Source organism: Schistocerca serialis, chromosome 2, assembly GCF_023864345.2.
Source record: "Schistocerca serialis cubense isolate TAMUIC-IGC-003099 chromosome 2, iqSchSeri2.2, whole genome shotgun sequence".
NCBI classification, from domain to species: domain Eukaryota; kingdom Metazoa; phylum Arthropoda; class Insecta; order Orthoptera; family Acrididae; genus Schistocerca; species Schistocerca serialis.
In genome coordinates, this window is record NC_064639.1 from 839,015,818 (window position 1) to 839,087,906 (window position 72,089).

At 41.3% G+C, this 72,089-nt stretch overlaps 1 protein-coding gene across 1 annotated transcript; it reads right to left on the minus strand.

Annotated features, from left to right (window-relative positions):
* Positions 1–10,249: 10,249 nt before the first annotated feature.
* Positions 10,250–38,285, minus strand: LOC126458108 (eukaryotic translation initiation factor 4E-binding protein). Its single transcript, XM_050094937.1, has 3 exons — positions 37,807–38,285; positions 22,891–23,031; positions 10,250–10,942 (listed from the first exon to the last, which is right to left on the minus strand). The coding sequence occupies exons 1-3, from the start codon at positions 37,946–37,948 to the stop codon at positions 10,890–10,892; spliced, it is 336 nt and encodes a 111-aa protein (XP_049950894.1). The 5' UTR covers positions 37,949–38,285; the 3' UTR covers positions 10,250–10,889.
* Between the last annotated feature and the right edge of the window lie 33,804 nt (positions 38,286–72,089).

Here is a 72,089-nt window from a genome sequence, read left to right on the forward strand (position 1 = left end):
TCCAGAGGCAGCAACACTAGCCACTAAACCACGAGCTGCAGAAATAATATTCAAGATAGCAGATGTTCCTGCAGGGAGCGGCACACTGCCCTATGTGCTGTGCATCCACAAAGCTCTGTAGATGATGGTGTCACTGTTGATCTCAGCTGGCCTTTGACAGTGTATGATAACACTTCTCACTAGCAACACAAATGTAGCTTCTCCAAAATGATGAGATATCTTACTTTTGGAAGAGGTGTGCAAAATCTTCAAATTATTTGTTATATTTGTTATGTCCGTTATTGTGTGTTTTTGATTTTTAAAATGATCTCCATAAGTCGTTTTATTGGAGGTATGTAAGTGTTCTTTAAATCTTGTTTCAAAGGTCTGTCCAATGTAAAGCAATGCAGTTATCATATGTAATTTTGGAAATGCCTGACTGAAAAAATTACTGTGATTCTCGCCAGTCTTATGGCGAAGACACATTTGCAAATGGTTTTAGTTTGGAAGCCTAATTAGACATAAGATTTATGAAAATCATTTTCAACTTTTTGAGACACCTTACCCTGATATTCCATTCCGAAATATTTTGCTTTCCTGCTGTCATTTTCTGACATTTATTTCAAAGCGATGTCATTTGCTTTTTGATCTTGTAATAAATATTCATTACGTCTTTACTTTTATAGCCATTAGCACATGCTATCTGTTTTGAAATATTGAGTTCTTTATCTATTTCTTCTTGCGACAAAGAGAGCCATGTCATACAAGGCATTATTGAATGATACGGCTCCTCTGTCACAAGAAGAAATATATAAAGAACTCAACATCCTGAAACAGACAACCTGTGATAACGGGTGTAAAAGTAAAGATGTAATAAATATTTGTTAGATGACCAAAAAACAAATGGCATTGCTAGGAAACAAACATTGGAACAATGACAGCATGAAAACAAAATGTGTCGCAACGGAATATCAGGGCAAGGAGTCTCAAACAAAATGAAAATTGTTTTCGCAAATCAATGTCAAATTAGACTTCCAACTAAAATCACTTTTCAAATGTTTCTTTGCACTGGCGGTTCGTTCTACGGTGCAACGCGGCAATAAACCTCAATAGAAATATTCACATCAGAGAAAATTTTACAGTATGTAACAATTTTAAAGTTATTATAATAAATTTTCCTGCCTCCATGGTGGATAATTGTATACTGACATCTACAGTCACATTTAAAACTGGTCATCAGCTCTTGCGTGCTCAGTTCTACCCAGGTGTAAAATTCTGTTCTGCACCCTGAAGACCAAATTAAAGTCTGACTTCATTAGCGAGGGGTGCAGGATGTTACAGGGGCAGCAGGTCACTCCAAGTCTGAGCACTAGAGCAATGTTCTGCCGTGTATCCACTTTTCCTCCTGTTGTTGTGGTTCTACTTCCTCCCAACCGTGACAAATAGCAGATTTTGAATCTAATTCATATGTACAGTATTCTGTGCATTATATCTAATGTGTTCTTTATCCTTGTGAGCAGTCATATTTCTGAAACTGAAATAATAAATGTCTACTTAGCAACAGTTGACAGGAATTTTCTCTTATTTATTGTAGTGAAGTTACCAATACTGAGACCAGCCTTTACAGTTTGTCACACAGAAGGATTCAATAAGCAGTTGTGAGATTGAATACTGAGTGCTCAGGCATATAGTCTCTGCAGTGTGAAATTAATGTGTGTGATAATTCAGTGCAGAGATTTAGGGGAAACTAATTTCTCTTCCCCCATCTCTTGAAGATAAGCTGCGTATCAAGGATGTAGCAAAAGGGACACCAGATATCAAGTCAGTCATGAAAAATAATAATAAAAGTAAAGAAATTGTAAGGATGTTCAGACCAGACATTTAGGGGAAAGTAGACTGCATATTTGGTTGTGATATTATGAACAAACTGTACTGTTCTCCGTGCTTTTTGTTTGAGAACGAAAACACTGGGTTTGGAATGACTTGGATGCTAAGAGGCATTCAGAATCTGCGAAATTTATCACAGAAGGTAACAAAACATAAGCAGTCTAAAATGACATAAGATCGTATAGCTAGAGCACAATCTTTTAGGGAAACACAATATTAGACAACAGTTCGACAGAGCTTATAGACAATCAACTGAAATACACAATGCTCATATTCATTAAAACCATTACGTACTCTCTAAAATTGTGTACAGTATTAAATTTTGTGGTCCTTTTGAGCTCGTTCTTCATGAACATGATGAATGAGTGATTCATCAGCTCCAGGAATTACACATGGTGTTGTAAATTTGACTGCTGAACTAAATGTGCTTAGCAACCATCTTTCGAAGGCTCCTATTTTCGAAGGCACTTCGAAACATGTTAAAAATGATTTACTTTCTTATATGCTGGAGGTATGTCATGACCGAGTAAGGAAGGAAATTGCTGCTGCTGATTTTGCTGTTATTGCAGATGAGACAACTGATATTTCAACAATTTCACAGTTTGTCATTATCTTTGTCTCAGGGTAGACCTGTAGACAGGTTTAGGACTTCCGTCACTTCTCATGAACAAGATGTAGAAATGTTAGGCGATCACTTAAAGAAATTTTACTGGATATTGTGGATGATTCACACAGTTATTTTTCAGAGCTGCAGTGGTACAGCTCTTGTGAGTGGTCATTGTTCAGTCATACAAACTTTTCTACAAGAGCATTTTAAACATGCCTATTTTGTTCATTGTTATGCCTACAAGTTGAAATGGATTTTAGCCCAAACTACAAGGGTTTTTTTTTCTCTCTCCACACCAGCATACAGTGATGCTAACTGACACAGTGAATGGGAAAGTGCCTCATGTATCCAGCATGAGATGGAATTTTAAATCAAGTACTGTGGAAGTTGTGTACAACAATGGACTCGCTTCTAAATGCCTAGAGATAATTGAGCTTACACCTCAGGAAACTATTACTCAAGAGAGAGAGCTTCGCCTAAAATTAGATGACCGAACATTTCAATTTTGGTTATCTGCATTCAATCATGTTATGCCACACGCTGACACATTGTACAGTCAATTATAAAAATGGGCAGATGGCCCACTGACTGTACAACAAAGATAAAACATTTGAAAAGAGCCATACAGGATATCTGAGGTAGCAACATTGACACTATTCTCACGTGCAAAGAGTTGCTGTATCTTGTGAAGAGATGGAGACAGGAAGACAAAGTTCCAAAAAATGTTGCCGCAAAAGAAGTATGTGATACAATTATCACTCAAGTTGCTGAATGCTTTGAAAGTTGCTGAACGCTTTGACTTCACAGGGCATCTCAATGCTGTAATTTTAACTAATTCTGAAAAGTTTGTTTCATATTTATTTACACGTCAAGTTCCATAGGACCAAATTGGGGAGCAAATCTCCAAGGTTATGGAACATGTCAGTACATGAAATAACAACGTAAAAGGAATAACAGACAAAAATAAAGTGTTTATGAACCCAAAAAAAGTCAAGCCCTAAGTTTCAGTAAACACAATCAACAATATAACATAAGAATCAGCTCGATTTTTCAAGGAACTCCTCAACATTACAGAAGGAGTGACCTATGAGGAAACTCTTCAGTTCTGATTTGAAAGCGTGTGGATTACTGCTGACATTTTTGAATTCTTGTAGTAGTTTATTGAAAATGGATGCAGCAGTATACTGCACACCTTTCTGCACAAGAGTTAAGAAATTATGATCCAAATGCAGGTTGGATTTCTGACGAGTATTAACTGTGTGAAAGCTGCTCATTCTTGGGAATAAGCTAATATTGTTAATAAGAAATGACGCTAAAGAATATATGTATAGAGAAGCCAATGTCAAAATACCCAGGCTCGTGAACAGGGGGCGACAAGAGGTTTGCGAACTTACACCACCTATTGCCCCCGAACTGCCCATTTCTGAGCCAAAAATATCCTTTCAGAATGGGAAGAGTTACCCCAAAATATAATACCATGTGACATAATCAAATGAAAATAAGCAAAGAAGACTAATTTTCATGTCAATCACTCACTTCAGACACCATTCGAATAGTAAAAATGGCAGCATTAAGTCTTCGAACAAGATCGTGAACGTGGACTTTCCACAACAGTTTACTATCTATCTGAACACCTAGAAATTTGAATTGTTCAGCTTCAGTAATCACATGCCCATTCTCTGAAATTAAAACACTGGGTTTTGTTGAATTATGAACTGAGTCTTACCGTGTTTAGCGTTAGTTTATTTCCTACAAACCATGAACTTGTGTCATGAACTACACTGTTCGAAACCGGGCCAATATTGCGCACAACATCCTTTACTACCAAGCTAGTGTCATCTACATCTACATTTATACTCCGCAAGCCACCCACCGGTGTGGCGGAGGGCTCTTTACGTGCCACTGTCATTACCTCCCTTTTCTGTTCCAGTCGCGTATGGTTCGCGGGAAGGACTGTCTGAAAGCCTCCGTGCGTGCTCGAATCTCTCTAATTTTACATTCATGATCTCCTTGGGAGGTATAAGTAGGGGGAAGCAATATAGTCGATACCTCATCCAGAAACGCACCCTCTCGAAACCTGGCGAGCAAGCTACACCACGATGCAGAGCGCCTCTCTTGCAGAGTCTGCCACTTGAGTTTGCTAAAAATCTCCGTAATGCTATCACGGTTACCAAATAACCCTGTGACGAAACGCGCCGCTCTTCTTTGGATTTTCTCTATTTCCTCCGTCAACCCGATCTGGTACGGATCCCACACTGATGAGCAATACTCAAGTATAGGTCGAACGAGTGTTTTGTAAGCCACCTCCTTTGTTGACGGACTACATTTTCTAAGGACTCTCCCAATGAATCTCAACCTGGTACCCGCCTTACCAACAATTAATTTTACATGATCATTCCACTTCAAATCGTTCCGCACGCATACTCCCAGATATTTTACAGAAGTAACTGCTACCAGTGTTTGTTCCGCTATCATATAATCATACAATAAAGGATCCTTCTTTCTATGTATTCGCAATACATTACATTTGTCTATGTTAAGGGTCAGTTGCCACTCCCTGCACCAAGTGCCTATCCGCTGCAGATCTTCCTGCATTTTGCGACAATTTTCTAATGCTGCAACTTCTCTGTATACTACAGCATCATCCGCGAAAAGCCGCATGGAACTTCCGACACTATCTACTATGTCATTTATATATATTGTGAAAAGCAATGGTCCCATAACACTCCCCTGTGGCACACCAGAGTTACTTTAATGTCTCTCCATTGATAACAACATGCTGTGTTCTGTTTGCTAAAAACTCTTCAATCCAGCCACACAGCTGGTCTGATATTCCGTAGGCTCTTACTTTGTTTATCAGGCGACAGTGCGGAACTGTATCGAATGCCTTCTGGAAGTCAAGGAAAATAGCATCTACCTGGGAGCCTGTATCTAATATTTTCTGGGTCTCATGAACAAATAAAGCGAGTTGGGTCCCACACAATCGCTGTTTCCGGAATCCATGTTGATTCCTACAGAGTAGATTTTGGGTTTCCAAAAACGACATGATACGCGAGCAAAAAACATGTTCTAAAATTCTACAACAGATCGACATCAGAGATATAGGTCTATAGTTTTGCGCATCTGCTCGACGACCCTTCTTGAAGACTGGGACTACCTGTGCTCTTTTCCAATCATTTGGAACCTTCCGTTCCTCTAGAGACTTGCGGTACACGGCTGTTAGAAGGGGGGCAAACAGAAATATTTTAGAGTTACCCATAATACTAGAGGGCATATCATTTACATAAATAAACAGGTGTGGAACCAACACTGATCCCTGGAGCACCCCCCTATTTGACTCTACCCCACTCAGACCTGCGGGCTTTCACTTAACAATAAATGAAATGATAGTTGGTGTGGTGGCCCTCAACTACATCCCCTCCGACTCAACATTGAAATATTAAAAGTTTTGGCTGAGTTCATTATCTAGTGGCTGGGATACATAGTTGCCACTTTACAGGCCAAATACTGCTGAGTCTACAGTATACGATAAGAATACACACATGAATCAGCAATTGTGAATTAGGAATGTAACATATAAATTTATAAATGAAAGATTGCAGTTAAATAAAATCTGCTGGTACTATCTTAACAACTTGAAATGATGAGTACGATAGTAGAAGTACTTTTGAAAATGTGGTATATTTCTGCAAAAGGCTTATTGGTGTTGATGGTCCAGCAATTAAATAAAATATAAGTTGAATAGCAGGGAAACAATAGATTGGTACTGCACGTAATTAGCTATGAACAACAACATAGCTAGTGAGATATTCATTTCTAAATGCAAACTACGTCTTCACTGTAGAAGCTACGGAAATCTCACAAGTGCACAAATCCTCACTCCGAAGTATTTCTATCTCTCGCGACCACGCGCAAACGACTCCACACTCTCCAAGTCTCCCTCGTGACCATGCTTCTGTCGCGCCGTCGCGTCCAGCACCGTACTGCCCCGTGCCGCACTCTCCCAAACTACCTCGTGTCCTCTCCGAAAAACCATGCTCCTCCCCAACCTCCATACATCTTTCTTAGTAACAAGTGCTGTGATTGGCTAGAGCGCTCCCTCCATGTCTCCAAGCTAACGTGCACTCACAAACATATTGAAAAACATACCAAATACTGGATTTACACTTAAATACTAGAAATTAAATAACTATTCCTACGGCTGGACCATAAACATGCTCTAACACACATTATTAAACACATAAACCAATTAAATAAACATATATCAAAGGAATAGCAACAAAAGGTAGGCGAGCCATTTTTTCATGTAATTGTGGAGTACTTATGGCCTGACACAATTGATAGTAATCAGCCATTTTGACCTCAAATAACTCATGTACTATTCAAGTTACATGCCTGTAATTTACACCAATTTACGTTTACACTAATAACTTTTTAAAGACACATCTATCGATAAAATTAGATGAAGCGTTTATAATTTGGAAATTCATTGCTGGGCATTACTTGTATAATTTACCGTCAGATCCTAAACTTCAAACTAATAAAGATATTGAAAATCTGATTACACGATCAGAATCATTGTGCAAATAATAGTAATGTACATGTTTCTTTTTGAGGTATCATGATTCATCTGACTACTATTAATTTCTATACGAACTGTGAAATGTCTGCCATTAATGTTTCACAAGTCCGCCATCTTTGGCACTCCCAGCGACACAATGGAATTCCCAGCCACACGGCTGGACCATGTGCTGGGGCTACCCCTCTCATCCAGCTGATGTTTGATATCACGTGTTTGCTGCCGGCCCCGGCTGGCCGAACAGCCTGTGCGGTCACGCCAACTTAGAATATTTTCAGGGCGCCACAATTCGCCTGTTACCTCACAGACCCCACATCACAGCCATTCTCAACACTGTGAATAATGACCTTTTGCTGTCTGTTATGAAAGGAAGACGTGAACCAATTGTGAGCTACTCCCCGTATTCCGTAATGGTCCAACTTCTGGAGCAATATTTTGTGATCAACACAAACACCTTAGTTAAATCAAAAAACATGCCTAGCGTTCAAAATCTTTTGTTTAACCCATCCAGTACCTCACAGAGAGAATAGAATATGACATTTTCAGTTGTTAAACGACTTCTAAAGCCGATCTGTACAGTTCATAGCGAAGATGAGTTATCCTTACATACACAGCCTTTTCAATAACTTTAGCAAATGCTGATGGCTTAGAAATAGGTCTAAAATTTTCTACATTATCCCTTTCTCCCTTCTGATAAAGTGGCTTTTCTACTGAGTACTTTAATCATTAAGGAAACTGACTATTCCTAAAGGAAAAATTACAAATATGGCTAAGTACAGTACTAACATGTGCAGCACAGTACAAGCCAGTTTCCACAAAAGTTGCTGCAGAGGTCTTGGGGAATATGTATTTTTCTTTAATGCAATAAGCTGAAAATGGAGCTTCAGATACCATACGGGAAGAATAAGTTTAGGACTTTCACAGGCACTGTTCCAGTTCTGCAATTACTGCTCGAAATTCAGCCTTTTAGATGAACAATGAAACTCCTGAAAGTGATCGTTACCATACTGGTGACAATGTCTAAAGCGGAGTGATCTTTCTCTACCCAGAAGAGAATAAAAACTTTTCTGCTAAGTAACGAGTCAAGATAGGCTGATAGCATTCTCCAACAAGGACTTCATTCACAGCATTGACGATTTTTGTGAATGCGTTGTTGACAGATTCTCTGCTTCTAAGGAGAGAGAATGGGGTTTTCTTACAAACATTCACTGTAAGATAAGCATCTTTCCTCTAGCAACTATTTTGTTATTCAGTTTTCGCCTTTTTATGTTAGTTAGATGGATCTTTGTTGTTCATCTTCCTGTGAACCCCCACGAAAAAAAATCCATGAACTGTCACTGTGTCTTTGCCATAAGATTGGCCAGGATCACAGTAAATTTTTACAGTCAGGCATTTATAAAATTACTTGTAATGGTCGCAGTTGCTTTCATGTTGGACACATGGAAAGTGCCTTTGAAACAAGATCTGAAGAACACACAAATACCTGCGTTTTTGGTGAGTATTTAAAAATTAAAACAGAATAAGAGGTATAGTAAATAATTTGCACAATTGCATACTGCTTCTAAAAGTAGATACCTCAACATTTTGGAGGAACTAGAACTGTTTTCTAATGAGACACAGCATCCTGACCATGTTCTTTACAAGCAAAGTGTCTTCAACCAAATCTCTGAGGAACTCATTTCCTGACATTTGTGTTGCTAGTGAGAAGTAATGCCAGGTACCATTGAAGATTTGGAAAGATCAACAGTATTGCTATCATCTATGCATCTATTGTGAATGCACAGCATATGGAGCAGTGCACTACTCCCTGGAAGAAAGCCTTTTACTTTGAATAGCATAAGAACTGCAGCAAAGTTGAAGTAACTTCTCAAGTAACTACTCAAAGTATGAGTAACTTGCGCCATTTAGCAACGACTGCTGCACTTCACTATCTTCTCACTATAAATTATGAAATCTGCTATTTTATTTAAGTATTTCCAAAAATTTGCTTCTTTTCATTACTCTATGTCCATCCCCATTTCACTTTTGTTACTAACTGTCCCAATCAAAATATAAACTGGGATATGAGAATCTGGACAATTGCATGTTCTCCAAGTTTATGCCATCTTCTGCCTTTATAAGGTCTGTTTTTCTAACCCTCATAATATATTCAATTTTAAAATGATTTCTGTAATCCTTTCTCTTTTTTAAGAAAATTTTGTTAAATTTTGACCACTCTGAACTGTCAGAAAATGAATACAACTGAGAATTTTTTTCTAAGAGTTGTACTTTTAAATGAAATTCATTTTAATTTTTTTTCTTTTTTTACATTGGTTTGCATGTTACGTCTGCATGAACGACTCTTAAATTGCTATGCATCCTATATATGATCAGTTAAAGCAGGCATTGCAGTTTTGGCTCTGGTTATTTTTACATGTTTTGACTTTTTGCAGTGCACCAGAATGGGAGGTATATTGTGTTTTTGTTACAACTTCTGTCACTCGTTTTTAATTTCATCTAGTAACTTACTTCCTTTTACTTCTATTGTAGAGTCTGAAGATAGCTCATGCATAGCTGAAACCGGTAATTCTATTCAAAAAGCTGTGTGATTGTGGACATTATTTAATGCCCTTTTAACTTAAGTTAATGCAAAATTAGCAATGATGGGAAATCTGTTTCCTTGGGAGTACGATACATGGTGGTACGATAAGAAAGTGATGCAAGAACAGGAATATAAAATTATATTACTTCCACCTATTTTATGATGTCACGTCCATCTTAAAAATGAGATTTGTCACCCTTAATGTTGAATCTGAAACAGTAAACAATTTGTAAGCTGCAACTAACAGGCTCTCGTCTGTGCAGTAGTAATGAACGAAGGCCGTCCAATTACTTATCTGCCTGTTTCTGGTCCTGATCTAATGGCTTCAATTTATTATGACAACAGATATTTACTTTCTCTTGTGTAAGAAATTAATTTACATTTATCACGACAGTACATAGCTTCTTTTTGAAATAGTATACAGGAATGTTCCTCATGCCATGTTGATAACATTTCTTGTTCTCTTTTCTTTGTTTTTTGCATCTTACATCACCTGAACAATTTGCGCACATTTTGGGATATAAAATAAAATGAGGGTCTAGATGGGCAGGGCAAGAAGAACATGTACAATGCTAATGAGATTTAGGTAATAATAATTCAATAAGGCATTTACATGTTCTGTTAAAAATTGCTTTATTGAGATCTGGCTGAGCCTACAATCTCAATTATCACACAATTTGTATTTAAATGCACCCAGTGCACCAAATATTTTACAACCTCCAAATTTGAAGGGCAAGATGGAACATGTGCACACACTTAGGGACTAGTTCCCAGGATGGAGAAAGATTGCAGTCTTACAATAGTGACATTCTCCAACTGGCAGTTCATATCATAACATGGCACTCACATATAACTGCAATACAAACATCCATTAGCCAGATAATTCCTGCTACCAAACAAGCTTCACAATTAATATACCTATTTTGCACTTATATCATTTTTATGTTTTTTCTTGGTGCTTTCTTTAAAGTAGACGTAAAAGTAAGTAAACAGATTAAACAGTAAGGTATTACAAAATTCTGTAATAAAAAGCCACACACTGTAACCCAACTATAAACTGACTTAAGCAGGGCACTCCACATGAACAATACTTTCCATCAGAATACCAGTACCAATCCCTGATCGTGAAAGTTGATTGCAAAGTAGCAAGATGACAGTGCTATAGACAGACAGGGAGAAAACTGTTTCAGTGCAAATAGCATATGGCACTTGGCAGGATGTTGCCTGTCATGTTCTTCCACTATGTCCACAGAGCACTACAACTCAATGGCAAACTGGTCCTGGGGTTCCTCCAGAATGGGTTCCACCTCTGAAACAATATAACAAAAATTCCAAGTTCACATATTTGTAATTACGCTCATTGTTAATACTGAAAGCACTTGTGAGGAATATTATAAACATGAGAATGACCAAATATGGAATGAATAAATTTACATTTAAGTATTATTTCAATTAGTAGCGACAGGAAAATATTGCAAAAATAATAAAGCAAAAAATACAGGTTTTTTAGTGAAATAACATGAAACTGGCAAATTTTTTAATATAATTTTTCAAAAATCTGTTACTTTCCCAATAAAAATCTTATACTGAGGATGGCAGTTGTTTAATATTTGTAAACAGTAGTTAATGAATGCTGAAATGGTTTCTAATCGCAAGGATGATGTTCATCTTAAAAAAATAGTTCTTTTCATATGTAAAGAACTTTGACATGATGATGAAAATATCACCAAATTTGGCCAAAAATTCAGCACCAAATTTAGCCAAAAAACAACACATATTTTGGCAAGACACCAATACCAAATTCAGAAAAAAAACTAACAACAAATTAGACACCAACCATGGAATGTGGGGGGAGGGAGGGGCTCAAACGCAATTTGGGGGGGGGGGGGGGGGGGCAACCCAGCACAAAATCTGACAAAAGCCAACATCTGATTACATGCTTTTGTGCAATGAATAAGCTTTCTCTTAATGATAAATTACTCCAAAATATTATTTCATATGAAAGCAGTGAACAAAAATAGGCATAGTAGGCTAATTTACTGATATATGTTTACCACCAAAATTTGCAATAACCCTAATAGCCTATGTAGCCGAAGTCAAATGTTTCAGCAGGTCATCAATATGTTTCTTCCAGTTCGGTTACTCATCAAAGCACACACACCCAGATATCTTGAATATTCTGCCTTAGTAACAGACTTTTGTTCAAAGGCTATATTTATCAAAGGTGTTATGCCATATACTCTTGTTTTCTCAAAAGTTAGTGAGAGACCATTTGCAGAGAACCTCTTGAAATTTACTGAAAGACTTTATTTACAATTTCCTCAGCTAATTCTTGATTGTTGGATGTGATTACTATACTTATATCATCATCAGAAAAAACAACTAGCTTTTTATCTTCATGAAGATAAGAGTGGCAAGTCATTAACATACAGGGTGATTCAAAAAGGATACCACAACTTCGAAAATCTGTATTTAATCAAAGAAACATGATGGAACGATGGACAATTAATCGTTGTGCAGACATTCGAGTGACATCAACCTGATACTCAATCTCGTTACACACTCTCTGGTAGCATTTCCGGAGTAACAGCTCGGATAGCTGCAGTTACTCTTTCACTAAGTGGGTATTACACGACGGTCTGCTGTGAACAGCACTAGTCTAGCGCAACGGCCATCTAGTGGTAGAACAGGTGAAACTACGAAAATTAGCAAACACATTATCCGTGCACCAGAACAGACAGCAGTTCTAAACTGCCGTCAATCCGCGTATGCACACCAGGTAGTGATAACTCGCACATGCACAGAAGGGAGTATGGTAGTGCTTTCTGCTTGTTGTTGGCTTATTTTTAGGTGGCTAGTGGCTAATTTCAGATTTTCGGGTTGGGGATGTTCCGCATTTTTTCAGTAAGTAGATTTTCATAAATGCAGAATTTTTATTTTATTATTTTTTTATTTATTTATTTTTTTTCAACAGCAGACTTTTTTTATACTGGCTGTTTATAATGATAAATGGTGATTTTTGATTTGTATTGTACTGCCTTAGCTTATGAAGGTTCATGTTGGACTTGATTTCATCTGTTGCTTTATTTTAGCATGCCGGAAAGAGAAACTGGCAGTGATACGTGAGAAAGTCTGTGCAGTTACGCCCAGTGCGGCAGATAAGAACTGCAAAATTCTGAGTAGCACATACACAATTTCCAAACCCTGAAAAATAACACAAATGCACCTTTAAGTACTGAGCATTTAAAGTTTTGCAAATTGCATGGCACACATCAACAACAACTTTTGAACTGGTGGACTGTGCTATTCTGTGGCTAAAAGCCAAACACTTAAAAGATTCCCCAGTCACCAGGAAACATAATGTTATAACCAGTCTGCAACATAACAGGGTGTGTACCGGTATTTTATTGGTGTGGTCACAAAACATATAAACATACGATTTAATTCCCACTTTCGAGAAGGTGAGAGAGCCTCCCTCATGAATGTGTCACACTTGCTAATTCCATCTTCTATTATAGACAGCAGATTCCCGAAACAGGCCATGTCCATCCTCACAGAATTCCAAAATTCTTGTGGATCTTCGGGCTTCAGTTCTTTTACAAGCAGTGAATACATTCTCCTGTCTTCATTCCTTCTTTCCAGCCAGGGTCGAACCCAGCAATGTCTGGCTTTTCGTTTTTGTCGTCGTTCTGCCCTAATCCGAAGATTTACTGTCACTGTCTGGGTAAAATCTCCAAAAACAAGTGGGTCCTCCATGTGCAAAATGTTGTATAAATGAAAATTTAGATACATATATACCTGTGTAACCAAGTACCGTAATATAAAATTAACTGCTGAGTCTGTAATTCAGAATAGTAATAACTCAAATAAGAGAATAACAATTACTTAATAAATGATGATCAAAGACAATTTCTTATTAAATAAGAACATTGAGCTCACAGAAATAATTTGAAGGAATGATGTTCCAATACATCATACGGTCCCCCTAGATTTTCGCATGGTAGAACGAACAACTTTATAAGAGATCAGACAGTTCTGTTTGCGTTTCGCATGTTATTACCGTCTACTGCACATGTGCGCCAGGTATATCCCAAGTGGATGGTGTGATGGGTCTAAGTGAGCCAGTATGTAGTTACAGATATGCCCACTTGGGGCGCTGGTGCAGAAGTGTGCGGTTTTGGCGCATCGTGTAACACGGGCATTAGTTCTTCCATGTTAGCTGGTAGAGGTGGTCGAAACACCATATCTTTAACATGCCCGCCCTCCCCACTCCGGATTGGGGGGGGGGGGGGGGGGGAAGAAACATCACACAGGACATAGGTCAGGGCTTCTTGGAGATCAGTAGTGAAGTATTCTGTCATGAGCTGCCTGGTGGCAAAGCCACTGCTGTGGGTACCTTTCATTCAGATAGGCACGGACAGATAAGTGCCAATGGGTTGGTGCCTCATCCTGTCGCAATATGAATTGGCATGCTTCTTCGAGTTGAGGGAAAAGCCAATTCTGCAACATTCACAAACAGGTACCTTCAAAGAAAAAGGGACCAAAAACTTTACTGGCTGAAATGGTGCAGAAAACATTCACCTTAGGTGAATGATATTCATGTTGGCTTCTTTCCCGTGGGCTGTCAGTGCCTCATGTACAGACACTGTGCCGACTGACTTTCCCTGATGTGTGAAATGTTGTTTCACCATTAAGCACAAGCTTTGAAATGAACTGGTCATCTGTTTCCATTTGCTCAAGGACAAACTCACAGAACTCTATTCTTTCCACCTTATCAGCTTTGGAAAAGGCTTGAACCAATTGTAGACAATAAGGTTTCATTACTAATCTTTTCCTTAGGACCCTCCGAATGGTTGGTTGCAGAATTTTCAGTTCTCTGCTAGCTCGGTGGGTTGATTTTCCTGGACTGCAAGCAAATGCTTTCTGAATACAGCCAACATTTTCTTCACTCATGCATGGCTGTCCAGAACTTTTCCCTTTGCACAAACACCCTTTCTTTGTGAATTGTTTAGACCAACATACAATGCAGTACCTATCAGGAGGTTGAACACCATACTTGGTTCACAATGCATGCTGAACAAATGTAATTGATTCACTTCTGCCATACTGAATAACACAAAAAGCTTTTTGTTGAGCAGTTGCCATCCTTGCACTAACGACATAAATGAAGGTTATGTGGCTAACAGTGCTCCTAGTGAGCAAATGAGCAACCAAATGAAACTTCAGAGCCTCCCTCAATTGACAACAGAAAGTGTGCAGCTCCCCTTTTCTTCTTCGCAGAGTTTTCGATTTTCAAAGTTGCGGCGTTCTTTTTGAATCACCCTGTGTATTAAGAATACAGGACACCATTCTTGATACCTTCCCAGTTAGAGGACTCTGCCCATTTTTACATGTTACATGTACTGTTAATTTCAACCTTCTGCATTCTTTCAGTTAAATATGATCTGAACATTTATGCACGGTCCCACTCATACAATATTTAAGCTTATCCAAAAGAATTTCATGATCCACACAGACAAAAACCTCTGAGAGATCACTAAAAATCCCAATGGGTGATGCTCAGTTATTAACAACATTTAATATTTGAACAGTGAAACCATATATAGCATTTTCTGTTGAAAAGCCTATCTGAAAACCAAATTGACATTTTGTTAGTAATTAATTTTTACAAATATGGAAGCTACTCTTGAATATGTTACTATTTCAAAAATTTTGAATAAAGCTGTCAGAAGTAAGATTGGGGAAGTAGTTTTTAGCATCAGACTTACCTCCCTTTCTGTGCAATGGTTGAACAGTCTATCCGGAAAAGTGTCCTGTTTCAGTGAACTGCTACATACAGGGTCCCAATTACTGAACTATATGAAATAAAATCGTCATAAGTTGTGAACGGTTTGCGTTAGGACATTCAAAATGGGCTGTTGGTCATGGGGCACAATGGGAATTAGTATGCTTACAGTTGTTTGGTTTTGTGATCAAGCCCACTTTCATTTGGATGGGTTCGTCAATAAGCAAAATTGGTGCATTTGGGGGATTAAGAAACCGCATTTCGCAATCAAGAAGTCTCCTCACCCTCAACTGGCGACTGTGTGGTGTGCAATATCCAGTCAAGGAATAAGATGATTTCATTCCCACTTTCCAAAATGACTCTTGATTTCGACAACATGTGGTTCACGCAAAACGGAGCTCTACCCCATGAAAGCAGCTGAATGTTTGGTATTCTGGAGGAGCACTTTAGGGACCGCATTCTGGCTCTGGGGTACCCATAGGCCACTGGCATGGGCCTCAATTGACCAGCATATTCTCCAGATCTGAACACATGCGACTCCTTTTTGTGGGCTACATTAAATACAAGGTATACAGCAATAACCCCAAAAGAGCTGAAAACAGCCATTCAGATGGTTATCGACAGCATCAATGTTCAGACATTTCAGCAGGTCAGTTCAATAATTGTCACCCTGTATGTGGCTGAGAATCGTACTTATCTGTTGGGAACAAACTTTTAGTACTCTGTTGGAAATGCAATCAATTCCACACGAGCTGAAACAACTACTCCACCCAAAGCAGAATGTAGGTCACAAAGCAAAAAGGTGAAAAACTGACATGCTCTACATCATTACAAAATGTCATAGTCATGAACTATGGAACAAGTATTAATGTAATGTAATGTACTCTATCTGAATGTGGCTTCTTATCAAAACAGATTTTGCATGAACAATATTTGTGAAGAGAAGAGACTATCGCCATTATGAAATGTTCTGGCCAGCCGACTAGTCGATTCTTACCCGCAGCTGTAGGGGCGAGTTCAAATGGCTCCGACACGCGCGCGCGCGCACACACACTATCAATATATGCATACATGGAAACAGAGGTGGAATAGGTTCAAGAAAGACAAATTTAAACATACGATTGATCTTTCAGTTTCCACGAAAAGAAAAATGTAAAAGGCTATGTCGTGCATAATATGGAATGGGAAAAGACATTTAAACACTGTATCAGGAAACCTCAGGGAGTCACACCTAGTGATACGTGGCTGGCGACCACGGGGCCCCGAGCTGAGTCCTGGCATTGCTTCCACTTACTTATGCCAGGCTCCTCACTCTTATCTTTCCTATCTGGCCACCCTCGGCCAGCTCTTGTTCTTTTCCGACCCTGACGCTATTAGGTTTCGAGGGCTAGGGGTCTTTCATTTTCCAACCTATACTTCTCATGCAGCGTCTGACCCGGAGCGGGCGGCTGCAAAAGGCGTCTGTATCCCATGTTAGGGGCGGCCTCCAGAACTGCGGAAGGCAATGGAATACCACCGCAGATTATCTTCCCTTCATAATGCAGTCTCCATTTTATGCACAAAAAATGGCTTCCTCTCATGTTAAATCAGTGTCCGGAGGTAAAATAGTCCCCCATTCGGATCTCCGGGGGGGACAACTTGAAAGGAGGCAAAAAATCAAAACGAGAATTGGTACCTGGAATGTCAGAACTCTGCTACAAGCAGGAAAACTAGAAAACCTTAAAAGAGAGATGGAAAAGAATCATATGGACCTCGTAGGAGTTGCTGAAGTAAGATGGAATGGACATGGAGAGTTGCAGTCAGATGAATATGTATTCTACTACTCAGGAGGAGAAGTAAAAGGAATTAATGGAGTAGGAATGATTATGACAAAGGAATTGGCTAAATGTGTGGAATATGTAGACTATGCAAATGACCGGGTTATTGGTGTAAGGCTGAAAGGAGCACAAAAAGATTTACTGATTGTCCAGGTGTATATGCCAACTTCAGAACATGATGACCAAATTGTAGAGGAAACGTACAATGTAATAGAGAGAATAATGGACGAAAATAAAAAATGCTGCAAAATAGTAATGGGAGACTGGAACGCCATTGTGGGAGAAGGGAAAGAGGGAAACATAGTAGGCAGTCATGGTCTTGGAAAGAGAAATGACAGAGGTGAATGGTTAATTGACTTCTGCAGGGAAAGGCAGCTGATAGTGGCAAACACATGGTTCAAGAACCATAAGAGGAGGCTCTACACTTGGAAATCACCAGGGGATAAATATAGAAACCAAATCGATTTTATACTGGTAGAAGAAAGATACAGGAATGGAATCAAGAAGGTGCACACATTACCAGGTGCAGATATTAATAGTGACCACAACTTACTTATGGCAGAAATAGAAATAAGAATGAAAAAACTGAAAAAGGCGACAATGGTGAAGAAATGGGATCTAGAGAAGATAAGGTCCAACAAAGAACAAATTACAGAAATGCTGTCTCGGGACTTTCTAAACACATTACGAGACAAAGAAGCACCTGATAATGCCAACGAGTACTGGAATATGCTGAAAGAAGGAATCATTAAAGCAGGACAGCAAAATATAGGATATGTAAAAGGGAAAAGGTCAAAAAAACCATGGGTCACACAAGAAATGATTTCCAAGATGGAGGAGAGAAGAACATTGAAAATCAAGAACACTGAAGATGCAAGAAAGATATACCGAAGGTTAAATAACGAACTGCGAAGAGAAACAGAGCAGGCTAGGAAAAAATGGCTAAAAGAGGAATGTGATGAAATTGAAGAACTGGACAGGAAAGGAAGATACGACTTACTATACAACAGAGTAAAGACTATGACATGGGAACAAAACAGAGCAGGAAGTGCTACTATGGAAATTTTGAGTAAAGACGAAGAGGTAGTGTATAAAGATCGTGACGATGTCCTCCAGAGATGGGAAGAATATATAAAAGAGCTATGTGACACAAATAGCAAACCAGAAACTCTGGAACTTGAATCACACAACAGTGTAAGTGATGAAGAGAAAGGACCGACCATCATAATGGAAGAAGTAAAGTCTGCTATTGCTGCAATGAAAAATGGCAAAGCAGTAGGTACAGATACAATACCGGGAGAAATACTAAAATGCTTGAACCACAATGGAATAAGAGAAATATTGAGGTTATGTAATAAAATATATGACAGTGGTGAATGGCCTGAGGACTTTTTGACAACAGTAATGATTCCATTGCCGAAAAAAACAAGGAACCAAGAAATGCAGCGAGCACAGGACAATCAGCCTCATTTCACATGCAGCCAAAGTGATGTTAAGAATAATTAATAAAAGACTTGAAAAAGTAATAGAGGAGAATCTCGGCGAGGAGCAGTTTGGCTTTAGACGGAATACGGGCACCAGAGATGCAATAGGGCTCCTACGAATCTTAGGAGAAAGGTTTATTGAAAAAGGAAGAGACCTATATATGTGCTTCATCGATTTAGAAAAGGCATTTGACAATGTGGTTTGGGACAAGCTGGCGACTATTATGAGGGAAAAGAGAGTGGACTGGAAAACCAGAAGACTTATAAACTCATTGTACCTTAATCAAAAAGTTTCAGTTAAAGTGAGAGGAGAAAGTACGAACTGGATCAGACTAGGGAAAGGAGTAAGACAAGGATGCTGTTTATCACCTACTCTTTTCAACCTGTACTTGGAAAATATGATTGACCAATGCTCATTAGATGACAAAGGAGTAGAAATTGGAGGAAGAAGAGTAGGGTGCTTGAGATTTGCTGATGACATGGTCCTTCTAGCCACAGGGGAAAAAGAATTACAGGATTTGGTGGACACCATTGCAACTAACTGAAAAAAATATGGAATGAAAATTAACACAAATAAAACAAAAGTATTGGCAATAGGAGGAAATAAGGAACTAAAAATTGTGCTGAATGGAGAAAAACTAGAACAGGTGCAAAATTTTAAGTATCTTGGAAGCAGGATAGACACCGACTGGAAGTGCACCACAGAAATTAAAACAAGGATAGCAATGGCAAAAGAGGCGTTTTATAAGAAAAGGAGAATCTTCTGCAGCGGTATGGACAGAAAACTCAGAAAGAGACTCATAAAATGTCTTGTATGGAGTGTTCTTCTATATGGCGCTGAAACATGGACTATGAGGAAAAAAGACAGAGAAAGGCTGGAGGCTTTTGAGATCTGGACATGGTGGAAGATGGAAGGAATAAGTTGGATGGACAGAGTAAAAAATGAAGAGGTACTGAGAAGAGTGGGAGAGAAAAGGCAGTTACTAGATGTAATAAAGAGAAGAAAAAGAAATTGGATTGGGCATATATTAAGAAAGAATGACGGACTGATAAAAACAGTTTTAGAAGGTTATGTAGAAGGGAAAAGAAAGCGAGGAAGGAAGAGATTCCAGATACTGGATGACATGATGGACGGTACAACATACAGCAGCCTTAAGAAGGAAGCAATGGATCGCAGAAAATGGAGAGGCAAAGGACCTGCTAATATAGCAGATAACTGATGATGATGATCAGGAAACAGAGAAACGTGTAGTTCCAAATTTTTGTGAAGTGGTAGGAGAGAATGTCATAAGCAACATACTAAAAATCCTGTCCAGTGGGATGTGAGCATGCATGTGGGAGGTTGTTTGAAGGTAATTTTTTATCATTTTCTTTAATATTTCAAAAACCACTGATTGTAACAAAAATGTTTCCCAATAGAAAATTTAACTGCATTAACTATCTTAGAAAAAAAGGTCCTCTTTATTTTTTCTCAAGTAGGAACTACAGGGTGTTTCACAAAGTTATACTGATCCTCCGCAGCGAACCTTGATCCTCTGCAGCGGGCCTTAGGAATTACTGGCAACATATTGTGCAGACACGCCCTGGGGGTATTTATTTTACACAAAATGCATTAACACTAAATGGAACACAGATACTAATGCATAAGGACAGACTCTTTGTATATTTATGCACACTGTTGTACACTGCTGTAGAGGAAACTGATTCTTAGTTATCCAGTGCGGCAGCTGTAGCAACTTCCCCCAACACAAGTGCTGCTGACCGTTTGTTTTGCACACAGACTATACCTCCCCAAAATTTACTGTGCAGATCTTTCAGCTGATTGGATAAAAATAACTTCACTAAGCTTGTGTTTGTATAGTGGAGTTACTTTCAGTTTATTAGTACTTATTTGCCGTTGTTAAATGAGCTGTTATGTAAAAAAGGACAATAGCTGGAGCTGTCAACTGTCTACCATACTGAAGAGCCTGTCACAAGTGTAACGTGCTGTTGGTTTCATTGTCTCCAGTAACACTGGCTGGAATACTTTCACAGCACTCCCTGACATCTGAAGAGGCCCAGAGGCTTAAATTGTCTCCCTCTTCAGCAGATATAGGTCACCTAGGTGTTATTGAACTTCAGCTATATCATTGTAAGTCATGGCAATGCTTTACATCAGTTTATTGTTCTAGACGCGAACATAATCAGTCCCATTCCACCAGACATACTCACACCCATCTTGGAAGATATACTGTGGATGTGTAATAAGTGACTCCACTCATTGCAGCCATATTTAAAGTGCAAACAACTACTGAATGGAAGAGATTTATACAGTCTACCAGTAACACAATTAATGGTGAGAGAAGTGCAGTATCTTCCTGATCAAACATTAATTCACTATCAAGCAACAAAAACATTAGATGACTTCACAAAATGCTCTCAATGATAGACAGCAGTGAGGTGCTACAATTACCAATCCACTCCTTTTCCCACCAACACAACATGATCCTCACAAATTACACACTTCTCTCAGCCATTGTTTACAGGAACACATTTTGCATAAAAGCTGACTTACCAGCTGCAAATAAGTATTTATTTAATAGACTGAAAATAACTCCACTAGATTAACAGTAGCTCAGTGGTGTTATTTTATCTACTCACATAATAGAACTGGACAGGAAATGCTTGGTAGTTAAGAGTGTCTGCAAAATGAAAAGCAAGCAGCACTTACGGCAAGAGAATTTGCTTTCCTGAAAGAAAGCTACAGTTGTTGTATGGGATGACTATGAATCGATTTCCCCTCTAGCAGTGTAGAACAGTGTTTATAGATTCTGTCCATCATATGTGTGTCTTGTGTTAGTATCTGTACACCATGTAGTCCTAATGCATTTTTTGGAAAGTAAACATCCCCAGGTATGTCTGCGTACTGCATTGCCAGTGATTTGTAAGGCACACAATGGAGAATCGGTATAACTCTGTTAAGCAGCCTGTAGTTGCTTCTTGTGACATAGTGGGGTAGATAAGAGTAGGAAATCATGTGCTTGCTCTTCCAGTTGCACACCTATGAGGAGGCAAGTACACCAAATGACCACAATCAAGTGGCCCATCTTCCTCCACACTTCTATCCTCCAAAAAATTATGAAACTGACCTATAACATACCATCCCCCCCCCCCCCCCGGAAGAAACGTTCACATCCCACTGGCCAGGATTTCTCCCTACACCTATTCAAAAACCTGCGACTACGTCAATTTTTCACTAATTTTCTTTCATTGACTGGACTACTACACTAACAGCTCCAGAGTGGAAGAAGCATGAAAATAAATAAGAAAGAGGAAAAACAGGAGTTGTCATTATGAAGGCTTTCCCAGCATAATAATTGACAATATTCTTCTATGGTGTGCAGTCAGATCATAACGTCACCTTGACACAATATTTCAACGGTCCACCTGGCCGCCATCTTTAGGTGAGAGTGCTGGTACACGATCTCACCGGAGGATTCATACAGTTCGGGCGAGATTGTGTACCAGCACACTCACCTGAAGATGGCAGCCAGGTGGACCGCTGAAATATTGTGTCAAGGTGATGTTATGATCTGGCTGCACACCCTAGAAGAATATTATCAAAAACAAGAGTTGTTTATAAGACATTACCTTGGAATAATACTCAGAATGGGTAGTGGGGGCAAAGGAAGGGAATTTATAGCAGTTAGCATTAACAATGGATCTCAAATGTGCCTGGGTCAAGGTATCTCACACAATGATATGTTTAACTCCTGTGAATTTACTAGGAAAATTCCGAAAATCTGAAAAGACAATCACTGACAAAGAACTACTGTAATATTAATTTCATTAGAAAAAAATATTTACAGGCTTACAAGAAATCGTTTGCAGTGAGAAATCTTGTGCTATACTGAAGTGTCCTTCATACAGTTCATGCACAATTCATTGGGATAAAACTATGAGTTACAGCACACAGAGGGCTATATAAATGGAAATTGTGACCACACTGTAGATGTGATATGAACTGAAAGAACCGTTGGCAGTATACTTTAGTATCGTTTTCCATGTGTTCCACAACACTATGCAACTTAAATCTATAGATGAAAATGTTTAAACACTTCTTACATGAAAGCATAATTCAACCATTCATGCTACACACTCATATGCACATAAATCTGAGATTATCACGAACCTGATTTGATGTCATCCTTAGGGACATTAGCTCCCTTGATGAGGTCACTTGGAATACTTGAGAGGTTCTTTGGTGGTGTGCGTGCCAATGGGGAGTTCCTCAGCTGCATCAGGAATGCCCTGTCGTACACAATTCTTGTGCCTGAAACAAACAGCAGATATAATAGATATGATTTTCTTTTACTCTGCACTTTCAAACTATATGAAGGGCATCATGAACTACGCGATTATCAGATGCTTTAAGAGTATTATGGCTAAAATGTGATTTAAAGGTTGGTTGGCTATTCTGGGTGAAGTAGTTTCATGTATGTGCAAAGGTGACTAAATGTATCACACAGCTTGTCTCCAAAGACTTTCCCTAGATTACAAACACAATACACTTCTAAAACTTTACTGAATCTAGAATTTCTGAAAGTAGGAACATTCAGAAGTAATCTAGTTTTAGTAAGCGACTTAATTTCCAAAATTAACGTTCTTTGAAAATTGATGTACTGCCTGTTGGCTTCTGTCTCTGTTTCTTCAGCTGACATCTGTTTAATAATTTTTGTGGCGTTTCATCAGCAAAAGTGACTGGCATTGTTAAAGGTTAATCCTCCATTGCTGGTGGCAGACTTTGGCACACACGTAGTGGTGAAATATGAGGAAAATAGTTGAACAAACCTTGGTCTCAGAACCTAAGACAGAAACCTACAGGCAATATGTCAGCAACTATGCATGACATCTTCAATTCGTAAAGTGTTATTTTAAGATCCGGACAATTCAACATTACGTTAGCCAAATTAAGATGGTGTGGTACATCTTTGATGGAATTTCCATTTTAGTAGTTTCGAGAACAATTCAATCTGCATCCTACAAAACAATATTTCATTAAAATCAAATGACACTGCAAGTGTAATGGTGAGTACATCGATGAAAGTGAACTCAAACGTGTATTACCATTTGCATTTAATATTTAAGTATTGAAGAATGTTCAGGGCTTTGTTCACTGCTGTCCTGGTTGTGAGGTAGTTGTGTACAATGATCATCCATGATTAAAATGCAAGCACAAAAAAATGGTGCAAATGGCTCTGAGCACTATTGGACTTAGCTTCTAAGGTCATCAGTCCCCTATAACTTAGAACTACTTAAACCTAACTAACCTAAGGACATCACACACATCCATGTCCGAGGCAGGATTCGAACCTGCGACCGTAGCGGTCGCGGGGTTCCAGACTGGAGCGCCTAGAACCGCTCGGCCACTCCGGCCGGCAAAATGCAAGCACATACTGCCCACATATACATATTCATCATCAGATTGTGTCACAGAGCACAAATAACCCATGAAAATCATCTGGGTTCACTGGCTGTGTGTCAAAATGAATCTGTGGTGTAGTGACATTTTTTACAACCAACATGAATGTTTGATGTGATACAATGTTCGGAATTTTCTGCTGTGGGTATTTGCTCCACTATTAAGCCAGAATCATTTCAGGCAAAGAAATTGATGTTGATGTTGATGACTGTCCTCGACCTAGTTTCTAAAAACCTGTGGCAAAATAAATGCAAATCACTTTGGTTATGAGGAATGTACTCTATTGTTTCACAAAAAATGTTGTGTACAAGTACAGTCCACATGGACTACAGAAGCTGTTATGATTCTTGAGCCAAGTGATTCTATTGGTTTTGTTAAGGTAATTGCTTTAACACCAAAATGTGCAAACGCAGCATTCTTCCCATGAGTTCACACATCTATTCTGTAAAAATCAAATCCACTTTTCAAAAGCATGATGGAAACAGGACATAGGAAAGAGAAAAAAATTACAATGGAAAAGGGCTTCTAAACAGCTAGAGCACTCATTACACTTCTATTGTGCCACGGATATGAAAGATCCGCAGCTGTGTTGAATGTCACACACCAACTGTAGAATGTGATTTCCTATTCTATCCTGCTTATATACGTCGTTATACCCACAGGGAAGCATTACTGAGAGAGCTGAATATTTTATTTAAAAATTAATAATACCGTAGGTGTTGTTAATTTGTATTTATAAACAAGTGACTGATTTTGCTAATCTACACAGCTTAAGTTTTTCAACAGCGTTTATTACCTGCTGTTATAATTTAGCGCAAGTGTGAAAACTTTATTGCACATATGCGGGATAATTTAGCGCAAGTGTGAAAATTTTATTGCACCTATGTGGGTAAATGAGTTAAAGTAATACGAAGTCAAATAAATGCAGTGAAAATTTACACATGGTTTAACTCCGGCAAAGACCTCCCCAAACTCTCTGTAGCCTAAAGTATGAGAAATTTTCTCCTACAGTTACATCATCAGTTTTCTACCACTTCAGTCTGCACATTAGAAAACAGCCTCCACGTGTATAATGCACTGCCTTACGAAAGGAAAGAAGTCGAAAACATCTTTCGCATACAATAAGGTGAAGTGTACTTACGCTACTACAAGTTACGCAGAATAATTTCCAAATTATTTTTTTCTATTTAGAGTCCCAGAATGACAAAAAGCACATTAAATTATTATTGTCGTAAAGCAATATAAGGCAACGATCAATACGAATTTATATTCTAGCTCGAGCGCTTCGGTTCGGGCCACGTGGTCGAAGCTACACCTCGAATCGCGCCATGTTTGCTCCGTTTCGTTTATCTCTCTCTCTCTCTCTCTGCAAGTTTTATTTCTGTCTCCGCGTTTGTTTACCGCTCCTACCAAAAAAGAACATTCGAGTAATCCCAAGGTCGTTGTTTGTGTTGGTTTGCTAACTGTTCGCAGTTTACTGCTCGCCACTACGCGAAGGTCAAAGGCAGAAAGCAGGAGCAAACGTACTTAAGAGTATCCTGTTTATCAAGGATTTTGCAGAGTCGTCCACTTAACTGAGTACCGTTTAGCACGGTATAATGTTCGCTGCATTCAGAGTATTACTACAAAGGTTTCGGTTCACAAGAAAGTACTGTAGGCTTATAGAGGAGACCGAACGATAGCTTGAGGCGCGAAATATTAATTTTGATTACGGTACTGAAGACTTTCGTGACTTGGAATACTAATGTGCAATAGCGTTCACTTCGCAAAAGTTTTTCCAATATCTTACGCCCTGTGACGAGGTAACTATTCTAGTCGCTACAAATAAGGATTCTGAGATTGATCTTATATTTACTTAGATATTATATTTCACGCGGTCGGTACAGTGTATGTAACTCAACATAAATAAACTATACCGAAGAATTCCATCAATCGTATGCGATCGACAGCATTGACATACGGGTTCGGCATTTAGCATCGGGTTTGTTTTTCTCCTGCTGTAGTAATACAGAATGTTCCAATCAGTGAATAGTTTTTAATGTGCGATGTTTTTGCTTTAGTTTGTATCATATGTAGTGACGAATAACTCAACAAGGCAAACTTAAAAAGCAAAAATAACTCTTTCTTTGTTTTTAAACGAAGGAAGGTAAAAGATATAACATCTTTTGGTAGCCTTTAACTAAGACGATCTATGAAGAAATTTCCTCTTTTACGGTTAAGTTTCAGTAAGCTCACCTACGTTTGTGCCGTCAAACTTCTTTTAGCGAAGTGTATATGATGCTCTTAAAATTTCTTAAAATCAGTATAAATATACTTACTGACTTATGAGCAAAAGCTGAAATTTTCACCACAGTCTAGTACATCCCATCCGAAAAGGGAAAACACGTGCTGTCTGTGAGATCTCAACGTCTCGTGCGTGCCGTTACTCTTGCTGAAACAGCAGCACTTCAGCGACATTTACCCAAGGTCGAGTGTAGCCTCGATTGGGCACGATTCCGTAGAATCGCACCGTATCCGCACTGTCACACGTGTCTACGGTTTTACTACTGTCCCGTCGCTGACGGTAATAATGTAAACATGGATTACCAATTAGTATTTGCGTTATCGTAAGCACAACAGTGACATAAATGAAATTTTCCTCCATGTCGAGTGGAAAATTCATGGCGTGTTATATGAGGAACGTATTCAATTACACCCTTCGAATAAGCACTTAGACGGTTGACAAAAGTGTCGACGCGAAACAAGTACACGACACATTGTGACTATCGATGAGCAAAACGCCGCTACCACGTAATGCAACGATTGTTTCAAACGTTGTACGAACTGATTTTATTAGAAACAGTATATATCTGTAACTTTATTTTGGAAAACTTGTAACTGAATCAGTGATGATTCAAATACAGTAATAAGTTACTGCACAAGTTATATGTTTCGAGCTTAGCACGATGTGTTTCAGAAATTATTCCCATTTTCGAGTGCTGCGCGAGTTGTAATTTTCTGTTGTTAATATCAGCGAGTACGTTCTTTGCGCGAAAAAGGAGACAAGTATCTGTATATCTAGACACACATGAACTTCTCAAACGCGTTGTAGCCTACTACCCAGGAAGCAAAGTATCTGGTGCTGTAATTTACTATTTAAGGCATAACATTTCCATAATTCTATTTCTTCATATTTTACTTGCAGCTGGTTAAAGATGGCATACCGAATAAATTTTTTCAATTCAGTTTTATTTAGTACTACCAGTGAGACAGATTCTTGACGATTTCTTGACCATAATAATGCTGTCATTGTTTTAAGCTGATTAGGAACAAGAGCGCTGGTCTTCTGTTTGTGTGCTTTCAGGCTGTTTATGGATAACAGTGGCATGGTAAACACCAGTCTTCATGTAAAACTACCGCCCACCAGTGGGCGTTCTAGCTTTTATGATGGATGATGGACAGTTAAAGATATTTTCATTAGGGTTTCATTACATACTGACGAAGTACTTGGTACGGTAAGTAATAATAATAATAATAATAATAATAATAATAATAATTATTATTATTATTATTATTATTATTATTATTTGCTTTACTTGCTGCAACTATACTTTATAAATTTTGTAACACAAAGTTACTTTCTTACTTTATAAGTCATCATTACTGTAGAACTGATGGACAGTTAAAAATTTTACTGCTAACAAAGATACAAAAGTGGGCGGTAGGCAAAAAAGGTTGACTACACCCGATGTACACGTTTAGGTGCGTGAGCTTGTGAGTAGAGATGGGGGATGCGCTCATGAACTAATTCATAGAGTTGAATCTTTCAAAGGAGTGAACAATCAGTGATTCAGAAAAAAAGAACGGTAGCTCCAAACGTTTCCCACGGCAGAGGAGAGAGAGAGAGAGAGAGAGAGAGAGAGAGAGAGAGAGAGACGGAGCATATCAGCAGCGCCTCTGCTGGTCAGAGCACAGTGCACGCCACACAACACAGCCAGCGCCGGCCTCTGCCCTGCTTCTACCTTGGCTGCCTGCATTGTGCAGTGCCCCATTGGATTTTGTGTTTCACATATGCTGTGCCGTCCATGTGCGTCGTCTGCCGCGCGCAGTGTCTGGCGCAGCTTAACTTCGCATCGCACTCTGTCGGCGATCGTTTCAGTCGCACGTCCTGCCCTCTGGGCAGTTGATGAGAGCAACAGGACAGAGAGCCACCTAGCGGATAACATAGGAACTACTTGCAACAATCTGCTCGCAAGGGAACGGACGATTTGTTTCGGAGCGGGTGAGTTCACCGCTCCCCCCACCCTCGGAACTCGCCCGCTCAACGCTCACCCCACCGTCTCGACTCTAGCCAGAGCGTTGAGCAAAGCGACTCAGGTGTCACTCTGGTCTCTGCGGTCTCAGCTCACGCAGTAATACAGCTCGCGGCTCGACCCGCTCGACTCAGCACCTCTGCATCGGAGTTCGTCCCTACTGGATATTGTTCTTTGTAGTAATACCGCTGTGTATATTACATTATTATGTTATGTATACATCAATTGTTTTTATTTTACTTTTATTTGTTTACACTGATTACATTAGGTTCCTGATGACTCCTCTTACTATAGGATTTTTATTATGGACACTCGAATTTACGCTTTAATTACGAGCGAACCGATAAACGTATCGCAAAATGTGATACACCAATATTTTCCTTGTTTTATTCTGCGTAACGCTATATGCAGCACTTTCGTTTTACAGTCAAATTTATATATTTTTTTTTCTTATTCTGGTACGGATTTTGCGATTTTAGGCGTCTTCGGAAGGAAACGTTCACTTTAAAAATATATGGCTTGCGATGAATTTGTATGAGGTTAATGAAATTTTAATACATTATAGCCAAATATATTGTTAATGTAAATCTCAAGTTACAACATTTTCCGATCACCCAAAAAACCACGATAGTGCAAAATAAATCAATAATCAAAAACTTTGTCATATCGTGGAAATTTCAATAAACAATACAAAATTCTTACTCATTATCTGTGTTACTTAAAAATAGGATCAAATAAGATCAAAATACAGGTGTAGTACTGGAATAAACCAAGTTTAAAGGACAATGTGCCTTCCATTTATTTTCTATTGTAAATGAGTGGTGAGTCATGAAAAAGAGCTAATTCATTTCAGGGAGTGAACAGTTCTGATCCAATCTCTGAAAAGAACAGTTTTGCCCATCTCTACTTGTGAGACTCGCGAGTAGAGCCGTGCATCGCGCCACATTTAAGGTGGATTTCCACTTGTCGGAACGTCACCGTCACGTAATGGTCAAGGCTCAGAGGAATTCCTGAGCATTCATACTTCACGGCACGTCAACGTCGTAGTTCATGGTAGCCCGTAATAAAATGTCGAAATTTAGTTTAAAGCAGCTCGCAATGATTGCTATTGCACTCCATGATGAGGAACAGGGGCAACGAGCAATAAGAGTGTGATTAAAAAAAATGTTAAAAAATCGAGACTGTGAAGGGGAATTCCACACTTTTCACAAGGGGCTGGACGATTAGGAGTCATCGTTCTATAAATATTTCAGAACGTATAAACAACGGTTTTTTACCTATTAAGCAAGATACAAAAAAAAAAAAATTACGAAGAGAAGTGGAAGATTTAGGTGTTCAATATCATCATGGCAGAAGCTGATGATTTGCCTAAGGTATGTCTACATGGACCGTTTTGCTGAACTAAACAAAACAAATATGGGAGTGTCACTTCCCGGCAGCAACTGAGAAATATATCACGTGACTCCGTGAATGGCTCGTCGAAACATTCTTCCCGAGAAACGTTGACGTTACGTGTCAATGACGTTCCGTTGACGGCGTGTGTGAATGCCATAATTTGAATTACATAGGAGAATCTTTCGAGGTGACGGTGACGTTCCATCAAGTGTGAATCCACCTTTACTCGCCAGAGACCTCCTGGGGCCCACCGCCCCATTCTGCTGCCCGCACCGGGGGGGAGTCGAGCTCAGTTGTACCGGGAGCAGACAGCGGGAGCGAGCCCCTATGAGCTTTCGAGACCCACGGCTCTTTCGGGTAGCCGTGCAAGGCCGAGTGTCGAAGGGGTCGGTGCAACAAGGAAACGAGTAGCAGAAACAAAGCGGGAATGACAGGTCACACTCGAGCGTTAACAGCTTTGTGAATCGCCTGCACTCCTCTGGGAATCGTGAAGGTTCGATATGCTAGGAAGAGGCTGTTCTTGAGCCTCTGTAAAGAAAAGATAACGCGTAATGTAAAATAAGAGGTGTATCACAGTAAAAAGTAATACAATAATGAACTTAGTACATGGAACTCTTCATTGGTTTATACAATTCGTCCTTTTTTCTGCTCCTTTCTAAAGCCTCTACCTTTCTGAGCTCTTTTATGAAACTTGATCTCAAATTTTGTAGTTAAGTTTTCATTACACTTCGCTCAACAGTTTTATATCGTCTAGGATTGTTTCAACACCCTCTTCGTACACCCTAATTTTTATATTCTTCGTCGTGTACAGTTCCTGGGTGATTTTTCACAAAAAGGTCTTTTGTGGTACAATTTTATAAGTTTTCGGTGTGGTCTACTCCTTCACGATACTGAAAGCAACTAGACCTTGTTGTGATGTGCAGGAAAACTCGTGGACTGTTGCGACACTTGAATAACTGCAAAGCTTCTCCTAGTTAGTCAGAATAATAGTAGTGGCAACCTTCCGGCGTCTTGGAGAAGGGTGTAAAATGAGCACAAAAGATCTGTGGCCATTCATCTAAGGGGCAGGAGAATGCTTTCTAGATCTTGCACACACTGCCACAAATAGAAGCGCAGTAACCCACTCCAAGCGCAAGAGATGCGCTTCTTCACCTCACCAACAATTTCTCGCTATGAAAAAGAAACAGCAGACGAACACCGTGTGGCCGTGGTACCCCAAATGCTGCAGGTTATGGAGGATGGTGCGAGCGTATGTACAACTTGAACATAAGCGTAAGATAAAGGGCGTTATTTTACTCTTATAAAGCACTGAATATCGTCAGAGTTGCTGTGCGAAAATCGGGTCCTGCTTGATGTCGAGTCCCTGTTGTTGGAGAAAAGTGCTACAAATGTACGGGACGAAAGTAACTAACATGAGCAGGTTAGGGATATTTACAAGCCACCTCTTGAACGTTACGTTCGTTACCGATATGGTGGCAAATGTGAAAAAGTCCGAATAGAACTGTTGTCTCCATACAACAACCACTCCTTCAGCACTGTTCTATGCCACACCCTCGAGGAAAAATGGTTGCAGGAATATTGTCGTAATGTTCACCCATCGTTGGAATCAACGAAACTTATTTGAAAAGGAATGAACACGTGCAGGACTCACGGTTGCTGTCTACCGCGAAGCAGCACGTTGAGACTCGCTGGAATGCTTCGTGTTTCACGCAAAAATCCGTCTTTATGCATCATGAACAAACTGCTGAAGTTTTACGTGAATTCGGAAAATGGGAATTGACAATTTATTTTCTCGAAGCATTTCAAGGGGATACCAAGGTTGTGGAAGCTGACAGTTCCTTGTGCCATGGGTGTACCAGCTACAGGACTACTGTGTTGAGAACAGTAAGGTAAGCACTCGCAAATATGCAAAACGACGCGTCTATAAATGAAATTTATATTTTGGTTACATATTTTAAACACTGGATAAAGATCGTGTTTAAAGATGACGATGTGCCTCAATATTGTCAAACATATGCCGCGAAGCAGCAGTACTGAAAGCAGGAGCCTGAAACCTCCTAAGCGAAAAAATGGAAATAAGGTGAATGAATTTGTTTGCATTATTTCTGGTACTACAGGTGCGTCATCTAAAGCAACTATTGTTAACTGAGAGAGGGGAAGTTTATGCCTCTGCACGTTCCACATGAGCTGACCTACGAGGTAACTGCGATGGTAAGTAAATATTTTATCAGTACTGACGCCCTGATCATGTATTTGTGAAAAGACGGAAATTTATGTGAACAATGCACCAAATTTATTAACCCTAAGCGATATAACATATTTGTCCTCCATGCTGATATGATGTATTATGTGCAAAACATCGTACAGAGAACGAAGCCTCACCATCGGCGTCTTCAAATCGTGTTAAGTGTGTGCAATGTGAGAACAGTACTGCCGTTAATATATCCTTTTAACTTCTGTGTGTGCCTACAAAAACTTTGAAATACTTGCCATTTCCTCATACAGTATTCCACAAATTCAGTAACTGGTAGGGGGACCTTTAACCCTTAACTACTATAGATTGTCTCTCAGACCGCTAGTTTTTTGTCTTGTGATACTTCACGCACCGCCGGCAAGCTACACGTGCCAGAAATCTGGCAGCGTTGTTGCAATTTGTTTTCTTATTTTTGGGCCTTCAGAGGTCTCATAGACGTACCGTAGTGTTTGTGCACCGTGTTTTTGTTGAACGTTATCGTTTCTTCGTGGTGAGGAAAGCTAGAGCTTCTATGCAACGTTTTCCATGCGAGACTGATGTGGGTGTCCAAGAAAGCCTTAGTGAATTCTCATAGTAAGACTTTGACGACAGTGATAATGAACCTGATTTCGATTATTTAGTGATCACGATGCTAATTAGTAGAAGGAAACGGATAGTGATGAAGATGTGACATCTGATGACGATAGAGAAGCGTACTTCTTCTGTAAGAACATAAGTATGTTTTCCATGGAGAAAACAGAAGCAGGTAACTAACGTAAGAATAAAGCAACCCAGTATCGTCTTTATCTGCCTGGACTGCTGCACATTCCGAAAGGTCTCTGACAAAACTTGCTGTTCTGCAGATAAGAGTCTCAAATACAGAAACAAGTTTTTGAAAAACGAAAAACATGAGCCTTTTGTTGTCCTTGTACGAAGTGGAAAACAAGATATCCGTGTCAACAGTGTGGTGTTTCGATTTGGCTGGAGAGTTATAAGAGAGTCTCCGAGAAATGCATGCAGACTGAAAGCAATTAAAGTTTTATTCAGGGCCTCAGAAGTAAACATAAGGCAATTACATTCGTCTTCATATTCGAAATAAATTTTTGACAAAATTTCTTCCTTGATGGAATAATCGCCCGAGGCTGAAACGATGAGTAGTAAACTCAAAGCAGATTCCAAATACAATTTGCCACAACTGAAATTTGTTTTTCCATACAGTTACGTTGCGAATATGCAGTAACATCTTCCTGACGATAATCTAAGAGCGACTAGAGAGGTAACTATGTCCTGTCTTTTAGTAGTGCATAAAATAAACTGCAAATTTCACTGTGTTTTAGTTTTAAAAGTGTTTTAAATTCTGCATTGTTTAAAAAATGGAAATCTCCATAAAGTCTGTTTCAAAGAAGTGTAACGAACAACAGGAAATCATGGTAACGTATATACAGCAAAACAGTGGTTTTATACATAAAAAAATTAAAAAGCGGTCAGAGAGAAAACGCTCCGTAGTAATTGTGTTCCTGTCAACATCCATAGTAGCCAAGGGTTAATAAAATTCACTGCATCGTAAAGGTGCGTCCAACTACTCCTGTGGCTCGTGTACTTGAGAGGCTTGCGAGCCTTACGAGTAATACGGACGGAGGTAGGTTCTCAGGGCTCGCCGCGAAACAGGCTTACGATCCGCCCGAGCATATGGCTTGCCTGTTGTCGGTACATCAAAGGGATGCGCGGAGAGCTGCGCGAGTGGTGTGGACGACAACTTGCATTGACCAGTTGGCTCTCTGCACTCGTGCAGCTTGGTCTTGGAATTATTCATTTTCTATGTTGTGGACATTGGTTTTTCTTTTAAAATGGATTGGACCGACGATTTCACTATTAAATTTATAAATATTTATGAACAACATCCTGTGTTGTGGGATGCCACAAACTCCCATTACAAAATAAAATCCAAAAAAAGTGAAGCATGGGATTCCATCGCGACAGAACTTTGCGTGGATGTGGCCGAATTAAAAAGGAAAATGACCAGCTTATTAGCCACTTACAGGAAAGTCCGTCAGAAGAAAAATGAGCCTGGGAAGTCTGGCGCTGTGGTCGAAGAAGCGAGCGCTCCAAATTGGTTCGCTTTCAAAGCGTTCGAATTTCTGCACTGCAAATATCAGCCGCGGAAGACAATCAACACAGACGTAAGTAAAAAATAGTTGTTTTGGGAAAAGAATAAAAAAAATTATTCACAAACTTAATGGGGTTCGGTACCTATTAGTTTGTCTTCCACAGCTACGTTACTTTTTTGTCTTCCTCAGCTTACACTTTGGACCCTGTTCATTTGTTATTTTTAATTTTTTTGTTTTATTCCCTGATATACTATTAACTTACATTTTGAAACTCCGAGCTGCCAGTAAGAGATACACAAACTTCCGGAACAAAATTTCATTATTACTTGCTTGGAGACTAAATAAAATGCTGAGGCTACAGTAGAATCGCCAGTTCCTAAATATCTGAGCGCTAAGTGCCAACCGCTCAGTAATCGGTATAGGTTTCCAAAATTTGCTGTCAGCCTTCGCTATCTTCGTTCCAGCCAAATTTATCAAATATTGAATATCAGATGCGGACAAGCGGCAAAATGTCTTGAAATGTATGTTTCCAACAAGCAAGTCATCCGTCAAATCCACTCCCACTTTATCTTTTTCTGCTTCTGAAAACTGTGGTCATCCACCACCTGCGTTTTCTTTGGGCAAGGTTACGTCTTCTTATATCTTCTTCCTGAGCTAACAGGCGTATCACCACTTGCTATAACCACTTCGTCCATTTTTAAATTAGGAAGCTGGCACTGGATGGCTACGAGTACGGAGCGGATACTCACGAGAAAAACCGTGGCAAGCAGCGAGGGTAGTGTGTGTGGACGCAGGCGAGTCCCCTGCCACACGAATCTAACAAGCACAAGTGTGCTGAGAACGTCTAGTGTGGACACACCTTTTATCCAACCATGGTCGTCCACAGAAATTTTTCCACGACGGGTGGCAAGACTGTGATACAGCCATTTTTAATATAAGTAACTGAGCTCAACGGTTTCGAGATGTGTCATACCACATGAACAAAATTTTATAGATGACACAAAGAACTTATTAAAGCCGAGAGAATTTATGGTTATCCACGGTGTCTAGGGATTCTGTAATGAATATTAGCTCTTTACACCAGGGGGGGGGGGGGCAGAGGGCAAGTGGCTCCTCCCCCTGGCGGAGGCCTATGGCTGTAACATACAGTCGATCTACAAAAAATTTGCTGCTCCCATCAGTAAGAGCCAAAGAAGCCGGTACAAGAGAAAAGGCAATGAATTAGCCGTAACTCGTGCCTTCAGTCAAATCTTGTTTGTGGGATGTTTACTGACTGATGATAAAAGAATACTGCAAATTGAATAATACGCTGTACACGTTCTTCGCTACAGTCCAACCATGTGAAACTAACCGTCTGAACAGTTAATATTTGGTGCTTACGTACTATATTATTTTTCTTCATAACGATCGCAAACATTCCAACGTCGACCATTATTGATGTCGAGTCAATCATTACAGTACACAGATTCCACTCTACTATGGAATTTAATTGCAGGCTCGTTTTCTGCGTTTAGAAACTCCGTTACAGCACGCTGTTTAAGCACCGACATAATACACATCGCCACGTCACACGCCAAGGTTATTTTACACGCTACAATTCGGAGCGCTCTAGCGGCAGGGGCTGAACTTGCGTCGGCGAAGCGGGAAAGTAAAATAGACTGCGTAAAATGCATGACAAGTAACACCTCAACCGACCGATATTGAGAAAAGAATAAAAAAAATTCTGAGGCGTTACTTTTCAGCACTCCCTTTTAATTTACACTGGCACTTATATAGGCTATAAGACCAGTATTCGATTTCCATGAGGAGCAATGTCTGCAGCCGCTGAAGTGCCTGGCACGGATAGAAACAGAAAAAATTCTATACAAAAAGGATTTACATAAATATATATATATATTTTTTTCAAAATTCATCTGCAAATACGCGCATGATCAAATCCAACGGTAGTGGTAATAATAAATATGTAACCTCCATGAGGCGCCTCACAGTCTCCCAGTAGTACAGGCACACCTGTAACCTCCTAAGTGTTAATGCAATAGCAGAAGTAAATACTCTTCCTCCACACGATGCAACAGCAGGGGACAGAATTAAACTGCCAGGTGAATAAGTATCCACAGGTCGGGTCACGCAGTCACGTGACGCTGCTATAAATCGACAAAGCTACCTTCCACTTCTCTCGCACTCCCACAGCTGTTTGCAGTCACGCAACACAATAGCAACAACGCCGTGAGAAATGATACAATCATGTGGGCGAGATATATGTCGCTTCACAACTTTAGTCGCCACACGACATGTTTCGAGAACCTGACCCACTGTCTTCAGATGGGAAATTATAGCGTTTCATATCGCTTGTAGCGCATGTGTACTAATGGCAGCTACGCACCTTTAGTCCAAATAGAATTGTAAATAAGTGTTATCAGTACAGAAATTTTATTGTTTACACTTCAGATTTTTTACCATAAACCTTGACAAAAACTGCGAAACGAACAAAAACATACGTAATATCTTGCCGCTTGAGATACTGGGTTACTACTGATGTAATACACTAATACTTTCATCTCCAGGCGACAGTGTAGCCCGTAAGGAAAATGTGTGTAAACATATAAAAGACTGACCGATTCTGTTTCCTTTATAATTATTGTGAACAGACACCAAGAACTAATGAAAACAACGATACATAAATATTATCGCCAAGCAAGTGATGTCCCTCCTTAATTCTTGGCCATGTATTTACTCTTTTATCACAGGAACGAAATGCAGAGCAAACTATAGATATATACACATTAATCCGCCAGCCAAGCGTTGCATCGACGCTAAATCATGTGCTAAATCGCCAAGCAATTGGTTTCCCTCCTTAATTACACTTTTATTACAAGAACTAAATTCAGAACTAAGTACAGATACTGGCACATACACATTAATCCGCCGGCCACGTGTTGCGTCGAGGCTATTTTTTGTACAGCGAGCGCTGTTCGCAGTAACCGGTAATGCGAAAAATCAGAAAATCGCATGTAATTTCATCCATCAATGCAACTGTACAGTCTTCATAACACGTTAGAACAAAAAAGTACATTTCCACTGTCTACCATAAACTGGAGTATATGTTTCGAATACGATATCTCTTTTGAGAGTGAGTAACAATACTAGAACGAATTGAAGAACCCGAACGCGAGAAGTAGGCTATTGGTCAACAACATTAAACCGCAGAGAGGAAAATAACCAGGGCATCGTAGTAATTATACTCTGTCCTACCGGTAAAGAATGATTTCGGTGCCTATCACGTTTGGACAAAGCTTTTAAGATGTATACACACAAATCTCTGAGTACTAACTTAGCTGTCTTTGCCTGGCGATAGATTAGTGAGATGCAAGTAACCGTGCAAGCTATGAAATGCTGGCTTTTGTTCTGCTGTTCAGAGTTTCACCGACGCTTAAACCGGCTGATGTAGTACTTACGAAACTGGAGGCACTATTATCACCGAAGATTTCCAGCAAAACAGTTCGGGGAGGGTGAGGTGAGGGGAAGGAGGTGTCAGCAGAAGCAATGATTGTGCGAGCTAGTGACTACTAGTCTGATGACCGGTTATGAAATATCTTACCACCAGGTGTAGTCGAGTACAGCGTTCCTCCTGGAGTGGACGAGTAGTCTGCGGGCAGCTGAGATGCGTCGTTTATAACGACCCTCCTCGAAGGGATGCTCTGGCACTGCGTCGCTTGTCTGGCCACGGGGGACGCGGACATCTTATGAGGGGGAAGGGCTAAGGCGCAGGGTGGCTACAGCGCGTCTTGCGATCTCTGCTGCTTGCTCTCGTCGGCGTACACAACTCCACTGACTGTTGGGGCCTCGATCTTTTTAGCAGCGTCTCCCGCAGAGGACGCACCACTGGCAACACCGCAAAGGCTCCGCGGGCCGAGAGGGGGGACAGGAGGCTGTTACCGCCGTGATCTCCACTGAGGCTGCTGCGAGAACAGATCGGTCTGTATCGACTGTAGGCTGGGCTCTCGCGACACGGATCAACCCCACAGCTCGGCGTGTAACTGTCTAGCTGTGCGCACGCTCGGCAGCCGTTTTATCAATAAACGAGGAGCTAGCCAGTTTGTAACTGCGTAGTTTGCGCGCCAGTCGCCAAGGTCGCCACGAGCGTCCGTTCCTCGGCGGCGCTCGGCTTCCCTCGGAACCTGTCGTTGCCACGCCTGCCTTTTCTTTACGTGGCGCGCTGGAGTGTTGTTGACAGCAGATGGAGTAGGGGAAGTGGCATTGGGCACCTTTCTGCTCTGATCCACCTCCACCCACACCGCCTTCCCCTCCTGTTTAGCTCGACAGGCAAGCCACCACTTCCGCCCTCCCTAGCTCCTCTTCGTAAATGTACTGAACGAGGTTCAATAATTACAGAGGCCGTGCGAAATTTCGCTAGTAGTCAATGATGGAGACAGTTTCTACATTTTTGGAGTCGTCCTCTCTGTACTCGACTCTAGCGCTTCTCTGTTCTGACCTCTCTCACTTCCTACATTCAGTTTTCCTGCCGTCACCTCTCTTCGATTTATGATGTAGCTGAGAACTTGTAACAAATCTTTTAGAGACAGAATATTAGATCGAAGAATGTAAGGGAGAAGATTTTGACACTGACGAAACGTTAAGGCTTAGAATTTCGATATCTTGACTCTTGTGTTTAATAAGCTTTAGTAGAACAGACCAAACAGCGAGGTCATCGGTCTCATCGGACTAGGGAAGGAAGTCGGCCGTGCCCTTTCAAAGGAACCATCCCGGCATTTACCTGAACCGATTTAGGGAAATTACAGAAAACCTAAGTCGGGATGGCCGGACGCGGGATTGAACCGTCGTCCTCCCGAATGGGAGTCCAGTGTGCTAACCACTGCGCCACCCCCTCGAAGCATTCAGATTTAGAAAATGATATAGGACGTCGAATGAATTAAGCAAGGAATTTGTACAACAACTTAATGATGTTTGGTTAAGCAAATCCGTAAGAAATGGGGTTGAATAATGAATGGTAACTGCTCAAAAAATGTTTTGCAGAACATGCAATGTATGCGGGCGTGTTTGGGCTTAGATTAAAGGACATAAGGAATGGAACAATAAGCATTACGAAACTAAAACAAAGAAAGCTTAAATGTGAAATACAAGCAAAACAGTACCCATAATAAACGCAGTCTGTTTGAAAGTGTGCGTGTTTGCACATGTATGAAATCAAGAACTACTGCTGACGTGGAAACTCCCTATCGCTCCCCTTCACATTTAGTGGTAATTTGGCCCACTGGATAGCCTGTCGAAAACTGAACACAGCCGGCCGAAGTGGCCGCGCGGTTCTGGCGCTGCAGTCTGGAACCGCGAGACCGCTACGGTCGCAGGTTCGAATCCTGCCTCGGGCATGGATGTGTGTGATGTCCTTAGGTTAGTTAGGTTTAACTAGTTCTAAGTTCTGGGGGACTAATGACCTCAGCAGTTGAGTCCCATAGTGCTCAGAGCCATTTGAACCATTTTTGAACTGAACACAGATCAAGCATGAAAACAGGAAGAAGGTGTACTGAACTGTGGAAAAAAGAAGCAAGATAGAAACAGTGAACGGTTCACATTAATATGTGCAATACCGAGCGACATTAATGAACGTCGTGTTGTGGTTGTGTAGTCACGGTATCTAATTGCGAAAGGGGGGGTCAGAGCTCAGATCTCCCTCGTGTCCATTATCTTTTTTTTTTTTTTCTTTTTTTTCTTTTTTTTTTTTTTTTTTTTTTTTTGCACAAAATTCCGAGCTGTCCGTCCGGTCTTTGACGTGTCTGTTCGCTGTATTCAAATTTGTGCACATGTCGTGGTTTAATGTCACTTTGTAACAGCGACGTGTAACGAAGGGGCCTCCAGACGTACGTACCTCCTATTTGTTCCACATAGGTATCAAATATTATGCCTCTTGCGTTCCGTTTTGGAAGTTTTGAGTCTTGAATTCCTTCGTTGTAACATAGTTCACACCAGTTTATTTGTTGTTTTCATTTATGAGAGAAGTGTATGCAGCATCTCGCCTGCTCTCTCTGTTCATCAAATTTACTTGCGACGCTAATATATTCTTCTTACCACATGACTTATATTCTGTGATGAATAATGAGAGCAGGCGAGATGCCGCATAGACTTGTCATAGAAATGAAAACAAGGAATAAACGGGTGTGAACTATGTTACAGCGAAGGAATTCAAGAGTTGAAACTTCCAAAACGGAACGCAAAAGCATAACATGTGGTACCTGTGTGGAACTAATAGGAGATACGTACGTCTGTAGGTCCTTTCGTTACTCGTCGCTGTTGTTAATGGACATTATACCACGACACATACACAAATTTGAATACAGCGAACAAACACGTCAACGATCGCACGGACAGTTCGTAATTTTGTGGAAAACAAAAAAATTGAGTAGGAGGGAGATTTGAACCCACCTTCCTCTACACAGTCCAACAACATGACCACACTTAACGTCTCTCGACATTGTACATATTAAATATGGACCGTTCACTGTTTCTATTTTGCTTCTTTCTTCCACAGTTCAGTATATCTTCTTCCTGTTTTCGTGTTTGATATGTGTTCAGTTTCTGACGGGCTACCCAATGGGCCAACTTAACACTAAATCTGAGAGGGTGTGATGGGAAGTTTTTGCCAGCCGGAGTGGCCGAGCGGTTCTAGGCGCTACAGTCTGGAACCGCGTGACCGCTACGGTCGCAGGTTCGAATCCTGCCTCGGGCATGGATGTTTGTGATGTCCTTAGGTTAGTTAGGTTTAAGTAGTTCTAAGTTCTAGGGGACTGGTGACCTCAAAAGTTAAGTCCCATAGTGCTCAGAGCCATTTGAACCATTTTGATGGGGAGTTTCCCTTGTGAGTAACATTCAGTTCAGTGGTTACTGACTGCAACACGCTTTGATCCTCCTTGGCACGATCTCCACAACATTGCTGGCTAAGTCCGTCCCAATCTTCCGCGACCCTTCTGAGGCCGCCCAGTACCATGACAGAAGAGAAGGCGGCCGATAGCCGTTAGACAGAGCTTTCTCTAGTCTCTAAAGGCTCAATATCACAGAAATGCAACTGAGTGGATTCATCGTAACCTCAGTGAAAGTGTTACAAAACAATGATTCTGTACTATTTTCTATGACGTCTCGAGCAAAACTACATATGTTGGGTATGCAATCAAGAGGTTCCTGTGCACAGGAATAATACCCTTCTGCAAAGACATGGTTCCTGAGAAGAAATTTGCGCCTTCAACCTTATTCGAGGCTCCTGCGTCTTCAGTCCCCAACAACGTTACAGTTGCTGAACAGATCAAAGAAAACTTGAGTCTCATTTCAAGTCGGTACATGGGGAGTTTTTGCCAGCCGGAGTGGCCGAGCGGTTCTAGGCGCTACAGTCTGGAACCGCGTGACCGCTACGGTCGCAGGTTCGAATCCTGCCTCGGACATGGATGTTTGTGATGTCCTTAGGTTAGTTAGGTTTAAGTAGTTCTAAGTTCTAGGGGACTGGTGACCTCAAAAGTTAAGTCCCATAGTGCTCAGAGCCATTTGAACCATTTTGATGGGGAGTTTCCCTTGTGAGTAACATTCAGTTCAGTGGTCACTGACTGCAACACGCTTTGATCCTCCTTGGCACGATCTCCACAACGTTGCTGGCTAAGTCCGTCCCAATCTTCCGCGACCCTTCTGAGGCCGCCCAGTACCATGACAGAAGAGAAGGCGGCCGTTGAAACGATGCGAAACTGAAAACATTTTTGTGTAATTTAGCAGCACCTGGTGTCCAGACTGGTGTAGGAGAAGACTTACGTATTCATCAGACAACTGTGTCGCTGAAATTTTCAGTTGTTCATCTCCATGTTTTCTCACTGCATACATCTAATATTTTGTTATGTTAGAAACAAGCATGTGTAGACTTAGAGAAAAGCTTTTGACAATGTTGACTGGCTGGCCAGAGTGGCCGAGTGGTTCTAGGCGCTACAGTCTGGAACCGCGCGACCGCTACGGTCGCAGGTTCGAATCCTGCCTCGGGGATGGATTTGTGTGATGTCCTTAGGTTAGTTAGTTCTAAGTTCTAGGGGACTGATGACCTCAGAAGTTAAGTCCCATAGTGCTCAGAGCCATTTGAACCATTTGAATGTTGACTGGAATACTCTCAAATTCTGAAGGTGGCAGGGGTAAAATAAAGGGGGCGAAAGGCTATTTACAATTTGTACAGAAACCAGATGGAAGTTATAAGAGTCGAGGGACATGAAAGGGTTGCAGTGGTTGTAAAGGGAGTGAGACAGGGTTGTAGCATATCCCCGATGTTATTCAATCTGTATATTGAGCAAGCAGTAAAGGAAACAAAAGAAAAATTCGGAGTAGGTATTAAAATACATGGAGAAGAAATAATAGCTTTGAGGTTCGCCAATGACATTGTAATTCTGTCAGAGACAGCAAAGGACTTGGAAGAGGAGTTGAACGGAATGGACAGTGTCTTGAAAGGAGGGTATAAGATAAACATCAACAAAAGCAAAACGAGGATAATGGAATGTAGTCGAGTTAAATCGGCTGATGCTGGGGGAATTAGATTTGGAAATGAGACACTTAAAGTAGTAAAGGAGTTTTGCTATTTGGGGAGCAAAATAGCTGATGATGGTCGAAGTAGAGAAGATATAAAATGTAGACTTGCAATGGCAAGGAAAGCGTTTCTGAAGAAGAGAAATTTGTTAACATCGAGTATAGATTTAAGTGTCAGGAAGCCGTTTCTGAAAGTATTTGTATGGAGTGTAGCCATGTATGGAAGTGAAACATGGACGATAAATAGTTTGGACAAGAAGACAATAGAAGCTTTCGAGATGTGGTGCTACAGAAGAATGCTGAAGATTAGATGGGTAGATCACATAACTAATGAGGAGGTATTGAATAGAATTGGGGAGAAGAGGAGTTTGTGGCACAACTTGACTAGAAGAAGGTATCGGTTGGTAGGACATGTTCTGAGGCGTCAAGGGATCACCAATTTAGTATTGGAGGGCAGCGTGGAGGGTAAAAATCGTAGAGGGAGACCAAGAGATGAATACACTAAGCAAATTCAGAAGGATGTAGGCTGCAGTAGGTACTGGGAGATGAAGAAGCTTGCACAGGATAGAGTAGCATGGAGAGCTGCATCAAACCAGTCTCAGGACTGAAGACCACAACAACAACAGAGAAACAAGTAGGCGAATCAGAAAGATTAGTAACTGGCTCATTACAAAACTAGCGATCTTCTCTTCGTAACGAAACAGCACGGGCGATCGCTTGTACTTGACGCGGACCGTTACGCTAACCATATTATCCCGTGTCAGAAAACCCTTGACAGAGTTCCGGTTTGGGCAAGATGAAAATGTGATGTATTCTTAAGATTTCGTTCGCATGATCTGTTCACCTAAGTTAAATAATAAGAAAGTTCCCCGCGTGTCGAATATTCTGTAACGCTAGGGGCTCTTGCTCGGTCACTCCTAACCGCGCGATTTCGGACGAGGCACGCAGATCCGCGCGCAAGAACCTGCGTGTGAACACAGTGTCTCACTTGGGCAGTTCCATTTGGTTCGGTTCGTTGTCGATTCTTTTCCGTCGCTGCCGACAAGTGTGAAACGGTGCTTCGGTTTCTGTGCGCTACCTAACAGAAACGGTAGAGCACCGAGACACGAACAGATATCATTAGGTTTCTATAAGATGCGAACTCGAGTCCAGGGAACAGAAAGCAATTAAGGCATTCACATACACACATGATTCAGTTTCTGTTTTAACCTGATAGCGAATGCATCTCACTAAAAATTTTCTTCTGTTGTTATTGTTATTATTATAGTGAGTGGTTTGCCAGATGTTGACGTGGATCGGCCGTTTTATGCAGTGCAATCTAAACCAGTGCTGTGGGACAAGAGTTGTTAAAAATATAACTTTTTTTTCCGTTGTTCTCTCGGGTGCATGAGTTGTGTCGTATAACTTGCGATCGATTCGTATTCAACTGCGTGTTCTGTGTGTGACTTAGAGCGCTATCTACATGCAATCGTTAAATAACAGCACACATATCCGTACCATGTCCATCGATGGAAAACCTTTTTCAGCACCCTCCTTTGGACGAACGAAAATATATATGAAGCATTCCATTTCTCTGCCACATATTGGACATAAATCGAGTCTACACTGTCATAACTGCGGTGGTTCTAAGTTAGTACAGGTGTGTATGAGGTACTGCAAATCCTATGTATACATTTTCTTGACAGTTGTCCTGTTTACAGAGTTAGTGCACCATGGCGTGTATTTTCATATTTCAGACACTGCTGCTATGTGTTTGTCTGTTACCTTCTAAGAGGTATTTTCCATTGCTGACGATCATTCCATAGGACTGACGTGGGCACAGTATAATTTCCGTACTGTAATCCGATGTGAACAAGCTATATGGTGCATGTGTCACTAGAAATCAGTCCGCCCCCGGTAGCTGAGAGCTACCCTCTGTAATAAAAAAAAAACTGAGTGAACGGATAAACCAACAACCTGAACAGGTGTCATCGGACGTCTGACACGAACAAATTCAACGAACAATATAGAACAAAATGAGATAAAAAAGTGGTCAGCGCGACAGAATGTCATTCCTAAAGGCCCGGGTTCGATTCTCGACTGGGTCGGAGGTTTTCTCCGCTCAGGAACTGGGTGTTGTGTTGTCCTAATCATCATCATGTCATCCCCATCGACGCGCGAGTCGCCGAAGTGGCGTCAAATCGAAAGACTTGCACCAGGCGTACGGTCTACCCGACGGCAGGCCCTAGTCGCACGCCATTTACATTTACTAGGAATCTATGTTTTTTTTTTCTTTGGTGTAGAAGGAAGTAGTTTTGTCATCTTAAAGTTCGTCACCGTAGCGAGTGCGATAGAAAACTTGCAGGGTGAATGTATGTCAGATGTTGGACGTACATGTCCTGCATTAGAGTATTAAGAGCATTGCACTATGCATAACTAATATTTCGGAAACCACATGGCTTTAACATTATAGTATGTTTAGGTGTAGAACCGTGTAGCCTTAGGAGTGTGTGTTGATGTTCTACGGTCATTTCTCTCTTGCCGATGCCTTCTTGGTACGGACCCTGACACTAGAACATAACTTTAGAATCGAAAGCACAGTTGATTGACGTAAAATGGCTCATCTCCATACATCTGGAACTCTATCGTGCATAAACCATACGTTTCGTCTTAACCATCTGTTATATCATCGTAACACTCTTATATCTACTTTACTCCTCCTCAGCAAGTGCGCAGCTGGAGAGTCTTGTGGACTTGGATGGGTGCAAAAGTAAGACTGATGCAGAACTGTCTTCGCTGAACAGCAGTTACGGATTCAGTTTACTTTGTTCCTTCATGAGATGTGGAATGTACTGGTTATAGTACTCTCCTAATTCTGGTCAGCTGTAATTTAAATCGGCGATATTGCTGTAGGGAGGGTTGGTCAAAGACAATGTCGGGAGATCTTCCAATCTCCAACTTTGTCCTAAGAATGTGAGAATACTCTGTGGCTCCCTTCCACATAGGGAAGGACAGGCAACTATAATCGTAAATTACACACTGTGATCAAAGTGCTGGAAATATATAGATAACCTAACTGCATCGATACAGGACGCTGCCTGGTACATTTGGTGTATATGTTCGAGAATTAACAATGAATGGACCTACTGAGCGGTCATCTAACTGCATTAGCAGTCTAGTATATGGTACATGCAAAGTAGTGTAGGGGTGTTTAGTGATGATACAGAATTTGGGAAGCATGCTGCCGTGTCATTTGTCGGGGTTTAAATTATGGAAAAGTTCGTAAATTGATCAAATTGATCGCACTATCAACTGTGGTGCTTATTACAGTACATTGTTCCATATCGATGGTGTCTTTTCCATCCTATCCATCTACTGGTATGCAGTTGATTACAACATAATGACTGAGAGATACCACTCGTTTGAAAGGGAGCAACAGGTTGGACTTGACCGGCACCGAAACAGTGACCGCATACATGGTTGCAATATAAGGAATCAATGCTCTTCGTTTCTTCAGAATAGAACACCTAGACATCTGCTACCCTGTCACTGTGAAAGATGAGGTTAAATGTAGAGATCATCACCTTCGGGAAGCTGGTTGGAAACACTCCACAATGTCGCAAACTCTTCCAGTTTCCATATGTTGCAGTGGATTCCATATTTTTGTTAATAAGAAACACTGTCTCTGTCTTTTATCTCAATCATCCTGTGTGTTGTGGGAGCAGCACAGTTCACACTGTGCAATGTCCATCTTTCTTTGAGAGCCAATGGATCAAAATGCGTTAATGTCAGTTTAGCACCTGACACAGACCAAGTCGTAGTGAGAAACAAAAGGTATGGCAGTGTACAAAGCTGTAGTCATACACTGAGTGGATGTTTTACAACATAAAAAACAATGTATCAAATTGCTTATGGAAGAACAACACAGATATGCTCTCTTGCAATTGACAATGTGTGGGATATGGTCCTCCTACAGTACATGTTACAAAACATTACACTGGTCTGTGCAAGCGACTTCGATCACTGGCCACCTGTTTGAATAGGACAATACCAGTATATTTAATAGGGTCGTCACGTGTGCTCGATGTCAGCATGCAGACAGTATTTGTTTTCGATATATCAGAAGAGAGGGATGCGGCACTATCGAGTTCTCTACTGGGTGACATCAACGGACTTCTTATAGTTCTTAATTTTCCTCTGATGGATGGCACAAAATGAGGATAGAGAGAATGTTTGGGTGAGGGGAGAAGATCTCCTTCGTGCTGCAATACCTGTACGTAGTTTGGAGAAGCACCACAATGCAGTAGCAAAATCCTCGTCCTTCTTCAAATTCCCATATGATGTGGAGTCTTCCTAATTTTCCCAATGAGAAACACCGCCATAACTGCTCGCACTTTCTTTTCTGTTACCTCATGTTGCAGGAGAAAGCTTCGTTTGGCACTAGCCTTAGACACTGTACATGGTTCGGGGAGCTATGACAACATGTTTTCAGTTCGACCAAGTGGTCAAAGCATGGTCCTGTCGCATTAACTCAGCCCACACAGTTTCTCCATGGGATACAGAAGGTGGCAGATATAGTGCCCTCCAACTTCCACTCAGTTCCAACTTAAATTGGGATGATCCCATGGACAAAGCTGCAGGGACGGCGAGGCAGAGATTGAGGAGCAATTACAAGATGCAGAGGGACTGTCTAAAACCAAACTGGAGTTTTGCAGTATGGGGTCCTTAGCCGATAGGTTCGAAAAAGATGACTCTTTTGAGATATGAGAGTGCTACAAATATGATTCACTGGTGGCTGTAATCATTAGAAGACATCTCCATAGCTTCCAATGCAAGTATGTGTTTGAACAGAAATACTTGATTCCAAATCACTGGCAGCACATCTATTAGAAAACGTAACGCTACAAATCTGAAAAGCCAGTGTATTGGTTGTAGGATTTTGTACATTCCTTACGACTTCACTCTAGTGTTGCATTTTTAAGTGATTCTTCCAATAGCACACCATCTACTGCATGTGATCATTCTGTCAACCATCATCCCTCCCTCACCTACAACGCTGTGGATACATAACAGAACACTGTACACTGTCTACATCGTATCATTATAGAGTGTGTTACAAATACTCTTTGTTAGCGTGGGAAATATCTAGGTGCGGAAACATGGAGTTGCAAGTATCAGGTTTATACTACATATCACTTTCTAAATTCGGTGATAAGGGCGATTTTATTACGAGTTTACACTGCTGGCAATGTACATCTGCCCTTCTGGTCTGTTAATACACATCCCATGATCACTGACTATGTTCAATGTCGTGGTATTTGTGTGGAAGACCACTTCATTGAGAAGCAATACCATATCTCAATTTGTAAAGCATGTTTTTTTTACAAATTGAGATATACTAAAACACCAACACTTCCCCGCCTTTTGGAAGACGGCCAAGGTCCTGATGTTCAGGAAGCCGGGGAAAGACCACAGCCTCCCACAAAATTACCGACCCATCAGCCTTCTGAGCTCGCTCAGTAAGATTGTTGAGAAGGTGATTCTCAAACGCATCATTAGGCACTGCATAACAAATGACATCCTGAGACCGGAGCAATTCGGCTTCAGGAATCACCACTCCACAACACAACGACTCCTACGGGTTGTTGAACATATAACACACGGCTTCAACATAAACAAAGCTACAGGGGCAGTGTTCCTGGACATCGAAAAGGCTTTCGACCGTCTATGGCACAACGGCCTCATCCGCAAACTCAGCGACGCGGGATTCCCCAACGGGCTGCTGCGTCTAATACAGTCATACCTCACAGACAGGAGTTTCAACACTGACGTGCAGGGAAAACAATCAACACGACACGGTATACACGCGGGAGTACCCCAGGGAAGCATCCTAGGGCCCCTACTGTTTAACCTCTACATAAACGATCTCCCAACCACACACAACACAATGATGGAAATCTACGCGGATGACACAGCCATCCTTGCGCAAGACTGGAAACCATCAAACATTACGTCACGCCTACAGACTGCACTCAGAGTGGCTGAGCCTTGGTTGGAGAAATGGCGTGTTAGAGTAAACGTCGACAAGTGCGGAGCCGTTCTGTTCACTAGAAGACCGAAGCAACTGCGCAAACACCGCTACTGCAGACCAATAACTCTACATGCACGTCCAATACGTTTCCGCGAGAAAGTCAAATACCTCGGTGTCTGGCTGGACCGGAAATTACTCTGGGGGGACCACATACAACACATGACCAACCGAGCTAGCGCGAGGCTCAAACAGCTCTATCCTATGCTCAACAGGCGTAGCACACTGAACAGAAGGGTGTCGAGGTCCATGTACATGACACTTATCCGACCCCTGATGACGTACGCAGCTCTTGCCTGGGGATACGCTGCGCCTACACGCCTGCGCCGTCTGCAGCTCATACAAAACAAAGTACTCAAAATCATAAGCAATGCTCCACGATACAGACGCATCGCGGACCTTCACCGGGAATACCGACTTGAGACTCTCACGGAGGTAATCCACAAACTCACCACAAGACTATACAGAAACTCCAGACATTCGCAGAACCCGTTTATTCTGAATCTGGGGAACTACGACCACAACCATAGATGGAAACATAAAAGACCAAAAGACATACTTGTAAGGACATAACATCTATGGCCAAGCATACGCAAACATAACGGCACAGGCGAGCCCCTGTTAATCAGACGCCATTACTGGATATCCAGCTGAAATACACTGTCGAATAACTGGCACCACACAGGGAAGCCGTACCGTACACTGCATGCAAACAAACTCCACACATCCCCCACACAGTGAGATGATCTATGGCCGATCTCCCACTACTGTATAACGATCTTGATTGTTCCAGGAATGTAGCAGCTGCAGCAACTGGGACACATCGCCATCGCTTGTCACGGTAATGATGCATGATACCTATACTAACAAATCCAACCTTTCATGAGCTATCGCAGCTAGTAAGCCACTACTGCTCTTACTACCCATCCCACTGTCGCAGAGGGTTTTTTCCCACGGCACGAGCCATGGCACTTTTTCCCTCTGCTCTTCAAATCGCTACCCTCACTCGCGTTTCGTCCACTATCTATCACCTGATGGACCGTGTTAATGCGTAGCCTTACCCAGATGCACGGACAACATCACAGCCCAGCATCCTGTGATCCACTTACTAGATAACTAACATGTTTACGGAGGTGACAGTAGAACTTTTGGTTTGGTCACCACGTTGGTGCGGGCGTGGAAGGGCCCCATCTCTATTTATTAAATGTAAAGCATGTATAGTTTTTGTCATGGATATTGTCAACAACTCTTGCGTGTACCTGTAGAACCAAGACCGCTTTTATGCAGGGTGACAGTAACATAGTTATTTCGATCGTGTTTTTCATAGCGTGGTTATTACGCGAAATGTATGTTTCTGGCGGTGGAATCCTTCAGCTTCCTCGTAAAAAACATCGTCTTTCCTTGAGGGATTCCCATTTATACTACCTGGTGAGTGTAATCCAACTGCTGAAAAAAATTAGTCGCCATGCACAGTGACTCTCATGATCAATTTAATTAATTAGTGTATCATTTTGATATCAATGATGTGCCGCCTGGTGCATGGAAGCGGTGGCTAGGGTACCATGGATATGATTTGAGGGTGGGAGCGGTAATCAGACGTTTTTACATTGCGGCAATATATTTTAATGAAATTTCACCGAGCGAGGTGGCGCAGTGGTTAGCACACTGGACTCGCATTCGGGAGGACGACGGTTCAATCCCGCGTCCGGCCATTCTGATTTAGGTTTTCCGTGATTTCCCTAAATCGATCCAGGCAAATGCCGGGATGGTACCTTTGAAAGGGCACGGCCGACTCCCTTCCCCATCCTTCCCTCATCCGATGAGACCGACGACCTCGCTGTTTGGTCTCTTCCCCCCAAACAAAACAACAACAAAAATGAAATTTCAATCTCACCTACACAGGGAGCAATGACCATAATAATAAAATCAGATGTGTTACGGAATTTATAATGTGATATGTAGTGTAAACTTGATATTTACAACTCCTCTGAGTTGTTACCTTAAGAAACTTGGTATGTGGTGAAGCATTTGGTCACTTTAATGGAAGTCGAAAGTGAGGAGGCATCTCATGACAGAGCTAAATCTTAGCACCCTATCATGAGCCAAATTTGAATTTAGTATTCTAGTCCTGTGATGCAGGACATAACAGATCCTAAGCTGATTAGAACAGATATTTTTACCTGATGAGAGAATACTTAGAGGAAATATAGCCTATGCCATAGTGTTGTACAGGGTTTTCACAACAAGAAACGATAATTTAGCGATGTGAAAACGCGTATATGCCCTGATTTCTTCTGTCTTCGAAAATAACTCATAAAAGAGAGAAGTCGACATTTCACACAAGAAAATTAGGTGATTGGTCAACAACATCACTGCCTCGGATTGGGCAAAGTGGATTTTTTAAACCGGGGACTGGGGGATGTCCATGTCAGGGATGGGGCTGCAGTTAGCCTGAGTTGGGCCGCATTTTAACATGGCTGGCGGCGGGAGTGGTCACGAGACCTCGGCGACCAGAAATTGTGGATTAGCTCAGACTGTGATAGGCTGTTAGGTACAAAGAATACGCTGACCTATCTGATCTTGCCCACGGTAGTGAGGGCGGGCAAAGTGGTCAGTTTGCTAGGTGAGCGGCGACAGAAGTGGATGTGTTTATTGGCTGAGAAGATTCACTATGACGGGTGTTTGCATTGGATGAATATTCCGCCCATGTAAAATGATCTGTTGACTGCTTGGTGACAGTCACTCTGAGCTCTGAGCTTTCGGTACAGTGGCCGTGTGGACGCCGGGGATGTGTGTTCAGCTGCTGGTATGACTGACTTGGATGTGAGTCTCTGCCGCTTGGCGTGGATGGGGCTACCCTGCAGTCGGCGGATTGCGCGCGCTTCGCGATCGCTTGTTTGGTTGATCGGTAGCATTTTTTTCACCAGATATTTTTAGTGGAAACATTCTGGTGAAGGGGGGTGTTTGCGCTCTCATACATCGGTGCATACAATTCCTCGGATATATTTAGCATTACGACCTATTTTTGGCAGATGTTTCATTACTTGATCTGCATAATGTTTGCATGTGATACTCAAACGTCGAAAATAGATGAAAGGAGGCTGATATCTGGTTTGTGGTCGGTGGTATTTAGTAACGTGTTCGGTGATTAGGACATAGGACAGTTTTGACATTTATGGCGGCGCCTGGCGATAGATACACATGCGGGAGACCCCATGTGCTGACTACTATATGGCACTTCATTCCATTCATGATCTGTAGACCACTTTAGCAGGGCTTAACTGTCAGTGCAATATGACTGCTGCAAGTTTCTCGATATGTAAAAAATAGTTTTCCACTGAAATTCTCGTAACTTGTCCATATGCAAAAAGTGGTGTACAGTGCTCGCGCGCCAGCAGCAGCAATTTGGTGGGAAAATTCAGTAAGACCGAATCATAATGCTCCGTTACCAGGAAATTCCATGACGTCAGAGAGCCTCAAGCTATCCTTTGTGGGTGGCCATAGGAGTCTCGACAGACTGGTTCGAGCAGGACAGGGGTAGAAAGAGGTATCTACAAAAAGTTCTGTGACGTCAGATAGTCATGTGATTTCTTCTTTGTTAGAGTATTCAGAGACAAGTCCAGCCATATCAGCCTCCTCTGGTTCAGACAGGTGGGATGCTGTCCCCTACCCGCCATTGTGTTCAAAAGTATGTGAATTCCTAATGGACCAAACTGCTTAGGTCATCGGTCCCTAGACTTACACACTACTTAAACTGGCTTATGCTAAGAACAACACACCCACCCATGTCAGAGGAAGGACTCGAACCTCCGGCGGGAGGGGCCGCGCAGTCCGTGACAGGACGCCTCAAATCGCGCGGCCCCACCATTATGGCCTTAGAAGATCTGCAGACCAGAATAATATCGAAAATTCTCGTCTGTAGGACAGTGTTTCGAATTCTAGGACGATCTTTTAGACATCCAGTCTGCTGTGTGTCTGTGAATTTCTCAGTCGGTTGTGGGTCCCGATATATGTCATCAAATTTTAGACATGTGATTATTCTGATTTTTCCATTTGTGCTTAGACACCAGTGTACTTCGAAAAGTGAGGAAAACAAAAAATTACTGCCTTAACATCCCTGACTAGAGCAGCAAATACAAAGTAAGCCCACTCAGCATTTCCTTGCATGATCGGAATAAAAAAGTGCTACAATTGTTAAAATATTCCCTACAGCCTTGTCACCCACAAATAGTTTAAATAAACAGTATTCCATATGCTGCAGTCAATTTCCCAACAAATTCTTTAACTAAATAAATAAACTGTATTCCAAACACTGCTGTTTATCCTAAAAAATTGTTTAAATAAACAATATTCCACACATTGCCTTGTCTACCAGTAATTGCTTAAACAATATTCCATACACTGCAATCGATTCCCTGTCAAATACCCAATAAACCGAGTCTTTTTTCGGCCAATTTCCAAGTGGGACGGGGGATGGGGAAGGCTGGTGGTTTCCGAGAGGGGAGGGGTTAATTACTTGATGGATTTAATTAATTATATAATTAACTTTGTATCAAAAGTGTGCTAGTATCAGTGAGAGGGTTCCCTGGGGCGCGGGAGAGAAGGAGGGTGTGGGAGGAGGGGGAGGGCTGGGGGGAGGGTTTCGTGGAAGGATGGATTATCCCCAGGGGATCATAATCCACTAAGCAAACAATATATTAAGGATCTTTCAATCAAAAGAGAGTAACAGGTTTGCCCCTGAATGCATGCTTGCCCCTGATGTAGGCAATTCGCAGTAACAAAATGTGCCACAAGGAACTTTTCCGTACTACTTAACGAGTTGCTGTTACGAGGGTGATCCCAAAAGTAACGTCTCCATTTTTTAAAGAATATAAAGGAACGGTTATTTACAATAAATTGTACATACTTTCGAAGCTTGAAATTTTTTTTTTAATTTTTTGTGTAATCGCCATTTCAGTCAACGCATTTTTGTAAACTCCGTAGCAGTTTTTGTATGACCATGTTACACCAACACGCCGCCATGCTATTGAAGAAGCATCGGACCTCACACTTTCACCTCGTTGTCGTCACTGAAGCTCCTTCCAGCGAAGTGTTATTTCAACTTGAAAAACAAGTGGTAATCACTGGATGCTACGTCCGAATTATGGGATTGATGGATAATTATGTCCCATCCAAACTGTTGCAGAAGATCCACAGTTTGATGGGCGATGTAAGGGCAAGCATTGTCGTGGAGAAGACTTACGCCCTTGCTCAACATTCCTCTTCTTCAGTTCTGAATCACTCGTCAGAGATTTTTAATGTCTGACAGTACCTGTCGGCATTTATTGTTGTCCCAGAAACCATGGCGTCGAACAACAATATCCCCTTTCGATTCCAAAACATGACTTTGCCATGACTTTACCAGCAGACTGTGTTCGTTAGAATCTTCGCTGCTTGGGTGAATCAGAATGCCGCCACTCAGAGGATTGTTGTTTGGTCTCAGGTGTGAAGTGGAAAGCCCAGGTTTCATTACCTGCGACTATTGTTTCCAAAAGGTTGTCCTTTTTATTTGCATAGCGTTGAAGAAATTGGCGGGAAGTTTCAACGCATTGCCATTTCTGATGTTCTGTCAGCATTCTTGGGACCCGTCTTACGCACACCTTCCGAAATTTCAATATTTCAAAGTGCGTTGAAAGGTGCTTCGAGAAACCTCGGGAACAACGTTGCAGAGCTCATCGAGAATGATCCGATGATCTTGAAGTACGATTTGTTCAACCTTTGCGATTGCCTCTTCGGGAATTGGCGGTCTCCGCTTCTTTCCTCGATATGAACTTCAGCACGATCACTTGCAAACTCTCTACACCACTTGTGGACATTTTCGACATCCGTACACGACCCTCCATGAACTTCTGTCAACTATCGATTGGTTTAACGCCTTTTGCAATCGGCGAACTTCGCACCTGGCGGTAGTGGCTAACAGGAGCTTCGTTACAATTGGCTACCAAGTCAAGACTGAAATCTCCACCGGATGTGCAGTGGTTTCTGTAGAGATTGGAGGGATCAGGGGCGGTTCTAGAAGAGGGTCAATGGGGTGGGAGGCTAATGGCGGGGGAGGGGGGGAGGGGGTTTGGGGAAATGGGATATCGCTTAACAAAAGGAGAGTTGGGGGTCCTCCACCGACAAACTGATAAAATTTGGTGTTGCTGAAATTAGTTTTTGGTAACTGTTTTGGAGTTTAGGGTAAAAACGTGTCTACAGAATGTGTGTGCCCGGGAAAATAATACGATTTGACCTATATATCCGGCGATTTCGAAGTTTTTGTCAGGGGTGAGCAATTTAAGTGTTGGTAGGCATACCCAGCATATTTAGCTTTCTTGATTATTGTAAGTGGTACTCGTACATTATTATACATCCAGTGTATATTAATAAATAATAAGACGCCCATTTTAAGTTAAATGATATTTATTGGTTTAGATAGTAAGCTATTTGCCGCTCTTATTCTTTTGTTAAAATGTGTTTGAAATACATTGCAACCTATATTGCTACATAATTATAAAAAAAAAAGATTGAATCTGTTGAAGTAATAAATTCGCTGATTTTTTTAGTCATTGTATCCAGTGTAATATAATACTCCATTGGGGGGAGGGGGGCTACAGCCCCAATAGCACCTCCCCCCCTTACCACCGCCCCTGGGAGGGAGCAAGGAAAACAACAATATGGCCAACAGCTACGCAGTTTCCCTGCGGCCTCAACGCTTGTACCAAAAACATTTTCCACTACGTTTCGAGCATGTGATTAGTATTCTACTGTCGTGATCTAAGTCTCATGAGAACAAGGTTGTAAAATGTTTTCTTTCAATGAAAAAGCTTTACCACCCAAAAAACAACAAAATTTAAATTATTTATTGTTTCATTGTTACTTAGCAAATTTAATCGTTCCTTCTTCAGTGCTTGAAAGAATTCTATGTACTAAAGGATTCCTCCATCAGATATTCTTCCATTTTTCCCTACATCAGCAAATATGAAATCGTGAAGTGCATTTAACAAACCGAGTAAAACCCGCTGTATAAATTCTTGCAATTGAAATAATGATCTCCAGAGTGAGATGATAGTACAATGCATATACGTTTTGCATCTAATGCTCCTCCGCTGTTTATAAATCGCCACTTGTCTGCGAATCATTTGGAAATGTCCATCCATTCCTCTTTTGTTGTAGGGAACTGATGCAAAAAGAAAACAAAAGTAATGTAATATTTCACCTTTTTACAGGGAGAAGATCAAGAAGCAGAACCTATACATGTGTCTTCGTCAGAACCTCCAAAAAAGAAGAAACGGAAGCGTAACATGATATCAGCTACATTTGACATGATGAAAACATGTACGAGTGCTCTGCAGCAGCTCAGAAGAGATGATTTGAACGAATTTGAAGCTACTGGAATTAATGTGGCTAAGAAATTACAACGGATGGACTCTATACAGGCAATACATGCTGAATCTTTAATTAATACAGTGCTGAAGCGAGGTTTACTGAAAACATTGACTGCGCAGACTGATTTGTGTGATAATAATGCATGTAATGTGAGGCTGTTGTCAGCGCGCTGCCATGCTTCAGCACCTTTTTCCCCATTTCCTTCTGCATCTACAGAGTCTCACACTTCTGCTCCTGAAGTTTCTTCCCTCACTACAATATAACGCCAATACGATAATTATGTGACCACAGAGTAATAATAGTGACAAGTATTTTTTTAGTTTTTGAGCAATGAAATCGCTAAAATTTTGATGCTTTTTTAGTTTTTTCAGCGTAATTATAATCAATTTATTAAATAATAATTATTAATAAAATAACCAGTACTTTTAATTGTTTGTCCTCATTATCTCTGGCTGTAGCGCACCATTAAGTGGTTTGCATGGCTCTGGAACGATGTTAGACAGCGACAATGCAGAAATCCCTTTGACAAATTTTAAATCTTCCATGGAGCGACGTGTTGCTAAAAATCTGAGAGTAGCCGTAACACGGTCCTCTGCAAAAATGCTCTTCCTCATCATAGTGTCCCTCCGGATTATTCTGTCCTTGATGACGTCCAGTAATACATCGAATGTTTCATTGTCCATTCTTAAATAGTTCCGATAGTCATCTTGGTAATTCTCTCTCTGCTATTTAATGAAAGAAGCGTGATTGTGACGATACCTGTACTCTTCAACCCAAGTACCATGTTTTCCTTTTTTTTCCATATTCATAGGTACAATACCTACTCCTGTAGTAGCGATAATAATACGTGCTTGATTGGTTTCGGCACGAAACAATGCTGCAACTAATGCGCACGCCGCCCACACGCCACGCAATATATTAGAACTGACCAAACTCCACACGCCGCAACTGCTCGCGGTTTTCACAATTTACACGCAGGCAGTGGCACGAGACACTCCTGAAAGCCGAGTAGCGCGCGGTAGGACCGTGGCCCGGACTTCTCTCCACCTCTCCACACATCTGAGCGCCGCTGTTTCGCACGCACATCTGCTCCGCCCAGTCGCGCGGTTATAACAGTACGTGTGAGGAGGACCCCTATTGCTAGAAAATGCATTTTCGTAAACTGTCCGTAATCGTTTTAATAATTTGTTGCCGCACGTAGTTTTACTATTGGTGTTTGCAATAGATACGACCAACTGTCAGAGTCTAGTGGAGAGGAATCTCTAGTAGCTGTAGATGTAGGAAGTATGCAGCAGACCTCAGCAGTTACGGTGGCTAGGACAGTTGCAAAGTCAGGACAGTTGCAAAGTCTAAGAGAAAGAAGAAGGTTCTGCTGTTAGGTAGTTCTCATGGTAGAGGTGTAGGCCAGCAGTTGCAGGAAGTGTTGGGGACTGAGTACCAGGTCACCAGCATTGTGAAGCCTAATGCAGGATTGGCTCAGGTGACTGTTAACATAGGGGGTTATGTAGAGATTTCACTAAAGAGGGTCAGGTAGTGATTGTGGGTGGGGCTGGTAATAGTATTGATAGGGATGGGGAGTATGACATAGATGGTGACCTGGAAAAGATAGCCACTCAGACTGGCAACACGAATGTGCATTTCGTGCAACTGTTTCAGCGTCACGATCGGCCTCATGTTAATACAGCCGTCAGGCGTAATAACATGAGACTTGGGGGTGCGCTGATGACAGAAGGCATGAGTCACATTTCAGTGGTGTCGGTGGAGTTTATCAGCAGGACGGGTTTCACTAGACATGGCCTGCACCTCAACAGGTATGGAAAGGGGAGGTTGGCAAAGCTTATAGGTGACTGCATAGGTGGGGGTGGTGGGATCACTCATGGGAAAATTCCTGTACTAGTGGGTGTTAGAGCTGCACCTTTTTTAGATTGAAGTCAGCTGATAGGTTTTCCTGCTTAAGGGAAGTCTCTCTAACAAAGAAACCACTTTTGACAAAGCTTAGGTATCCGAGTAATGAGGGAATTAGTATATTTCATCAAAATATACAAGGTATTAGAGATAAAGTTAGTGAACTGCTTATAGATGTTGACTCTGAAATTACTGGTATATCTAAACACTTCTTAAATAAGGAGATAATTCAGAGGCTTCCTGGCAGCTTTTCTAGGAGCTCTTTGCGGTGTGGGGGAGTAACCATGTATGTGAAAAACGGTATCCCATTTGAGTCAATTGATGTTTCAAACTACTGCACTGAAAAGGTGTTTGAATGTTGTGCAGGTGTGGTTAAATTTAGTGGAGTTAAACTTCTAACTGTTGTTATTTATAGATCCCCAGACTCCAATTTCACAACATTTTTGCTAAAGCTAGAGGAGGTTCTTGGTTCACTTTATAGGAAAAACAAAAAGTTTGTTATATGTGGTGACTTCAATATTAATTGTATAAGTGATTGTGCAAGGAAAAGGATGCTGGTAGACCTCCTTAATTCATGTAATCTTATGCAAACCGTATTATTTCCAACGAGAGTGTAAGGGAACAGTAGAACAACCATAGACAACATTTTTGTTCATTCCTCATTACTAGAAGGGCATTCTGTTAGCAAAAAAGTGAATGGCCTTTCAGATAATGATGCACAAGTTTTAACTCTAAAAGATTTTTCTGCTGCAACTCATGTTAAATATAGTTATCAACTTTTTAGGAAAGCTGATCCAGTTGCTGTAGAGACCTTTGTAAACCATATCAAGGAACAAGAGTGGCAAGATGTTTATAGTACTGACACAGTAGACGATAAATATAATGCTTTCCTCAAGACTTTTCTCGTGCTCTTTGAAAGTTGCTTTCCGTTAGAACGTTCAAAACAGGGTACTAGCACAAACAGGCAGCCTGGGTGGCTTACTAGAGGGATAAGAATATCCTGTAGAACAAAGTGGCAATTATATCAAAGCGTTAGAAACAGTCAAATCTAAATGCAGCAGCCCATTACAAACAGTATTGTAAGGTACTTAAAAAAGTTATTAGGAAGGCAAAAAGTATGTGGTATGCAGATAGAATAGCTAAGTCTCAGGATAAAATTAAAACCATATGGTCAGTCGTAAGGGAAGTGGCTGATCTGCAGAGACAGGTCGAGGATATAGAATCAGTGCGTAGTGGGAATGTCCGTGTTACTGATAAGTCGCATATATGTACAGTATTTAATAACAACTTTCTGAATATAGCAGGTGAACTAAATAGATACCTAGTCCAAACAGGGAATCATATAGCGCTCGTAGAAAAAAGTGTTCCGAGACTGTTACCTGAAATGCTCCTCCATTATACTGACAAGAGGGAGATTGAGTTAATAATTAAATCACTAAAGACCAAGAACTCTCATGGATATGACGGGGTATCTAGCAGAATACTGAAGTATTGTTCTATGTATGTTAGCCCAGTACTTAGCCATATCTGTAACTTTTCCTTTAGGAGTGGTCGGTTTCCTGATCGATTAAAGTACTCGCTAGTGAAGCCACTTTATAAAAAGGGAGACAGGGATAGTGGTGACAATTATAGACCTATTTCTATGCCATCGGTGTTTGCTAAAGTTATCGAGAAGGTTGTATATACAAGGTTACTGGAGCATTTAAATTCACATTATTTGCTGTCAAATGTACCGTTTGGTTTTAGAAATGGTTTAACAACTGAAACTGCTATATTCTCTTTTCTCTGTGAGGTTTTGGATGGATTAAATAAAAGGTTGCGAACGCTAGGTGTTTTCTTTGATTTAACGAAGGCTTTTGACTGTGTTGACCACAAAATATTACTGCAGAAGTTGGACCATTATGGAGTAAGGGGAGTAGCTTACAATTGGTTCGCCTCTTACTTTAAGAACAGAAAGCAGAAGGTAATTCTCCGCAATATTGAGAGTGGTAGTGATGTTCAGTCCCAATGGGGCACTGTTAAGTGGGGCGTTCCCCAAGGGTCGGTGCTGGGGCCGCTGCTGTTTCTTATTTATACATAAATGATATGCCTTCAAGTATTACAGATGATTCAAAAATATTTCTGTTTGCTGATGACACTAGCTTGGTAGTGAAGGATCTTGTGTGTAATATTGAAACATTATCAAACAATGTAGTTCATGAAATAAGTTTGTGGCTTGTGGAAAATAATTTGATGCTAGATCACAGTAAGACTCAGTTTTTACAGTTTCTAACTCACAATTCAACAAGAACTGATATTTTGATCAGACAGAATGGGCATATTATAAGCGAGAACAGTTCAAGTTCCTAGGCGTTCGGATAGATAGTAAGCTGTTGTGAAAAGCCCATGTTCAGGATCTTGTTCAGAAACTAAATGCTGCTTTATTTACCATTAGAACAGTATCTGAAATAAGTGACAGTGCAACACAAAAAGTAGTCTACTTCGCATATTTTCATACGCTTATGTCATATAGTATTATTTTTTGGGGTAATTCTTCTGATTCAAAAAGGGTATTTTTGACTAAAAAACGGGCTGTTCGAGCTATATGTGGTGTAAGTTTGAGAACCTCTTGTCGACCCCTATTCAATAGTCTGGGAATTCTGACATGCCCTCACAGTATATACACTCCTGGAAATTGAAATAAGAACACCGTGAACTCATTGTCCCACGAAGGGGAAACTTTATTGACACATTCCTGGGGTCAGATACATCACATGATCACACTGACAGAACCACAGGCACATAGACACAGGCAACAGAGCATGCACAATGTCGGCACTAGTACAGTGTATATCCACCTTTCGCAGCAATGCAGGCTGCTATTCTCCCATGGAGACGATCGTAGAGATGCTGGATGTAGTCCTGTAGAACGGCTTGCCATGCCATTTCCACCTGGCGCCTCAGTTGGACCAGCGTTCGTGCTGGACGTGCAGACCGCGTGAGACGACGCTTCATCCAGACCCAAACATGCTCAACGGGGGACAGATCCGGAGATCTTGCTGGCCAGGGTAGTTGACTTACACCTTCTAGAGCACGTTGGGTGGCACGGGATACATGCGGACGTGCATTGTCCTGTTGGAACAGCAAGTTCCCTTGCCGGTCTAGGAATGGTAGAACGATGGGTTCGATGACGGTTTGGATGTACCGTGCACTATTCAGTGTCCCCTCGACGATCACCAGTGGTGTGCGGCCAGTGTAGGAGATCGCTCCCCACACCATGATGCCGGGTGTTGGCCCTGTGTGCCTCGGTCGTATGCAGTCCTGATTGTGGCGCTCACCTGCACGGCGCCAAACACGCATACGACCATCATTGGCACCAAGGCAGAAGCGACTCTCATCGCTGAAGACGACACGTCTCCATTCGTCCCTCCATTCACGCCTGTCGCGACACCACTGGAGGCGGGCTGCACGATGTTGGGGCGTGAGCTGAAGACGGCCTAACGGTGTGCGGGACCGTAGCCCAGCTTCATGGAGACGGTTGCGAATGGTCCTCGCCGATACCCCAGGAGCAACAGTGTCCCTAATTTGCTGGGAAGTGGCGGTGCGGTCCCCTACGGCACTGTGTAGGATCCTACGGTCTTGGCGTGCATGCGTGCGTCACTGCGGTCCGGTCCCAGGTCGACGGGCACGTGCACCTTCCGCCGACCACTGGCGACAACATCGATGTACTGTGGAGACCTCACGCCCCACGTGTTGAGCAATTCGGCGGTATGTCCACCCGGCCTCCCGCATGCCCACTATACGCCCTTTCTCAAAGTCCGTCAACTGCGCATACGGTTCACGTCCACGCTGTCGCGGCATGCTACCAGTGTTAAAGACTGCGATGGAGCTCCGTATGCCACGGCAAACTGGCTGACACTGACGGCGGCGGTGCACAAATGCTGCGCAGCTAGCGCCATTCGACGGCCAACACCGCGGTTCCTGGTGTGTCCGCTGTGCCGTGCGTGTGATCATTGCTTGTACAGCCCTCTCGCAGTGTCCGGAGCAAGTATGGTGGGTCTGACACACCGGTGTCAATGTGTTCTTTTTTCCATTTCCAGGAGTGTATTTTCTTTAATGTCGTTTGTTGTTAGCAATATTAGCTTATTCCCAAGAGGTAGCAGCTTTCACTCAGTTAATACTAGGCAGAAATCAAATCTGCATGTGGAATGCACTTCCTTGACTCTTGTGCAGAAAGGAGTGCACTATTCTGCTGCATCCATTTTCAATAAGCTACCACAAGAACTCAAAAATCTTAGCAGTAGTCCAAACGCTTTTAAGTCCAAACTGAAGAGTTTCCTCATGGCTCACTCCTTCTATTCTGTCGAGGAGCTCCTGGAAGAGCTGAAAAATTAAGCAAATTCCAGTGTTACATTGTTGATTTTCTTTATTTAAACTTACGAATTGTCGCCTGAATACGTTTCTTGTATTTCATTTTATCTATTTCTACTATCGTGTTCCATGACCATGGAGACTTCTCCTAAATGTGGTCCCACGGAACAATAAATAAATAAAAATAAATAAATAAATAAATAAACTAAAATCGAAATGTGGTGCGTCTCCTCCAGGACACACTGATCCCAGTTCCATATTTTTACACTGAATAGTTTGCCTGTTTGAGCGAGTTGAGTGGGATGTAAGATTAAGTATGTGTTCTGTGGCGGACGCCGCAGACGACACACTCCGAGAACCTGCTCAATGAGAGACATGAACATTATTGAGCATATCTCATCCTCTCGTACTCTTACGGATTTATGGACAGCCCTGCAGCATTCATGGTGTCAGTTCCCTCCAGCATTACTTCAGGCATTAGTCGAGTCCATGCCACGTCCTGTTGCGGCACTCCTGCGTGCTCTTGGGGACCCTACACGATATTAGGCAGGTGTACCAGCTTCTTTGGCTCTTCAGTGTACTTATATATAGCTTTGCGACGTTACACTCGAATATTTAAACCGCGTGACCGTGTCAAGCAGGACCCTACTAATACTGTATTGGAACATTAAGGCTTTGTTTTACCTACTCATCTGCATTAACTTCCGTTTTTCTACATTTATATCTAGCTACCATTCATCACACCAACAACAAATTTTGTATAACTCATCTTGTATCACCCTACACTTTGAAGTGTAGTGTAGCACTATATTAAATTTACTTGGCTTGCTATAATAGTATGTGTATTACTTTTTGAAGTCCCTTCGTGTAATGCCATCCTCAGACGTCAAAGTTTTTCTTTCTTCTCCGTGAAGTTTAGTCACTGTCTCAGTTTCTTCTCGGTTTCCATTACTACTTGCTCAATGTACAGACTGAATGATATCGGGAATAGGCCGTAACGCTGTCTCACTTGCTTCTCAATCGCCTCTTCTCTTTCATGTCATTCTGCTCTTTTAACTGCAATCCGGTTTCTGTAGATGTTGCAGATAACCTTTTGTTCCCTGTGTTTTATCCCAGCTACCTTCAGAATTTCAAAGAGTGTACTCCAGCCAACAATGACAAAACCTTTCTCTAAGACTGCAAATGCTACAAATGTTGCTTTGCCTTCCTTTAAGTTATCTTCTAAGATAAGACGTAGGATTGGTATGGCATGTCGCGTTCGTACATTTCTCTAGAACTCAAACGGATGTGTCCGGAGGTCGGCTTATACCTGCATAAATACATCAGCACACTCTGGATTCGACACGGCGCCCGCAGCTCGTGGTCGTGCGGTAGCGTTCTCGCTTCCCACGCCCGGGTTCGATTCCCGGCGGGGTCAGGGATTTTCTCTGCCTCGTGATGGCTGGGTGTTGTGTGATGTCCTTAGGTTACTTAGGTGTAAGTAGTTCAAAGTTCTAGGAGACTGATGACCATAGATGTTAAGTCCCATAGTGCTCAGAGCCATTTGAACCATTTGATTCAGCACGGCGGCGTGATACATGTATAAATGCTAACCGAACATTTCAAGTGAATAACTTTCATGTGGCACTCTAGAGTGTTCTGTTTCTGTGTGTGCCGCATGAAAAGAAGGCTATTAAGTTTTGTGGGCAGTGAGTCCTAATATGGTAATACTGCGTGTCTGCGCCCAGGTCCGGGTAACATACGTTCTTCTTCTGTGTGTGATGAAGTTTGGCCTGATGGCTTGTTACACCTTGTATAATTATTGAGGAAATTACTCCCTATAACCCAAAGGCACGGGACGTTAGTAACAAACAAAAGAGGAAATAGGAAATAATAAGGCCTGGAGATGAATATAATGAAAATAAACTGCAGAATATCGCAGCAAGAGCACGTGCCAAATACAACCAAAGAGGGAGAATGAGCACGGCAGAAGATACGAAGCACATTCAGAAAGTAAGTATACTAGATTTTTATTTTCTATTCTTTAGATAAAGTGTATTTGAAAAAAAAAATTACGAGATACTATTCACACACTTGTTGACTATTTTTCCACATAATCGCGATCCCGTTCAATGCACGTGGTGAGCCGTGGTATAAGCTTTTTTCTGCCCTTGTGAAAGAACTCTCCTGCCACATCCTCCTCCCACTTTGGAACCTCTTTCTGCACTTACTTGTCAGTTGAAAATTTAATTCCGCTCTTGTATGCCTTCAAGAAGGCTAAAACTGATAATCTGAAGGCGGCCAATCAGGGGAATACGGGAGGTGGTTCAAAACATCCCAACCAAATGAGTCCAAGAGCGCCTTGTTGGCTAAGGCTATTTGAGGACGGGCGTCATCGCGAAACAAGCACACTCCAGTCGTCAACATACCCCGCCTACCGTTTTGAACGCTCCTTTTAAGTTTTTTTCGGGTGTCACAACATCGTTGTGCATTGATAGTCTCCCCCTGAGGCATAAATTCGAACAAAATGATGCCTTTACGGTACTAAAACACTGAGGCCACTATTTTTTGCCCGAAACTGTGGTTTTGAATTTTTTTGGCAGATGGAGCATTGGTGTGACCCCACTGTGACAACTGTCTCTTTGCGTCAAGCGTGTAATGAGCCATCCACGTTCATCTCCAGTCACAACAGAGCTCAGAATGTCCTCACCTTCCAGTTCAAGTGGATCAAGAAACTCGCGGACGCTATTGACCCGATTTCTCTTGTGCTGCTCTGTCAGCCGTTTTAGGACCAATCTTGCGCAAGTCTCCGGCATCTCTACGTTTCTGTGAGTGTCTCGTATAAGAGAGTTCTGGAGAGTTGTGGAGTCCGCAGCTCGTGGTCGTGCGGCAGCGTTCTCGCTTCTCGCGCCCGGGTTCCCGGGTTCGATTCCCGGCGGGGTCAGGAATTTTCTCTGCCTCGTGATAACTGGGTGTTGTGAGATGTCCTTAGGTTGGTTTGGTTTAAGTAGTTCTAAGTTCTATGGGACTGATGACCATAGATGTTAAGTCCCATAGTGCTCAGGGCCAGCCAGAGCTGTGGAAACAGCGCAGAAATTTCTTCACTAACAGTGTCCTCAATTTTTTGCATCAACTCATCTGTCATAACGGAAGGTCTTCTACTCCTCTATATGTCATAAATATTTTTTCTGCCTCCTGTAAACTCCCAGCACTACTTAAACACGCTCGTTCTGTTCTTAACACCGGCATCATAAACCTTTTTGATTCGGGGAAAGATTGCGGTAGGAGTTCTTCCTTCCGCGAGTTGGAAGCGAATCACAGCACGTGGCTCGCCCTTGGCGAGATTTCTTACAGACATCTTTCACGCAACTGAACACTACAACGTGTTTACGTACTATCGTGTTCCTGCGATACTCACTCTGGTTAGGCGTTCCATCTCTAACACTCAGTGTTGCCAACCCTCAAAAAACCACAGTCCGTTATGGTCATCGTACTCTTATTTTCTGAACATGTCTCGTGTTATAAACAAGACGAACAAATAGAATGCTGTGGTGTGGGCGTGTTAGAGGGGTTGAGGAGGAGACGCGGCAAGTAGAAGTATGGAATTAAATTCGTTCTGAAAGACGAAGACGAGAAAGACTGTCGATAATATCGAAAGAGAAGTGAAAGAAGCCATAGACAATAGATACCTGAGGGAATATAGTGATACACAGTAGTCTTTTGGCAGCAAAACATGAGAGCAGTAAACACTTGTAAAAAAATCAATTTTTTTTGGCCATCATATTACGACAAAAAACCATCGCATTCAGCTTAGTGAGACTGTTGAAATTTCAAGCGTCTCTTGATATTCTGAACGATTTCAGTTTATGTAAAACGATACGTGCACTGCGGGTGCACCGTTTGTTTACCCCGTGGAGATCCAGCGGGTTGCCGAAGGTCAAATTGAAAATTGCTCCATCGGCAGTAAAAGTGATGCCTGCCAGTTTTTGGGACTGCCTGTTTTTCGCCATGACTGACCATTCCTGAATGGCTTTTATGGAGACTAGTTCCTATTACACAACGTTATTACACTGTGTCCTTAATGAACTGAAGCAAAGCCTTTGCACGAGGACTACGCGCCTGGTCACACAACAGCCGTTACGACGATAAACGTAGGCTGGGCTTCATTACATAATACAAAGGCGAGCTAAACCATTATGACCACTGTCTACGCCGGCACTCAATGTCACCTGGCGACACTGTGGACGCTTGAGACGGTAGGGAAAGAATATCAGTGCAATCTATTGGCGATACGGGGCGCTAATGGGGGAATCCACTGTCATAAGCAACTTTAACAAATGAAGGGTTGTTATGGTCCGGATCCTGGGAACGGACGTCTCGGAAACGGTACAGCAGGTCCTCTGTCCGCGTGCTCTTGTCGTGAAAATCGAGCGAGTTGGCGCAGTTTTTAGCACACTGGACTCGCATTCAGGAGGACGACGGTTCAATCCCGCGCCCGGCCATCCTAATTTAGGTTTTCCGTGATTTCCCTAAATCGCTTCAGGCAAATACCTGGATGGTTCCTTTGGAAGGGCACGTCAGACTTCCTTCCCCATCCTTCTCTAATCCGATGAAACTGATGACCTTGCAGCTTGGTCTCCTCCCCAAATCAGTCCAACCCCAACCCATGAAAAGTGCTTGACGGTGCAACAGCGAGTAAGTGACAAGGTGTCGGACGTCCACGTATCCTTATAGAACGTGGAGGTCGGAGGCTTGTCCGCTCTGCAAAGTAGGATGTCTCTGGGAGATGTGATGACACAGAGTTCAACGATGGTGTAGGCGAAAGCGTTTCAGAGCACACCACTCGGCACACATTGTTGAACATGGGGTCCCGCTTCTGACGACCCCTACCTCGGTATCGTCGAGATTGGACCGTGGATGAATGGATACCTGTCGCGTAGTCAAGTATATCATGTTCTTGTTAAACCAGGTCGATAGTCGTGTCCAGGTATGTCTCATCCAGAACGGTTGCTCAAAACATGCAATGTGCTACCGATACATGCCGGAGGACAGTTTTAAGTCATTGGGGGCAGTCACCTGTGTTTCCATGGGACTTGTAGTAATCAAAGGCATCATTACAGTAGTGGACTAGGTGAACATTATTTTTGAACCACCTGCACCCCTTTATGGTTGATACTTCCCTCGAAACTGATGGAATCTTCCAGCGTGATACCTTAAAGCACTATGGGCTGCTATTATATTACTACTATGCCGATAATGCTACACCTGTGAAAGAATTTTTGTGACTGTGACTGTGTGTAACGGAAACGTATCGGACTATTTTTCGATTTTGGGAAGATCGTTATCGAGAGGGTAGAATAGCAAAACAAACGAGAATCGAACCGACGTTCTATTAGTAATCAAGCAAACTGTAATTACGTGGCAAGAAACGGTTGCAATCCTAGTTAGACAAAGTTGTATTCAGTACTGGTGTGATTCATAAAGAAAGATAACTATGTTGGGTGACTTTACTTGATACTAAACTTGCATTCTGTTGATAAGATACAGGACAGTAACACCTTTTAGCAAGTAGTGTTCCAGTGAATTGATTTGAAGTACACTGGAGAAGTATTAATGTGTTTAGGCAACAACTGGGTCCCAATAACACCTACTATCTGTACATTAAGTAGGAAGATGATGGTAATTACAGGTAAATGATCGCCAATGGAGGAGGTAATTATAGGTAAGTGATTACTAAGGGAGGAGCACTATTGACATGGACAAGAGGTTCTTTTGTCTGTTTAATAACAGGAAATTATTACTATTGAAACAGTTTGTAAATTAATAGTATCTTTTGTACTGATTATTATTTGCATTGTTTAAGGAACATTCACTACCCTACAGTATTTAGCTCAAAAGGAATATGTGGCACTTGAATCTAGTGTAGTTTGAATAATTGCAATATGACATTCAAATCTGGCTCGACAACTAGCATGGGGACCCAGAAATTAATTTATTGGTAGACTCGGATCGTGGCTGAACACATTAGTCAAAACACAAAGCGGGAAACACTGTTAACCATATTACACACGAAATCGTAAACACTATTATTTCAGTTAAAAGAATCTTTGAATTAAGTGCTTTAACTGCCCATTCATGAAAACTACGTGGAGTATTTCAAAACTTAAGCTCGCTAGATAATTATGTACTTTACAGCTCCACAAAGTCTGTTAATTACATTTCAGTTCAGTAAAACAGGATACTCTGATTCATTGTTAGCATTTGGGATAGGACAATGTCTAGGTAAATGACTAAACACAGAGTTTACAGAACACAAAATTATTATTGAAAACAAAACCATATAATTAGTCCATGCAATTATACAGTACTCAACTGCTAATGTGAGATGAAGGTGGTGGCAGCGTCGATCTCCTGTGCTATTCAAAATAGTGCGACAGAAGTATCCATGGCTCTTCCTGTGTGAGGAGCCCAGGGCGCATTCTCTCAGGATTTCTTTTGTTTCAACATTAACGTTTCAGTGATACACGACAGCTCTCTCGCAGCGACTGTCACTGGGATTTGTGTAGCATCTCACACCGACCAAATGCCACTCTGCATTGGATCTGGTCTACCTCTTATATTAATCCAACCTTCTAATGGCCTGGGGCTGATGAGCAATACTTAAAAATCAGTTGAACAAGTGTGTTGTAAGCCATTTCTTTTGAATGGGTTACATTTTCTAAGATTCTCCCAATGAACCACAGCATGTCACCTGATTTTCCTGCTACTTGTAGTATGTGATCATTCTACTTTAGGTTGGTCTGGTCGTTTACTCCTAGGTATTACATTGTTGGTACTGTTTCCAGTCATTTGTCATCAGTATTGTAACCGTACAGTACTGGATTTCTTGGTCTATTTATGGGCCGCATGTTACATTTACCTGCATCCAGTTGCAACTCTCAATCCCTGTAACAATAATCGTTCCTGTGCAGGAGTTCCAGTAATTCAGTAGTCTTCTAGCATTTCTGTCTTCTTCTTATACATAACCGCATCAACTGCGATCAATATGTAATCTATGTGTAATTTTTTCTACTGCTATATAACAAATATATCATGGCAGTAGCGGGCTGTGTGTCCTGCAGACAAAATATATTTATTTTGTTAAGTAATATTACAGGAAATTTTATTTTGACGCAACATCGAATTTTTTCATGATGGGAGATCTGTAATCATACTTGTGTATTGGAATGATCAACCTGTGTGTGTTTTCTACACATACCATTAGTCTACACCCCAAAACATGTAATTAGGGAGGAAATTTAACGGTGTGTTTATATTAAAGTGACTAATATTGTAGCTTGACAGATGTATTTCATCGTTGCACATTAAAGTGATAGGTACTGTTAGGCCTCAATTTATTTACAAAGCTTTTGATGATTGTGATACCATAGTGGAAACACTGCCTGATGAAGTGCCCTTATTACAAAACAGAAGCTGTGTGGAGTTCTAGGTTTCTAGAGTTCTAGAACTGGGATTGGTTCCCACAAATAATGTTATCCCACAAATTTTAAGAAGAAGAAGCAATGTGTCAAACAGACTTAAACCATTACCTATCTAAGAAACTACTCCTTTAAGTACAATTAATGTGTTATGTGTACGAAAAACGAAAGTAGAAATGAAAGAAATCGAAGTCAAAAAACTAAAACAAGAGTATATGGCGAAAACAATTGCCACAAAGCAGAAATAAAAACTGCTACTGGAAAAAGTGCAGGTTATAGCAGACGGGCGAGCAAGGCTTACAAATTACTTTAAATATAGTGTAGGGAAATCTGGGTACACCAGGGCAATACAAGGTTTCTGCATTTACTGTAAAAGTAAATGATGGATTCAAGGACATTTATTACGTTGATGAATACACAAAAATCTGTGTATAAACGTCCTTTCCCATATGGATCTGCTTAAATAGGGTTGTTACATTGTATCTATATGTGGTGGACTGGATATTGTGCATCTGGCTGCAGAAAAGTCATTCGGGAAGTTCAAAACTGAGGAATAACTACATTTAATGGTAATTAGTTTCCAAAAGTTGTAAACTTAAAGTTCTATATGGAAAGTCCACAAGAACGTGATGGCAAGAGTGTCCAACATACACCGTAAAGGATGTGAAATGCTTTAGCTATAGTGTAATGCAGGAAACAAAAGGCAAAATTAAAATCCGCAAATGTTCTCAGCTAGATAAATTAAAAGAAGGAACAGATATAACTGGTAATGGGATAAGGCAGAAAAATTAAAGAGAAAAAAAATTAGATACATATTACTACTTGGAAAGAGAATTAGATGATCTGGATACAGAATTAAATTATAAGTGTAAAATTAAGCTGGATACTTTCAAAACAACACCAAACAAATATAAAGAAAGAATTGTTTTCGAGTAAAGATTTTGCACAAAAATATTTGTGGAGCTTGTTTACAAAAGGTATCAGATCCAAAAAATGCAAAAAAATGGCTTAGAGATGGTAGTTCCTAACTAATAGCTTACTGTATCTAGCAAGCAAATATTTTCTTGCAAAATGTACCAATTCTCCTAAATAGAGGTCGTCAGATCCAGCATTTTACACCAAAGCAGAGCAAATCCATTTGAACATTAATAGCAAGAAGTACCGAATCCTTTTGCACTGACCTGTCTGAGTTCTGTGACGTCACAAACGTAGTTATTCAATATCGAGTGTCTGTGCGATCACGTGATTATAGTTTCTGTAATGACTGCCTTCAGTTTGTCAGTTATTTCATGTAATATTCTCGTGTTTTGTATTGTGTTTGTTTATGGTGAACACTTCAAATGAATTCTGATACGTCCAATGAATATGTCGGTGTACCTGCGTTTGCAGAAAAGCCAAGGAAACGTAAAAAAATCTGCAAATACGTGGAAGCAGAGTGTTTTGAAACACGAAAAACATTATGTTGGTGCAAGTGCAAAACTTCAGATCATGTGTAAACGTAATTATAGTTTTTGAAAAGCATTATGCTTTTCAGAAGATGACGTGAAAATAACAGACACTGGAACTATACAGATGCTGTGAGTCAGAGAAATTTTTTAATTGAGCATATTAATGTGAATTATCCTAAAAGAAAGAATTATCCTAAAAGCAAGAATGTTCTAGCAAAAAGAAAACTGCTAGCTACAACATAAAAACTGCTCTACAGGGAAAGGTCCCTGTTTATAGATCTACGTGTGTAAGTCTTTTTAATGTTGGGAGAAGGAAGGTTGAGCAAGCAGCTGAGAGAAAATGAATAGAGGCGCAGCGGTTTCTGAAATAAATGGTGGTGCAAGGCTTGGTGATGATATGAAGAAACTACATGCTGCAATCATAGCTCACATAACAAGATTTAAATGAAGAGAGCAACAGTGGGGAAGAAAAGAAACCACCATTAAGAAAATACTTGCCTCCAGAAATAAGCATATGTAAGATGTAGAATTTATTTTTCAAGGAGAGAGGAGCTGGCAACACAACTTCAATATAATTTATTTATCCAGTGCGTTACAAGATGAGCAATGAATTAATTATCTAGTAGATATGATACAATGAGTTGTAAAATTTGTAAATTTGTGGTAAGATCTTATGGGACCAAACTGC

What these genes read in the sequence shown, in the direction of transcription:
- LOC126458108 (XM_050094937.1), bottom strand. Translation starts at nt 37,948, where the DNA reads ATGTCCGCGTCCCCCGTGGCCAGACAAGCGACGCAGTGCCAGAGCATC. An exon ending in GTACTCGACTACACCTGGTG is followed by an intron (nt 23,032 to 37,806) that starts GTAAGATATTTC and finishes TGTTTGTTTCAG; the next exon opens with GCACAAGAATTGTGTACGAC. An exon ending in TAAGGATGACATCAAATCAG is followed by an intron (nt 10,943 to 22,890) that starts GTTCGTGATAAT and finishes ATATTGTTTCAG; the next exon opens with AGGTGGAACCCATTCTGGAG.